The following is a 72,089-nucleotide window of genomic DNA, read 5'->3' on the forward strand; positions in this document are numbered from 1 at the left end:
AAACACTAGAGAAATTATCTATACTTAAGGAACATATTCTTCCTGCCAGCAGATGAAAAATACATTAGCTTGGTAAGTGTGTTGCTTACTTTTGGTACGAGAAAGCACAAAGACCTGTTGACTTGGCAGTGAACAGAGCTACTCTTGAGGTTTAATCTTTTCTGTTGGAGGTTTCAAAGGATAGTTCTGATAAAAATTCTTTTGTAGCTTATGTAAGGATTGTCTTATACCTTTTTTAGTCTTTTCTTTGGCCAGCAGGACTGTGAAGTGTAGGAACAAAACTCCAGAGTTTTCACTGTGGTAGTAGCATGCAGGAGACTGAGAGACGCTTAGAACAGCTATCTCACTCTTAACCAGTGAAAAAGTAACAGCTAGAGAGCTTTACCTCAGTCCGGATACATTTGTAATATAACTGTTAGGGAAGATGGCTTAAAGCATAATACAAGGTGAAGATTTCTCTGGGAGTGCATGGTTGCTAGTTATTTTTACAGTCAAGCAGTGAGATTTCCAGCCCACTACAACATCAGTTTACATCACAGCTGTATCATCACTGTGAAAACAAGATGCACAAGAGGTTTTTTTCCTTATTTCTCCGTTTTGTTTTTTGTGTGATACTGTCCTAAGACCTGAGTATGATAACTCCTATCTAAAGAGATACTCTCATTGGTTTATGGGGTCTCTTGCATTTACAGTTTTGAGACTATCTTACCACAGAGCACCTGGAATGTTGTTAAACCTTAAGCCAGCTTAGAATCCAAAGCCAATATAAAAATCTGTCGCTTCTTTATTGAGTTGATTTCCAAGTGGGAATATATCACATGACAATTATGTACTGTGCAGTAGCTGCCTTCAGATCTCTGTGTGGATTTTAAAGGTTTCGTACTGATCTATAAAGACCAAAATAATTTGGTTTCTGCCTATTTGATAAACTGCTTCCATTCTATAGTACAGCAACCAACAGCGAAAATCATCACTGCAGTAAAATTTCCTCAATTTAACAGGTTAAACAATACATAGAGGATCACTTTCAATGCTGTTCTATCTTTACTGCAGAAGAGAGTGAAGGCAATGAGGATGGAGAAACAAAGGAAGGGTGTTTTGACTCCATAATAGCTTGATTTGTACTGCACTCTGGTGCTCTGTGAAATGCAAGATGTCATCTTAAGCTGGAGGACTGCAACTTTCATTTCTTATACTACTTCTGTACAACATGAGATAAAAATGTGTTAATTACAGCATTTCTGAGACAGTTCAGAGCTAACCGAATTAATTAAGAATTCCCTGACCAAGGAGGGTTTGAGGTGGGTCTATATACATATATGATCTCAGAGGATCATATATGGTTAGTGAAATTATAGAATTATCACTTCTGGATATTTCCCGGATCAGAATGGTGAAGCATTGTGTTGGTTTGGGCAGAAATATATTGATTCATGCAGCTTGCTAGAATTTAGTGCCACTAGCCTGCTTGGGTTGTTTGTTAAGAATTTAACTACTATTTTGGATTTCTCTGCACTAGATTCAAGAAAAGAACCCCCAGGAAGAGTAAGTAATCTCAATATGCTTTAGACTCCTATCAGCTGGTCAACTAAAATGTCTCATAGACTCCACTGCATAATCTGACTGCATCTACACCGACTGTGGTGGCAGTTCATACACTCCTTACACATGTAGACAGCTAAATGTAGGTGTTTGAGTCTCAAGCTTACTCCACCCCTACTCAGAGAAAATGAAAGAAGCCTCCAGAATGTGGAAGTATGTTTCATCACAGAGGAAATACAAACTCTGCATGTAGATGTGTCCACAGAGAACAACAAACTGTTAGCAGGTTCCAGATTCTCTGTATGGAAATTCTCATATTCCTGATTTCTAGCTGTTCTGACTAAATCAGATGCTACCCAGTAATGTTCATTAACAGACAGTTTTCTTAATTGCCTTTTTTTTTATCAAATCAAGCTATTCTCCTTCAATGATCTTTGTTTAAACAGTAATTAGTTTTCTATTTATTAGTAACACACAGCAATCCTGAAATTACCTGACTTCATAAACAATTTGCTTTAACTCAATTTTGCAAGCTGCAGATCCACTGCAGGCACACTGCTGGCATCCCTGTCCACACCTGCTTATTGAAAGAAACACTGCATAAATTTGGTCTCCAGGTTTTAAATGATTAATGGCATTTTTAATTCATAGTGGTTAGTAAAGAGATGCATACACATGGCAAATGTTCTGGTATTGATGCAATTTCCTTTCTTGGCTATAAGAACCAGGAGTTTCTAAATAATTAAGCTAAGCTTGTGAATTTGGTCAGATAAGACTACATACTTTTACCATTTTTCATCTGTGATTTCACCCAGTTTCTCTCATAACTGTGAAAGTAGGGTACAGTTAAAGTATTTGTGTTTCCTTCTTGAATTTCATTTTTACTCCCATTCTGTGCTGGTTATCATTAGAATGGATCCTACAGTGCCTTTAACCTTCTACTAGGCTAGACAATAGATTCCTACAAAGGCACCCAGCAGTTCACTGCATTAACTGGGGAATCTGAAGATTTTCACTGGAATCTTCAGGAACAATCACTGGTCATACAGCATCTTTGGAGATCAGGTAGGTTCTCTCAGTGTGCTATCCTCTCACACCTTGTACATCTGATTAGAAACCACAGAGAACTCCTGAGGCCATACACATTATAATCAGCAACAAAACTTTCATTATGAAGCTTTTTTTTTAGTGTTAGCCTGCTTTGTTGGACTCTAAATTTATGATGAATAAACCTAAACAATAAACCGAATACAAGTTATGCTACTTGTTTAAGGAGCTGCTGAGGAGATGGCTACTTTAAGATGTTATATACTGTAAAGTAGCTCTTCTGGGGTAGTTGTCAAACCATAATGCACTGTTTAATTTCACACAGAGACATCCACCTTCAGTTTTACAGACCTAAAAATGTTTGATTGCTTCTCACAGACAAATAACTCCAGATAAGGATTGGTGAAGAGATACTACTGTCTTAGACTGCTTGAGTCTTCCCTTATGCCTTGTTATCCTTTTTCATTGCTTCTGCTGGAAATTGGCACAATATTTATTTTCTCATCTCTTGGTTATACCCTTATACCTCTTCAGAAAAAAGGTATGTATTTGTTTTTCATTTAGAAATTACATACTTGCCACTTCTCCCGGTATCAATCACAGAGCAGGGAGGCAACTCTCACCACTCATGTAAGTCTTAGCATAGCGAAAAATAATGCTGCTAAGAGAGGAGCTACACCCTCTCTTAAATTCATTCATTAAATCCACCTATCATTTTCACCAGTCCTTTGGAAGGACAATAATGATCTCGAAACAAGGCCTTTTTAATATGTATTGTCATTGTTATAGCCCTATATCTAATCCCTATTTTAGCATAAAATTAAAAGATACTTTTCAGGTAATCGCACTCAATATCCTAAATTCCCTGAAATTATAATTGAAGTTGGTAATGAGAAATCACGCATGAATTGACAGAAAATCTGAATGTGATTTTACTTACATATTAGTATCTAATATTTTCACAAAACTGATTCTTGTTTTCAGCATCATGAGATGATCCTGAAATAGATCTACACATTGATCCCCTAGTCCTTAGGTATGTCACAGATGTGCATTTCTTTTGAAGATTTAGAAGGTCATTGTTCATGTCTTAACTTGTCTTATGTTTCAAACTGTGAAATTCTTCTCTATCAGCCATTTCATGCTCAGGAAGAATATAAAATATTTAAATATTAGTATCTCTCCCGTGCTAGAGCGTAAAAGCCCTTTTTATGCAATGGCATTTTAATAGTTCCTGTTCTATGCCATAAAAGCGCATTTTTGGATTCCATCTCATTTAAACTTTTCATTAGTTCACATCTTTCATCATGTTTTCTTGATCACAACTTTCACTTGCATAGCTAAGTACAAATGTCTTCTGATTTCTCTGCATGAAAGTGCTTATTAGGCCACATTCACATCACTCCTATGGGACACAGTTTCTTCTCAAACATCATTAATGAATAGCAAAAAAGACTTGAGCATGTACTTATCTTTAAGCATGTACATAAATCTTCTCATTAGCTGAAACTCAAGGCTCTGGCAGGATTTCAGCTCATTAGCAATTTTCTCTAGTATTTTAGAAAAATAATATATACTTTTTGTCTTGTGTAACAGTAACGCATGAACTTCAAGACAAATAAAATACCGATTTTTATTGGCTTTGTTAGTCACAATTCTAGGTAAGCCTTTCTGTTTGCTGAACACTCCACCAGTAAACCAATGCTCATTTACAGCCTGAAATACTACTTAGTATAGTTCAGCACTATTGTGATTATATAGTATTAAAATCGGGTTAAACTTTGGCTGGCCCAAATTCATTCGATCAAAATACTGAGATAAACACAGAGTATAGAATAACTCTATTGCTATCTAATTAAATTAATTTTCTGGAGAAAAAAAATAAACACCCTTTTTTTCTGGTACTGAATTGTTCCTTAAATAGACATGTGAATCCCAGATTAGCTACATTAAATTACTTAATGCTTGTCTTTGATCAGTTTTCTCTGAATCAGTTATTTCGTATTCAAGTCAACATCTTAAAGTCTCATTTATCACTGTTGTTCAAAGTGTTATACATAAAACTAAAGTGTTACCTGAGGAATTAACATGTAGAAATGGGAAATTTGAAGAGCTTTCCACTTCTTTTGACTTTCTCTTCAACCTGATTAGTATCAGATATGATCACTAAGAATCATAACCAATTAGATATTCAGATGTTGGTAAAAATAATTAAATATATCTGTTTATTTGCTGGTAACAAAATGAGGTAACAAATGTTTGGGCTTTTTTTTGTGATGTACCATTGAATTAATGTGGATTAAAAGAATGGAATTCTTTAAGTCGTAAGTGCAAACAACTAGAATTATTAGAGTATACATCAGTGATTTAAGATCAGCTTAACAAACATCTCTAGAAGTTATCACTGAGAAGACATCGTTAAATAGTGTCTACTGGAAAGTTAGAGGGTTTGGTTGTAGTCTTAATGCTGAAGCCTCTGAAAACATACTGTTGTGGTTTAAGTCCAGTCGGTAACTCAGAAAAACCATGCAGCCGTTTGCTCGCTCCCCTCCCTTCCTCCCCCGCTCCCAGAGGGATGGGAAGGAGTATCGAAAGAATGTAACTCCCATGGGTTGAGATAAGAACAGTCCAGTAACTAAGGTATAACACAAATCACTACTGCTACCACCAATGATGATAAGAGAAATAACAAGGGAAGAGAATACAACTGCTCACCACCCACCGACCAATACCCAGCCTGACTTAGCAGTGATCTAGCCCTTCCGGGTAACTGCCTCCAGTTTACATCCTGGGCATGACGTGCTGTGGTATGGAATACCTCTTTGGCTAGTTTGGGTCAGGTGTCCTGTCTCTGCTTCCTCCCAGCTTCCCCTCCTCCCTGACAGAGCATGAGACTCAGAAAGTCCTTGGTCAGAGTAAAGGTGACTTAGCGACAACTAAAGACGTTGTTATCAGCACTGTTCCCAGGCCGAAAAGTCAAAACCACAGCACTGCATGAGCTATTAAGAAGGAGAAAAATGACTGCTACTGCTGAACCCAGGACAGATACATAAAGTTTTAAGTAGAGGATCAGCTGACAGTGACCTCCAGGTAGGACTCTGTAAACATGACAGAGGGGCGGGAGAGTCTGAATTTGATTTTAACCCTGAATAAAGGGGTTTTAAGGTGTCCAGCTTTAAAGCATGTCAGTCACAAGAAACAGATTCAGATAGGTTATTCCGAAATGGAGATGTTTTACAGCATCTTACATTCTTACAGCAGAAGAATTGCGTGCATGTTGTTAATTTTTGTTTAGTCTAAAAAGACATGACTAGAATAAGAATAACATGACAGAACAGGAATAAATGGCTCTTTAGAAACATTTTATTGATTTGTTCTTCTATTTTTAAAAGCATGTTTTGTCTGCTCTTTGTAATGAGTTTCCTAGTTGTTGCCTCTGGAAGAAGGAATGTCTAAATGCATTATCAGTTTAGCCTTCTGTATCCTTGGCAATTAACATCAAATTTATTTCTTGAGGTGTATTATATTGTTCACGGTGGGTTTTTTTTTCCTCTTTTTTACTTCTAGCTGTAAAAGCAGAGTCGTAGATCTACTTCCACATTTTCCCATTTTTCTCACTGTTGCCTGTGAATGTGCAAGAATATTCTCTCAAAATATTCATCATCTATGGATTCATCCTCCTTCTGCATTAACTGTATAGAAGTAGTTTATGTGCACACAATATCCATACAAGGCTTTAACTGAAAAATCAAAAAAATACCCAAAGACTCGGGGGTTGATGTCAGGAACTACCAAAGCTAAAAAATTATGGAAATTGAAGACTGTTTTGAGATGCATAGAAAGTATTCCAAGCAGTGAGTCTGAGTAAACTTAAATAATCCTTACATATAATTTAATACAAACAAACATTGAGGGTTTTTTTTTTTACAAAGTACCCATTACTGTTGTGTTTGTTTCATTTTTATTTTTTACACTGTTTAGCTGCAATCGTGTTTCCTTGTTTTCCAGTATTTCTGCCCATAACAAAGGGCATGCAAATATTTAAATAATCATATATTGAAATAATACGATACAATTAACAGAGCGTTAACATTACTTTTAATAAAGGTAACAATGACCTTTCGTTTCCCTTGGTCTAATCCCATTTTAATGTAATCCTGTCTTTTTTTGCGATGTCTATCTCCAGAACAATTGTAACTGCTATTTTTCCCCAGATCTTCAAATTCACAGCATGCAAATGGATTTTTCACATCTTTTCATTAGTTTAATAGCCCGCGATCGGCGGGCCCGAAGGGGAGCTGATCTTTTACCACACCCTGCACAGGATGAACCACAGGCCCTCCAGAGGTTGAAAAATGAAACAACTATTAATTTCATTGTAAACTTCCCTAAACTGTGTCAGGAGGAACAAAAGCGCTGGCGGGTTCTTACTCTTAAAAAAACATACGAAGTAGAGAGAGAAAAAAAGGAATGAAAGAAGAACAGAAAACAAAAGAAATAGGCTCACCCCCCCATGGATCCAGCAACATCTTGTCGAGCAGTGAGTGGAAATTCTTCTGCTGTGGTCCTTCTGGTCATTGTCCCTGCTGTGGTCGAGGGTGGGGGGATGCGCGCACATGGCAGCAGGATGTCGGTTTTGTCTATATTTACCGGGTCCGTTGGAGCCCTCCCCCAGGTGAAGCTCATCCGCAGGGGATCTGGTGAGCCCCAGGCCCTGTTCAAGCTGTGCCCTGGTAGGCACCGCAGGGTCTGTCGCTGTCTCCAGGCAGTTTGTTGCCAGGCAGTTCATCGCCAGGCAGCTCATCTTCACGGCCTCAGGGCAAACAGCACAGGGGGGCATCCCCCACCTTCCTGGAGCAGGATCCCTGCTCTGTGCCCGCAGTCTGCCCAAGCGATAGAGAGATGTCAGATCCTTCTGTCTTGTAAGTTGTTTTGAGACAAACACAACAAGGGGCTCTTGACCATCACAAGAGGGACAGACAGACTGTGCTTGAGTGTTTTGAGGGGAGGACAATCATGACAATTCCCCCCCTCCCCCTTTTTTTGTTCTATTTGGGCAGTGGGAATTAAACAGTGGTCTTCCTCCTCTACCTAAACTGGGAACTAACTGCATCTGCAGTCAAACATATTTAAGCTTCCAGAGTTAGTAACTCAAAACCTTGACTGTGGATGAAAATAGGCAATTCATTTCTTTTCCAGCAAAACTATCTCTTCAGAAGGACTTCAAATTTACTATTTTAAGAATCTCTTAAAAATAAAATCCTCATTGCATTGATGTCTAACTTAAAGTTAAAATTATAAATTGGGTTAAATATTAAGGGATAATTAAAGAAACAGGGAATGTTCACACATTTAACATGGAGCTTTAGAGAAGTGAGAAATAGCCTCTCCACCCTTTAAAATACAAGGCGTGACGTCCATCTGAGCCAAAGATGCAGTTCTGTGAAGAGAACTGAAGGCAGCAGTCACTGAATCAAAGTCACCTTAAAGTATAAGAAGCACACAGAGGTCAATGACTGCAGTGAAAGCTTCCAGCTCTGGCATTTTGGCAAAAATTGCAAGAATTCATACCTAATCTAGCAGACGAAACTAGAAGGACATTTAAGAAGCATCTCAGTCAGATAACTCAGATACTCAAATAGGGCTGTTTTCTTTCCACTTCATAAAACTGCCTCCAGTTCAGATCAATGGACCTTCAAATGAAGGTCAACATGTTTTCTGCACTTTTTCACGTTTCTCAGAAACACTTGATCTATTTTCAACATAGTGTTTGCAAAGAAGTTGGAAGAAGTTCCATTCTGAAAGGTTAAATATTCAGAAAGTTCTGGGGACTGAATACAAGTAATAGGTAGTGTGTTCCAGTGCCTAACACCAACAGCACAAGGATAATAAAAAGACATTATTTGCTAAGTTGCAGTCAGCAAGGTCATGTTTTTTTATGGCAGCTTGGAGGAAGTCCAGAGGAGGGCCATAAGGACAATAAGTGGACTGGAGCACATAGAATCATCAGAGGATTTGTAGATCTTGCCTGCTTAAATATAATTCTGTATGGGATATTTAAATGAGAAAAAAATACCTTAGCATATACTTAACAATCTTCAGTAGTATTATCAGAACAGATATATTAACATTGTGCTTCATCTTAAAAATATGTTCACCCTCAGGATAAAACAATACCTTACCCTATCTCATCTTCTTGTGCCTGTACTAATGATTTTCAACAGAATTTGTGAAATCTGAGTTAAACAAAAAAAAACAAAAAACAACCCAGTGGTCTCCCAGGCAATACAGCCATCAGAGCCAGTAGTGTTTCAGCAGAAAAGGCACTTTTTAAAAATAAAAGTATTTTTTGCAATTATCTTCATTGCAATCACTTATTAACTGCATAATGGTACAAAGTAGGTGTGAGCTTTAGCAACTTTAATTTCCTTCAGTCTTTTAAGATTATTAATAAACTATTTTTTAAAAAAAGTTATGCAGCCTATTTGTGTGGCAAGTCCATGAGAAGATGATACTCTGACAAAGTGGGGGTTCTGCTTCCATCCACAGGATTACACCTAAAGCACCTCTAAGAAAAGAAACAACAGAGTCTATTTGAGAAGTATTCTTAAAATTATACACTCATATTTAATTTTGTTTTGACAAAAGAGATCATTAACCGATTTTCAACTCCATGTATTAAGACTTTTTGAAAGAGGACTACCTTATGCTTTTGTGAGAAACTTAAGCAAGCTCGCTAGGATCTTTTCAGAAGAACCGATTTATGATGTTCTAACAGAAAATTCCAGCTATTAGTCAGCATAATTAGCCAGGAAAGATCTAGATCAAAGTGCTAAACCCCCTGGAACGTTCTCTATTCAGAAAGGTTAATATTCACTTCTTGAAGAATATGACATTTAATAGAAAACAAATTCTAAGAGACTCTGATCTTGTTAGATTTCTGTTTCACTTTTAAGTAGAAAAATATTTGACCAATCAAAATGTACAATTGCCCAGTAAGACTATATAGAACAAAGATTTTAAATAGGTTTGTTTTGGTGTGTTTTTTGGTTTTGTTTTTTTTTTTTTTGTTAAGGACAAGTACAGCCATCTGTATTCCAATTAGGAATGCTGGGATGGTGTATGGATAGGGTTAATACTAATACAGATGACAATACTTAGGAGACTATCTAAAAAGGATCAGATCTTTTCCCATGAAACAGACTGACATAAGTAAAGGTACTTGTTGGCCTTCCTAACCTAGAAGCCATCTTTGCAAACATTCCTTGGTTACTTACTTGTCCAGCAAAAGTGAGTGGCACTTACATGCTGTAGAACTGGAAACAACATTCCCCACACCTAGAGGTCTCTACTCTAAAATGGTTTTGGCAAAAAAAAAAAATCCAGCATCCCAACATTGCCAACATTCAGATATGGGAAATACACTTGGAAGTTGAGAGATTTCAAAAAAGAAATTTCTGCCCAAACATTGCAATAGTGAGTCAGTAAATACAGACTTAAACACAAAACTGAATTAAGAGGCTTTGAAGTTTACAAAGATAGGAAGAAATCACGACTAATTCAGACAATTAGCAAGACTAAACTAGGAAGCAGAATTACCTTTAATAAGGTTATGTCTCTGTTGTAAAAATGCTAATTTTATTCAGAAAAAAAAAGGGTTTCCTTTAAACTTCACACCTGATATTTTCAAGGTGATACAGTGGAGGGATTGGAGGAAAGAGACAATAAAATGGTTGCTGTTCCCAAAACCTGACTGTTTAGTAGCAGCCTCAGCTTTTTACATGAAAAAAAAAAAAGAGACTGTGACGATCATCCTGAATTACCTTTGGCTGATATTTTCCAAATATGTTAACTGATCAGGAAAACTGCCCCTTTTCAAACAAGCTAAATTTTTTCACAAAAGCAACATGGATTTAAACATAGTTGGCTGAAAATAATGTATTTCTGAATGTGCTTTCCTATGTTTCATTAGGACCAGTTGAACAACTTGGAGAAAACAGGCTTTGGGTAGGTCATACACAATCAAAACACATTTATAAACTAGTAGTAACTGAAAAATCTCAAGTCTTGCTATGCGTGCAGCAGTACTCACTCTGTACACCAGTGTGGTGACCGAACAGATTTTTCTTCTCATTGAACTTTTGTGTTCCAACATTAAAAAATCCACTTTACCACAGTGAACACTTCCACTATCTTCATTAATATGATTTTACTCCTGAAACATCTTATATCATCCTATCATTTACATAAAAAGGTCAGTTTCTAAAGCACATAATGTTACCCGTGGCTCTTAGGGCTCAGTAAACATGATAAAGCTTACATTCTTGTGAATAATATTAATATATACTGAAAAAAAGTCAGATTTTTATGGGTTAAAGAACATAGCAAGCTATGACAGTGTCGATGCTCAAAAGCTACATGCATCAACAAATGAACTTTGCATTTAATAACCTTCTGCTTTAAAAGCATCTTTTAAAAACCCACATCTAGAAAAACAAGCTTTGTACAGGCTCACTAAATATATATCTGGTGACATTATTGCTCAGAGAGGTAACTGACCAGAAGATACATGCTGTTTCTGAAAGCCAGTCAGTAGCTCCAAGCCTCCAGAACACAAAGTAAAAAAGAGCAGCTTCAAGTCTCCACCAGAATGCCAAAACAGGTATTACCATTGAATCAGAGACCCAGACCGTAGCAGATCAGTGTGAAAGAAGAAAATTCCATATTATTTTGTGTTTCTATTCATACTGAGCATTACCCTCTGTATAAACGAGCATGCAAGTGAGCCAGGCAGAGGTGCCTTGGTAGCACATAAGGTAACTTACTTCAGTTTTACATGAAAAATGATGCCCCACAGATCTAGAAATTGTGCAGGATACAGTGTTTTCGCTATATAAAGAACCTCATGTCGTGAGAGAGATTTGCTGCTCTAAAGTGAAAGTAAGGTTCTTTACATCAGTGTTGGGGGGTTGGTTTTTTGTTTTGTTTTTTTTTTTTCTTATTTTTTTCATTATCTAAAACAGTAACAAAAGGATTTGCTACCTGCCACATGAATCCTAATCTGACGCAATCTATATATAAATACAGTGGTTATGTGCTGAAGAGGCTTTCAAACAGCTGTAGCAGAATTTTTGTAATCTTATTTTTCAACTCTGTAGATTTTCTTCTAGAGGAATTCTCTAATTTCATACACGTTTAATTCAATCTCTTTAAAGAATAAACTTCAAAAGCCCACTTAAAAAGGCAACAGTTTGTTTCTAAGTAAACAGCTGTGGATTTTAGCATTAAGGCATTAAGACTGAAAATCCTGAACATGCAAGGTGAATGGTAAACAAGATATATGAGTCTGAGTTCATTACTGCTGACTTGCTTCTCTCCAGTAGACTGGTTTGGTTGGGAGGGGCTTTTTTTTTTTCAGATACTCAGATTGTTACAGCATACCAAGAAATTTATAAATGAACTCTTGACAAAAATTCCAAGAAAATATATTTATTTAATTTTAGCAAAGAAAACATAATAAAATAACAATTTCTTATACCCTTTTTTACAAGATTTTTTATGTTCAAACATTACAATTCTGTTACAAATTTCAATTAGTATTTAAAATTTTAGAGGACCACATTCACTGAAAAAGCCAATAACTTTTAATACTAAAAAATATACAGAGTTAGTGCAAATGTTTTATTTCTTCTGGCTAGTGCTAAGCATTCAAGTCCTTTACAATACTGCAAAGTATGTACTGGATCAGCAATATCACAAGCATGCAATTAGCACGCACAACTATTAAATCAAGTGAACAATACAGATCGTAATTTTTCATAGTTCCCAAACTCAAGTCTTCAGCTGAAGCAAAACGGATCTAAGCTTGAATCTCCTCAAAACAAGACAATTACCAGGCAAGTACAATTCCTGATTTTGACATGTTTATACAGGTCTTTGGAACGCAACCAGTACTTTCTCTGCAGAATCAGATGCAATGCCATTGTGATTTTTTATTTTTGCAAACAGGAATTGGGACAGCAATTCCTGAGATTCTGTAGGAATTGTTTTGACAGCCATCAGGTTTTGTTAATTTTCTGTGTTGCATCTACTCAAACCAGTTTTCTTTCAGTAAAAAATGAACAGCGTCATCAAATCCATTTTGGTACAACGACTCCATTTTCTCCTTGTTTGGTGGGAAAAAAGCTTGATTAAGTCTTACTAGGTTGGCCAGAGACAGCTGCAACAGAGCGAGAAGCTATAAATTAGTTTATTAAAGCAACTTATCTAGACTTGACTGTGTTGCTATCTGTTCTGTCATGTTTCATGCAGCATATGTAAAAACAAAAGTCCAGAATGGCTACGTCTACACTAGTGAATTAACCATGTCCAGGTACACTGCTGAGAGCCAAGACAAACTGGCACTTAGGGTCTGAATAAACGCTAGTAAACTCACAGCATCCAAGACAGACTGCATGCCTGTAAAACTGCCCAAAGTTTCTGAAACATTTTGACTTTGGAATCATTCCTGAAGTGTCTGGCAGAGTGGTCCTGGCACATGCTAAACTTGTGCAAGGAAATATTTTGACAGTTTACTAGTGCAAACAACCACATTCTTGGGAACATTCCCAAGCAATGTTTAACATATGAGTATAAATGTAGCTTGTATCAGCAACAAATTAAGAACTACTCAGCATGTCAAGTGGTCATTTTGATGGTGTAAAAAGATTTCAAAACTTTGTTCTTAACTACAGGCGTAATTAAATTAAAACTAATGTTCATTTAATTTATTAATACTTTAGCTAAAGACTTTATTATATGCAATTCTGCAAAACAGTATCAAAATAATCTTCACTATTTGAAGTAAGCAATTATTCAAATTCTGGCACTAATAGATGGAGGAGGTTTGAGGAGACACAAAACTGTTCACATTCCAGTACCAATAAATTAAAATATACAACTCTTCATTTTATGCAAATTAAATTGCTAAAAAAAAACCAAAAAAACCTCTTAGTGCACATTTTTACAGCTCTACAAGCTAAAGGTGCTTTGAATGGAATAGTTTAAAATGTTGCCCAAGTTTCCTCACAAGTCTGCACCTGCATGACCTTAGAAGCAATGTAAATCTGCAATTAACTTTTTGTCTCTAAAATAACCTAAACTCCAGCTCATTTTTCCTCCTCTAGATGCACTAGAGTTTAGATACAAATCATGACTAAGAAATATACAGTAACCGACTGCATATTATTTAAATATATATTAAATCAGTAATCATACCTTATGACCATTTACCAAGTATTGCTATGCTTAAAATCTGTGAAACATTATAAAGATTCAGAAATTGGTCTATTTTAGTATTGCATTACATAACACTAATTTTACTCAAATTAAGAAAACATGGTAAGAACTGTCTAAAAGAAACTAAAAAAAAAATACCATTTTTTGTTAATCTTCATTTCTCTTTCAATGGGATTTTTTTGACAGCTAGGTCTACTGCTATTCAATATTTTCTTTCATCATGTCAAAGGAAGCAAGACTGAGGTTAAAGTTTATGAGAAGAACCTTGCAAAGACAGAAATGTCAATGATGAAAAGGAGGGCATAAAAATCATAAAAATCAGTCTTAGCTTACATTTCAGTATGCAGAAATGTTTCTATAACATCTGACTTCTGAGAAAGCACTGTGGTCACAAATGTTCACAAGCTTTCTTCAGCAATGAAGTGACAAGTCATTGCATACCATTTCAAATGTACAACTTAAACTTGTATTTTAAATTCAGTTAGAGCAGCTGATTTCAATAAGGATGAAGGGCTGTTCTGGCATTTCTCTCTCCAAGGTATTCTACAGAAGTCCTATAAACACTCTGCTTAGCCAAAACCAGCTGACACTTAAAGCAAGCCTAGATTATTTACATTTAAAAGCTTGTGATAATTTGCTCAATTTCATACTAGATCAATGTTTTTCAACCTTTCTTCTTTATTCTACATTTTCCTTCCCTTGTATTTAAGAAAAAGTTTACCCTCCATTTGCAAACCAGAAAATGCCAAAATACTACTTAAGTTGATATATAGGCACAAACCAGACACTTAAAAATAAGCATAGCCTTAACTGCACAACTACTTTTTCTTCTTATGAATTTATTTAACAAACAAGCAACTCACCATTATATCTTGTTTTGCATATTTAATATAAAGATCCACATGTCCTTTATCTTGTGGACATATATCTAAACGACCACTGAAAGGAGAAATTGTCACAGTTCTTCCAAAAGGCAAGATAGGAAGGCCATTGGTAATGCCACCATCAACCCACCTCTATTGGGAAACAGAAATATTTTAAAAGTAACCTTAGGACAGTATGATCATGACTGAATACTTCATCCTTCCTGTCCCTCCTCCACCCCACCCTTAAGAAAACTTACAAGATCCCTTCTCGGAATACCGTTAATAACTTGTGTATAATACATAAAAATCAAAGACCTGACAAAGTACACACAGAGTGTTTCATTAATGAGCATTTGACATTATGTGTAAATACATGAGGTATTTATCAAGCTACTGATAAGTCTTGTTAACCTAGTAACAAAATGCCCCAGGCAGAATTTTTTTGCAACACATACATGATAACATCAGATAATAATATTACACATGAAACATATCATGAAACATATACTCCTCTAAAATATTACTCTGATGCAAATTAGGAGCTGGACAACATGTATGTTCAAGTAAAGTGATTGCAGAAACTAAACCAAAAATGACTCCTCTCTTCTCCCAGAGCCTCTTGTATTCTTATATATACAATACAAGACAGCAATAGCTGGAAAGCTGAAGGTAAAGGTGGAAAAGAGCTGAACAACTATAGCACATAAGAGGGAGCAGATAACAAGTCTGCTAAAGAAGCTGAGTATAGGAAAGAATGAGGAAGGAAAAACAAAAGCAACCAACCGAATTCTTGCAGAGCCCCACATATGAAAGACTTGGGGATACTGGCTGACAAGAAGCTTAACATGAGCAGTGTTGCGCTTGTAGCCAAGAAAGCCAACCACATCATGGGCTGCATCAAAAGGAGCATAACCAGCAGGTTTAAGGAGGCGATACTCCCCCTCTACTCTGTTCCCGTGAGAGCCCACCTGCAGTACTGCGTTCAGCTCTGGGGCCCGCAACACAGGAAGGACTTGGACCTGTTGGAGCAAGTCCGGAGAAGGGCCACAAAGATGATGTGCTGGAGCACCTCTCCTGTGCAGAGAGGCTGAGAGAGCTGGGGTTCTTCAGCCTAGAGAAGGCTCAGGGGAGACCTTACAGCAGCTTTCCAGTAGCTTTACCTACAATTAACCTGGAGAGGGACTTTTTATATGAGCAAATAGCTATAGAACAAGAGGTAATGGCTTTAAACTGAAGGAGGGTAAATTTAGGTTAGATATTAGGAAGAAATTCCTCACTATGAAGGTGGCGAGGCACCAGAACAGGCTGCCCAGAGAAGCTGTGGATGCCCCATCCCTGGCAGTGTTCAAGACCAGGCTGGATGGGACTTTGAGCAATGTGGTATAGTGGGAACTGTCCCTGCCCATGGCAGGAAGGTTGGAACTAGATGACCTTTAAGGTCCTTTCTAACCCAAAGCATTCTAGGATTGTGATTCTGTGATATTTTGTGTCTAGAGGCAGTCTAGGGGCACAAGCCTGGTCTTTACACGGACCACACCCAAATTCCATTTCAGTGCAAGCCAAATGCTTCCCAAAAAGTATTCTTCCTAAAAAGAACACTGTTGCGAGCAGTTTACCCTAGGTTGTACGGACAAGCTATCAAAAAATTTGGCTATTATTTGATACCATTCCAGCAGAAGTGCACCATACTCCCGTACTTACCATGCATCATACACCTGAATATCATACTGAATTACATTTTAAAAATGCTCCCAAATGACCTGGTAATATGTATGCAAGTGACATATGTAGCACAGAGAAGATGCACATTAACTGTTCTGAAGCACATATAAGGCCAGTAGACTTCAGTAGCTAGCAGAGAGTAACCTTGACTCCATGCTGCCCTGGAATACCACCTAAGGAATAACTGAAACTAGTGTAAATGCAGACAGACTGAACACTGGCCTTTTACAGTACAGCTTCCATAAAACTTGGAATACGCTAATATGACAGGTGACCTCACAGAGTCAAATGAATATCCAGTCCATCTTACTGATTTCAGTGCTGACAATGCCTAGATCAGGAGGCTACATGTCACATATCTGGCTCTATACTGAATCCTTTAGGGCCTCCAGTACCCACTCACATAAACTCATTACTATTGCAAGAGAGATCCTAAGTTCCCACCCTGCTCTAAGTGCTGTGGACCAAGAGAATGGAAGCCATATCCATTTAACAGAAAAAAAAAAAAAAAAATATCCCCAAACCACCAATGCAATGTTTTACAGAGTATGAGAAAAGTCAGTGAAGACATGCAGAACTAATCACAACAAGTAACAATAAATGAAAACAACCTCATTCCCAAAAAATACCTTTTTTTTTAATCTCACAGAGGGTAGTAAGAAGCTTTGGGAATGACAAACAAGCTTTCAAGTAACAGAATAACCAGTTTCTGCAAAAAAACATCCATTGATTTCACTTTTGAATGCAAAGAATTAAGTTAGGCAGGAATGAGAAGTGTGCACTAGGAAGAAGCTGCAGGTGTTCCAGTAAATACTGCAATACTCTGCAAACCATAATAGCAGAGTTCATCTAATAAAATGAGTTTTAGATGAGCTTTGTACAAAACTCCAAAGCACCTTTTCAATTTCTTAATTGAAAGAAGAACACAAGAAATTTAACAATGTCATTTCTTCCCTTTAACTAATGGCAGAATGAACCCAAACATCCATGCATGACCACTACAATGCACAAACAACATACAAAGACTCCAATCAGATCATGGGAAGCTGCAAGCAACTGTCAGGCAATACTGATTTAAATCATTCCAACATTTTAGCTGATATATATTGCTGTACACATAATTCTAAAGCTGGCAAACTTTGACATAACAAACTCCAACTCCCTCTTGCTACAAACAAATACATATTGTTTTGGAGATGTTTCTTCTTTGCAGGGTTGCTGTGAGGATTATAGATGTTCTAAAGACATCATGTGGATATGTATGAGGGAGTAAAGGGAAAAGTACCATGTAGTATTTCTCAGAAAGAAAGAAATGGCTATTTTCATCTTTCTAGTTATTACAAACATACTAAACAGTCAAAATTATTCTTGAAGTATTAATATATTTATGGAAGAAAGACAAAAATATTCTTGAAGATAAATCAAGTACAGGCAACTGTGAAAAGGTTTTCTTATAGTACTGTACACCTCTGAAAACTTCATAACTGTGTGTTATAGGAAAAAAGTTTATTCTTTAATGCTTGTCCAAAGGTAAGAGATTTGAAAGTGCCTGGCAAGCATGTAATTCCGTACACACCATGAGAACAACACATATGTAAACAAGCACACATACTCCAGCAGTGTCCAATCTGCCAAGACCTTCCTTACCATTCTTTCCATTAAACAGAAAAGCAGATTGTTGGTCCTTTAAATTTCAAAAAGCATTTTAGAGTTGGTAACACAGCTTGTCATGAGAAGCATCTTTACTAAGACGTTAAGGAAACAGCTTCATGCACAGAGATCATCTCAGTCTCAGCACCCACAATTTTTGAAACAACCCATGAACAAACTCATGTTACCTTTTTCATGGTGTTAATCTACAGTATCAACAGAAACAATAACTATTCTAATAAATATAGTATTGCAGTTGTCTTCCCTTAAGATAATATAATTGCATCATAAATGAAAAATACTCTTTCACAACAAAGTTTGTAGTTACACTTAATGAAAAATTACCTCTCCTTTATATTCCACTGGCTTAATTCCTGCATACACTGGTACAAAACTACTTGCCAGCAGGACCTACAGAAAATAAATGAGAAAGAATAGAGAAAAAAAAGTGAAGAAAAGGCAGCAAAGTAATTCCGAACCATACGTATTTTCATGCATGTATACCCATATTAAATAATATGGCATTAATCAGTCAATACATTAGTTTTGCAATGCATAAATTTACATGCATTGAGATTTTGTTACCGAGTATGCTCTTTTTTCTCTAAGTGTTAATTATAAAGAAGATCTTATTTACTCTTATCTTTTCCCATCCACAAGAGTAGGGAAAGAAGGAATTCCTTCTTATTCTATTTCCTCCTTTATTTTGCTATATCTTATGATATCCTCCACTAAGGTATAGTCAATTACTAGAAAGAACATTTGCTTTACATGCATCTGAATTCCTCCTACCATTTCATATCAGATTATGTATACAATCTTGATCCAGATTTTAAAAGTGACATTCAAAAGAAGAGACGATCAGTAAAAGATATGCTTTCCAGTGACAGTTAAAATACAGTTTATATATGGTATTTAACATTATATTATATCTATTCCCCACAAGGAGCTGTAGAAAGTATTGGATTTTCAGTAACCTTTACTTTCGTGATGAATTAAAGTATAAATGGTATCAAAGACGAGAAGCAAAAAGACAGCAAATTGTTACAAAATTTTGAGATTATCTGTTTTACTCTCATCTAGTGTAACCATTAGTTACCCTTTTGCTTTTTAAACACACTTTGCCTACAAGGTAGCACTTTAAAGACAAATGAAAGAAACACAAACACCAAAATAACTTGTAGTGGAATTTGTGAAACTGTAGGATTGAATTCTGCTTCCATCATTTATGTTATGGTTGTAGCACCACTGACAGTGTGACTATTTGAGTAAAATAGTGATTTATTGTAAAGCTAATAACATTCTCCTAAGTCTTGAGGAAACTGAAGCATTTTTATTTAAGGCAGCAATATTCAACATCATTACCTTAATGAGGTCCTCCCTGGAGGCAAAATTTGAAACCAAATGATTTTCCCCGTTTCTGGTGTTAGTGACTGACACATAAAGCCGGTTCTCAGCTATCTCATGAACATTAGGAGGAAGAATAGATTCTATGCCTTCCCTAGAGTAATGAAAATGCTTAGCATTATTCACCATCATTATTTTAAAACCTTGCAAATATGTTAGGGGAGAAAAAGTGCTGAGAGCCCCACAGTATAGAAAAAATATGCACACTCTCCAGTTTTATTTAGAGCTTCACACATAAATGATCTTACAGATGCATTAAGATAGGTACCTAAGTGTCTTCATAAAATCATAACCAGGTGTTAAAGCACCGAAGTCCAATTTTCTAACTTCCTCTGCAAATCCATAGGCAAACTGCTTACTTTGCTGGAAATTAAAAACATTCACTATTAAGGATATTTTAATTATGGGAAGTATGTTCAACTGTGGTATCTAAAACATGCTAGCAGCTAAAACTTTAATCAAGAGAGCACTATAAGATCAGACTGAAATTCTTTTATGTGCTTGGTTTGTAATATTATATGCATAACAAAATGTTGATCCTTTATAAGAACTATTTTGTAAGAAATTTAGATCCCAAATAAAAATAATTATAACACTAATAATACTAATAACAATCCCTCATCACAAGATCACAACTTTAACAATCAAGGAAAATTAAAGGTTATTTTTCTATGCATTACTACTGCTAAACAGTCAGTTCTCTGAACCATGCCATTACAAGAATGGTCATTTATATTTCAAGTGTGAAGCCACCTTTTATTTTAAAGACTACTTCAATACTAAAACCATATACAAGATCCCCATAAGCATGTAAAATATTACAATTAACACAATTTCTTCTCACTAATGCAAAAATCATGCTACATAAGTACATACACATATATAAATACATGCTACATAAATAAATGCATATATTTATTGAATACAATACTATGAAAGCACTTAACGAATGGAATACTGTGATGGGTGATGACATACAAAGAAAAAGCATTACAGAAAACCAGACAACAGATTCCACTGCACAGAAAACTTCTTTTATACAAGATGAAATACCTAGCATTAGTGACTGCAGAAAAACAGCTTGAAGTGTGAGCCATAAGAACTCCAAAGGGAGAGTAAAGGAATTGGTAGCATCTATCTTTTAGCAATAAGATTCTGAAGCAATAAATTATGATTCAGAATGCTTAAGACTCACTATTCAGTATTTATATATATATATTTTTTTTTTATCCTTTCATGCAGACTTCTCTAGTGATTTGGGGGAAGAAAAACCTAAATCCAATCTCATGCAGTTTTCTGAAATTCAATAAATATATTATGCCCTTATTTACATATATAACCACATGTTTACAGAGGAAAAGATGTCTATAGATAGATTTGGGTTCTTGGCATATTAGCTTCCTGCATGAAGGACAAATATGCTGCTAGTAACAAAATAAATGATTGATATGACCAGAGGTGAAAAAAAAAAAAAGTGTGTCCTACTGAGAACTGTACAGGATTTAATGGATGGAAAACCAGGAAAGCGTTGGGGTAAGGATTAATATGAGATCATGAGCAAGCTGACTGAAGCAGTTAAACTCTGTCACATCACTTGTATGACAGAGCATTCAAGACAGGAAAGCAGTCTTTGCATCCACTTTCTCTATACGGCCTTTGAATAAATGTGTCAAAAAAAGTACATAAAGAGGCCCATACCTCTTAAAATAACAACCCCTGTAAAGATTTGCGCACATTCATTTCACATAAGTTAGATTTGCACCTTTACCCTCTGAGGCACTTGCCATTGCCAGTTCCAAGCCAATTCAAAAATATAAACTAATATATAAACCTAGTTATATGCACAAAGTATTAATCTACATTAGGCAGTTAGGCTTTTGTAGTCAGTCAGCTGCACATTCAGACACCTCATTCTCCAAATACAGAAGAAACAAAACCCCACAGAGAGGCACCTCAGAACTACTATCGTTAAACCTAAGATGATTTAATAAAGTGATGGAGCAAAAGGGAGCTGGATGAATGCAAACCTAGGTGAATGACAGGAAACTACTTTCCATATTACAAGTACTAAGAATAAATCATACCTAGACTCTCAATTCTTGCTGCCAAAAGGGACAACTTCTTACAGATATGACTGTTTTACGATTTTAGTGCTAGAAGCTTTAAACAATACATCTAAATTTAAAACAGTGAGTGAGAACATGTTTAGAAATTGTAACTACTTGTATTAAGCAAACTTGACATCAAACATGATCAAGGTACTTTTGAAATAAATACATACTTATCTATAACTTTAGAAGACTCCCTAGAATTCTCAAATCCCATGCCTTTTCAACAGTGACAAAAATTCAAGATATGAGAGAAAAACATTTGCAAACTGTCATATTAGAACAGCAACATTCAAAACAAGAAATCCTCAATGGTAAAATTCTCTCCAAGATAAGGAAAGGTTGTTTTAGAGCTTTGAGACTATGATGAGATGGAGAAAATCCTAATTCTACCTTGTCTAACATAGCCATCTCTGGAGAGAGAAGGAAAAAAAAAAAAAAAAAGGAAAACGAATTAACTGATGCAAGATGTAGATATAAAATATTTTAACTCAAGAATGTAATAATATAATTACCCTGATATGAAAAGTTAATTCTATTCAGTACAAAACACTGCCTTTACTGAAATTCCATTAGAATTAGGAAGAAATACAATACAGACTTAGTTTCCACAAAACAACGACAACAAAAAAATGTTCTAACATTTTTACTTAGAAAGATCTTCATACGTTAGACCAGGCTAGGACCAAATGGTCATTGCTCACCTAGATGCTACAATATGCAGAAAAAGTTCCCTGAACTGTTAAAAGTATAGCTGCTGTACTCACCACAAAGGAAATCAGAGGTATGCATCATACCAGACAAACTTGAAATTGAACTACTAGTCAGAGGCTACTAACATCTTAACAGAATTCAAGTAAGGTTCTCTTCACAACAGAGTGGAACTTGCCCAATACCAAATCATATAAAGAATGTACCTGGGGTGGTGGTGGAAAGAAGCCAGGGAATAACTTACTGCTGAAAGCAACAGAAGTATAGCTAATTCTGCAAGCTATGTTCATATCCCAGCAGAAACAAGCAACAAACAAACAGAAAAATCAGTGGCAAAGTGTGGTATCAGCAGGGAATATTATTTTAACCAAATGCAATGAAAGCTTTAATAAGCGAGGCCTGGAGAAAGTTAGGTGATGCTCACTGGACTGAAACCTAAGTGTACTTAGACAAATATCTAACAGCTTTCCCTTCCCTCCCAATAATGCTGTTTATTATAATTCAAAATATTAAAGAAATAGCATTTTGGCAAGGCCTAGTCCTCTATGAAAGTCACTACAGGCACTTCAGGAGGACAAACTATGGGGAAAACCAACCAAACAAAAATGAAAGCTAATGCTCTCCCCACAGAACCTGTAATAGAGTTGTCATCAAATATAACTTTGCTGTCTCTACATGATGCCATATTCACAGTGAGAAAAGAGTGGCATCTCTGGAGAAAAAAGGCACAAAATGCTACAATGATATAATGGGGCTACTGCTGTTACACTGTGAATGGTACTTAGTGAAAAGGAGGTGCACAAGCCAATTCTTGTACTGGCTAATGAAGCACAGTCAGGAAGGAAAAAATTGAGCCAGTGTGTGGTGTTCTTTGACTTTATGAAGATACATTCAATCTACCATTTTCATCTCCTTTCACAAAAAAAAAGGAAAGGATAGTGCTATTCATTTGCATAACAAAGCCTAACTCTAGCCAAGACCACAATGATTAACTTTGTAATGGACAAGGATTAAGTACACACAGACTCTGGTATATTAACGTATATCTGGCTGCATACAACTGAACATTCACACACATTATATTTACATAGCCTAAAATACAAGTTTCCTATGACAGGTTTTTTTTTTCCATAAAGAAATACTTGCTTCGTAAACAGTTCTGCCCACTAGTCAACAGATTTTGTTTATAAAAACATATACACAAGTCCTGGTCCTTTACAGCGATTAAAGCAAGAACCAAAATACTTTTAAAAAATTAATGGTAGATGATATATCAAAAATATCCTTGAAAATTATCATGTTCTATACCTACGAGTTTATTAATTTACCTCTATATTTTCTGGTACTGCTAATAAGACAGTGGCAGCCAGTGATCCCGCAGAAGCTCCCGCAAAAGCTTTCACCTCTTTCAGTAACTTCTTACCATGCTTGTAAAAAGCAGCTGCTGCCCCCAAGTGGTAAATACCCAGAAAACCACAAGCTGCAAATGACAGATTGATGTGTTTCATTTTTGCTGTGGAGATAAAGTTTCACAGTCGGAAAAAGGATCAGTTAATTTTATCTTATAATATACATCTATTCTTTTCGTACAGAACATATAATATACTACATCTAAATAACAAACAGCAATTTATTTAAGAAAAGTAAAAACTTTTGATTACTAAATACATCGAACAAGTAGCATTTAGTTCCAAAATTGGAAACAACCCTAAATTACTCCTTGGGACAAATCCCTTTTTCAATCAAGAAATACACATATACATATATATATATATACACACATATATATACACAAAATTTCATCTAATTTGTCAAAGAAATACAAAGCAAAGGTAGCTACTCAGAAGCGGTAAAAGAATGCCACTGCAGAGCAAACACGGTTAGTCATCTACAGTCAAAGTCAAATTATAAAACTGATGGCTACTGTGTCATCACACTCCCCTTACACATACACAGCCCTGAACCCAATATAATTCTGTAAAGAAGTAGCTTGTTTCCTGCACCTTTGGAACTCATTTGCTTAGTAGTATTATTAGTAATCATTAATAGACAAATTCTTAGAATCATTTCTTATTTAAAAAAGAAAAAAGAAAGCCCACAACATATTGTTGCTACTATTAAAATAAGAAATAAAAAATATTAAGCAAAATATAAAGTACTAAATGCAGGAAAACATATTCTGAAGGGGTCAAGAATATAGTAATTTAAAATTAACAAAACACAAATAGAAGCATAAATTCAGATAATTAGGGACGGTTTACTAAAAAGAATAACATATGATGCTGTATATTTTTTAGCTCTTGTTTCTGCAATTATGAGAGCAAGATATTCCACAGATTATATTGTACAGATATACAGGATATTGGACAGATTATCTTCGTTTTAAATCAAAAATAGACACCTAGTCTATCTGGGTACATATCAACATGAATAGGACAAAAAAAAAAAAAGTTGGTCACTCAGGAATATACTCGATTTTATTGGTTTGTAATAAGACAGCTGATGAGATGTTTCTTTTGGAAATAATCTACAGACACTGTGGTATCTGTTCTCACGAAGAGAGGCAAACGTACAGAAACAGAATTTGGTTTAAGTTGCCTAATCAGCACAGAGATGAGAGGTGCAGGAAAGGTTAGGATAAGAAACAGGTTTCAAGAACACTAGAAGAGAAGACATACTAAACTGCTAAACCAAACTAGTCACCCATAACATTGTCTCCTTTGAGAACACAGGCAGAATTAGTCTCGAGGAGAAAAGACAACATACAAAGAATCGTGCCTCGCCTATACCACCCAAGGAGACCTTTCACTGTGCTTTTTGCAACTGGATTTGCCTATCCCACATTGGCCTCTTTAGTCATCAAGGCTCTTGTAGTAAGCGTGGGTAAAGCCCTTCCCAAATCTTCGTTCGTGAAGTCAAGCCATCAATGAATCAATTATTAAAATGCAACAATGTCTCAGTGACAGGGAATACTGTAATGTTTAGTGCATTATCATTTTGCTAAAACACTATACTATCATAAGGCAGTTTATAGACTGTGCTTTACCCCCTTTACACTGAAAACCCTTGCACATCCACTTATAAGTAGGAATACCTGTAAAGCATCTTACACATTTGTACTGATAGAAAGGACTTGAGGTCGACTCTTGCTATGACAATGACAGGCATTTGCAATGAAGTAAATGCTAAATCATGTTGCTAATTTTACAAAGAAAGGATCTTTTAATCTAAATAAAAATCACTGTACTGCAGAGAAGATAAAAGTTTACTCAAGATTTTACTGGAAAACAATAAACATAACTCTACTTTGAGGGGTTTTTTTTTCAGTCAAGTGCCAGGAAACTAAAACAGACTTTGAAGTATGATTCCATGATGTGCTTCCTTTCAGGCTAGCTAAACTCTCAGGAGTTTAATGAACTGCTGCAGCTGTTTCCATGCCTTCTACAAATTAGGAGCAAAGATACATTTGCATCATGGGCCACTCTGACAAGAAGGTGAACTTGGTCAAAGCAACTGCACTATTAGGTATGAAGAAACACAAGCATGGAAAAATTAACTCCCATTTTTTTTCCAAAAAGATTTCAGTCTCAAGACACTACTAATAGTAAACATTATATAAAATAAGGACCATATTTATGTAGTTGATTGGTCAGAAAATAAGCAAAGTAAGAGTTCACAGATCGCAAGAATTACATCTACAGGACTTACGAAATATAATTTTAAGATAATGGGTAGGATACGGTTATGTAAATAAAACCAAGCATATATATGCTTATGTCCATGCACATCTTCTGAACTTCCTACAAGGCTCATCCACAAAGCATTCCAAAAGGTTATCTCTCTCTACTGTAAGATAATTAGATGTTCACAAAAAAAAAACAACAACACAAAAGCCCAAGCCAAACAAAACACACCAAAAGATGAAAACTAAAGCATACTTACACTAAGAAATTTAAGATTAAATAAAAAAACCCACAACAGATCAGAACAAAAACTACTGCAAATATACTGACTAAAGTCAGATGTCCGCTCCTGTTTTTACAAGGCTTCATGAGGAAATTTCATTTTCTGATGAGTTTTATTCCTAATTACCAGTTATTGTGAGTAACTGCTGTTCTCTTGAGTGTCTGGATACATGGCATTCATTTTTTAAATGAGAGTTAATTCTTAATACTTAGATCCCATACTTCTCGCTCTTTATTCCCCTACCCAAGAGACAGAAAGAGATTATTCAGTGAGTATTCACATCAGTAGCTTGACTGACAGAAGGATTCAGGGAGAGATAAGCATGCAAAAAGAAAAAAATAACACTAGGATTTCAAGTCAAGAAATACTGTTAAAGAATACTGTCAGTCTTGTACTCTATTTAGACTAATTTCAAGTCCAAAAAGATGAAGTGAAAGCAACCCAAACAGCAGTTAAAAGTCCTCAACCTTTTTTTTTTTCTTACCTCTCCTGCTCCTCCCCCCCCCAGTAGAAGTACTTGATCCACTGGATTTGTATGACACACAATACGGCACTGTTTTACAGGTCTCCCAAGAGGACTTCAAATCAAAAGTAACAACAGTTTAGTTGCATTATCAAGGCACTACATTTTTATTAATTGGAATCAGCTCCCAGGTCTATGTTATGTATGTCACATATATATGAAATTTAAAAATACTTCAGTACAAATGTTAATTGGCAGATTACATTCATGTTCAAATGACAGATCCAGCTGTTACATCTAGCTGCATGACTGAGAAACAGGTTTTGCACATACTTGTAATGACACTATGACTGGGTAAATAGTGAGAAGTAAAAAAAAATAAAACACTGAGTTATAGCATAATTCAGGAGGTCTGCTGCCCAAACCTTCGGCTCAAAACAAGGCCAGCTATCAGATCAAACTGGCTCAGGGCTTGCACTATGCATCTGCCTGCAGGGAGGTTCTGTACATTGCATTGAAGGCCGGTTAAAACAAATCTGTAACAAAGCACTAACCTACAAAGATCATACAGATGAGTAAAAATTGTGGTTCCATAAGAAACTACCTACATGACAGATGCAGCTAAGCAATGTCACTTCACCTTGCAAAGGAATCTGAGTAGAAGATAAGAAAGCAGGCATTACAGCAATAAATAGAAAACCAATGTACACCCTTTTATGAGAATACAAACTTTCCCTTTTCTTTTGATTCCTGCAAATACATTATGGCAACACTTGATTTGCAAGTTAGAACGGTGAATTTCAGAGACAGTATGATTCAGAAGTGTCTTTTGCTTTGATAATCTAGGTAGACCTCTTCTGATCAAAACGAATAGTTGGGTTATAACAATTCCCAAGAGGACATGCAGAGAAATTGAACTAAGTCTACAGGATGACTATTCCCCTGCAGATTTCTTACAGACTACCAGAAATAGGAGCATAGTCACATCTGGACATAGGCCATTTTTTCAGCTGCCTGAGCCAACAGCAGAAATCTTGCTATCTTAGAAATGCTTTGAAACACCTGCTCCACAGGACTTCAGAACAAATACTCCTGGATGGTTCAGTGTAAGTTCTGACCATTAAAGATATTATCTATTAACTCAAAGTTATCATATTGCCATGTCTTAGGAAAAACTGTCAACGAAACTTAAAAGATGCATAAGTACATTTCAGCTGGACAGTGCACACTGTAAAGTTCTGTCATAAATATGACATAGCAATAGCACAGAGCAACTGCTTTTGCTACTGCTTTTAGAAAACATTGTCATTTTAACCAAGTAGATAGATACGCTTCTGTTGTATCCAAGAAAAAAAAATAGAAGAATAAGAAAAGAGAAGTAAAAGAAGAATCCAGAAGGACGCTGGTCCTGCTCAATCTCATTACTTTACAGATAATGCAGGAGCATTCAGGAATAAACATAAACCTTAGACTTCTATTTAAAAGATTCTCACATCTGTGAAAACAACAACAAAAAAATATGCTGCTGATTAAAAATACACCAGGGAGGGAGTAACAGATGGGGGAGCAGGGGAACATTTTTGGCTTACTCAGCAGTATCTTTCATTTGCAATGCAAAACTAAAAGAGAACGTATGTAAGGAGACAAGCCTGTACAGCAGAATTACGACACAGTACAATACAGCTTTTTCAGAATAGGTACTCTCTTCCTAATTGTCATGCACAAGAAATAGCACAGCAGTTTCTCATACTGCTGTTTCCTGAGCAATATAATGATATAAAGAGCACAGGATCTCAGCGTCTTAACCAATCATAACGACCTCCCTGTCATCTCATTTGTAAATAAAAGCTGAAAATGCCCAAAGCAACTGACTAAAACATCTTTATAAACAAAAATTAAATATGCACAGAATGTGAATGACCAAGCACCCTGAAGCACAGGAACTAAAATATGTGACGCATAACAGCACGTTTGAGGATTAGTTATTAGCTAGGAATGATAAAACAACCAAAATTACAGAAAGAACTGTTTAGTTAGGCAGCACTGCTAAAATAAAGGTTATAATTGTAATGACTAATTTATCTGAATCAGAAATCACCACTCACACAAGAATGTCCAATTTTTTTCACATTTATAACAGAAAAAGAAACGTTCACTAGCATCACAGATCATTCATAGCCTTTACGAATACTCAAGAAGTATTCAGTAAAGAATACTTCAGTCACATGGAATAAGCATTGAAAAAGTGTGATGACATTGAAGAAAAAAAAAATAATCAATACAGAATAATCAGTACACTATGTAATCAGCCATTAAGACATTTAGGAAAAATACACAGGTCCTTTTAACTAGAAAAATTGTGTATAAGCCCCTTAAAAGGATTTGTGAGTTAATCCTTGTGATTGTTTAGAGTAAAAAAATAAACACATTGCATGATACAAAGATTTCAAATTAAGAGTTTAGACCATCTTGATTATTAATACAAGTCTAGAGAGGACAGGGAAGGCTGTTCCTTCTTAAGAAGATGGCAGCAAAAGGCTCAATACCTTCTAATGAATGTTGGCTTCTATCGCACACTCCACTGGGACTTTTTCCAGCATCTATTTTAGTTTCTTCTGCACTTGTAGCCATTCCCATATCTACTACTGATTGTTTATCATTCATCTTTGAAACCTATAATCATACAGTCAAATATTACTATTAAAAACAGAAAACCAGGAAGATATAGGATAAACATTATTTATCCCCAAACAGATCAACAGTCAATTAAAATAGTTGTAAAACCATCTAGATGGTTCTCAATTGCTTAGCCCCCCTAAATAGTTGACACCAGAGTGTTCCACTATTTATACAGGCAGAAATTTATATTTTAAAGAGGAACTTAATTAGACATCTAGAAAAACACTGCTACTTGAAACTCTCAAAGTCAAATTAGCCTTCATTTGGTGTCCTTTCCCATTGTTTTTGTTTATATCCACAGTTTTTTTGTTTTCTGGGTTTTCTTTTTTCTTGTTTTTTTTTTTGTTTTTTGTGGGGTTTTGTTTTTAACGACCAGACTCTTATGCTTTTATCCTCCCTTACCAACCCAATAAAAATTGACCTTCCCCTCCCACTCCCCACTTTTTTGTTCAACATTGCCTTAGTAAAGTTTCCAGAGCTCTGGTCCTATACTTCATCAAATGGCTATCACTCTAACTAATAAGCCTGCCAGATATAGTGCAGTATTGCCTGAAGTACAATTTTTTAAAAAATTAGTATTTCCCTTTAACTTAGAACTGTCAGACAAAAAACATCCTTCTGAAACACTTGTTCTCCTGCAACTTGCTGCTGACAAGCCCTCTACCTTGATATACTAAAGGTATCTTCACTTCATAAATAAGGCTGCAAGGTCAAAAGCTTAGCTCTGCAGATTTCTCAAGGAAATTATATTATCACTGTATTGATGCTCATCACTTATACCTACAGCCTCACAAAAATACTTACTTGGAATTGAACTTTGTTACAGGGTGCTCTTACAGTGCGACAGTTCAGAATTCCAATCCAGAACTGCTGAGTTTTTGGTAGTGTACAACTACATGATCTGTTTTTTTTCAACTGAAGCAACAGTATTTGAGCACTACAAAGACTTTTAACAGTCCACATTTTCTTAAAAGTGACCTCTGGATCCAGATGATGTGGTACCTAAACTGATACTCTTAGAAGCTGTTTCACCATGAAGTTACAAAGTAAGTATCGATGAGCTTGGACACCATTGCCAAACACAGTAGAAACTTTCTTCTAAACATAATCTGTTTAAAAACATTAAGGAAAAAAACAAAACAAAATTTAAGAATAGTTGAAAGGTAATTGCACACCAAGGCCCTGATATTGTAACAAGATCCTCTTCACAAACACTTTATTTAAAACACAGATGTATCAACAGTTGATTCACTTGACAGTGAAATAGTTCTAGGCAGAACTTTTGTTCAGTATCCATCTGGCACTGTGTTCTTCACCACTAACCATGAATTCAGTTGTTCATTTCAGAAACAGGAAGGACTAATATTGCTAGCAACACAAGGAACAAGCAAATGAACTGTGCCTTATGATTAACAATGTGGATACTGTGCTCCCTCTACCTCAGCTGAAAAATGTGCAACGAGTGTTCCAGCAAACTCAAACCAATAGCTCACAAAAACAAAGTGCGGGTGTCAAGATCCTAGTAAGAAAAACTCAAGCACTCTGGCTGATAGAAGACAAGCCTTGGAATCTTCCATTCTACAAGGATATCCTAGTAGCGACTTACAAATCAAATACAAGTCTGCTTTAAACCCAGCAAGACCTTGACCATAAAGAGTAACATATGCAAATTAAGTTTTTCAGATGAAAAACAAGTTACTGCCCTTACCATGAGTGCAAAGAAACCCAGTGCGCTTCTGCACAGGTGAGGTCTCAGGTGTACTTATCAACTTCAAACTGAATCCCGACTAAGTGAGTTTAAAGTTTTCTGCTTCGTCCTGTGCGCCATGAGAACAGGCCTGGAATGCAACTCGATTCCCCCAAACACACACTGTTGTTCAGTAAACAACGGGTACAAACAAGCAAAACACAGCAGAAACCCTGAGACATTTTTAAACGTCACATGACAGCCGAAGCGAACACAGCACTAAGTCACCGCGCCTTTTAAACTTGTAAACTTAGCAACCGAAGGACGATTTTTAAGAGGGCCACATCCCTTCAAATTTCCAGCTCACCCCCAGCCTCTCCCAGCCTCCCTTCCCGGAGGCTCCAGCCCCAGACCCTCCCGGGGGTCTACAGTGAAACCTGCGAGCCACATCCCCGGCACCAGGACCCAGACCGAACCAGAGCGGCCGCACGTCCCTCCACGACGACCACGGAGGCAGGTCCGCGGGGAGCCGCAGAACCCACCAACGCTTACAACCTCCGCTAAGGGGGGGCGCGACGGGTGCCGGGCGGCTCCAAAAGGGCCCAATCCCAACCCTGAAGTGCCCAACCTCTGCACCCAGGAGCGCACCCTGTCCACGGGTGGCTTTATCCTCGGGAGACGGCGAGGGCCTCCCCCGCTGCGCTGCCTTCCCCGGCTACGGCGACAGCGCTGGCTCCGTGAGCTGCAGCGGGGAGTACGAAAGGGCGCCCACGGAGCCTGAGGAAGCCAAGCGGCGGGGGGGGGGGGAAGGGAGGGAGTACAGCCTTCCCCATGCTGCTGCTCCTACGCGCGTGCGCAGCCCGGGGCAGCCCGGCACGACAGTCAGCGTGTGAGGGGGACGGAGGAGATGAGCTGTTACGTCCCTCGAGGGGACCTTGTGGGCTGTTCCAGTTGGGGTGGCCTCTTTCCGCCCTGCCCACAGGTGCTGGGTGAGGCAGCGTGCCTGCCTAGGCTGGCCACCTCCTTCTCCTGCTCCGGGGCCTCCCGAGGGAGGGAGGCCCGCCGGGTGCCTTTCTGCCTGACTCACGACACCACTCAGTGAGCTGCCGCTGACAACCGGGAGACAGTGGCGCGTGTCAGCGCCGCTTTCCGGTCCGGCACTGCGAAGGCGCTTCCTTGTGGCTGAAGGGGTGACCTCGAGACGGCATTGAACCTGGGTTTTGGTTTGGTTTGGGTAGTCTTGCCCTTTTTTGGGGGGGGTGCGTGTGTATTAATTAGGTGAGTCTGCTCACCCTGCTGGCAGGCGAGTAGCAGAGCCCGCTCAGCATGTAGATTCCAGGTGGAGAGGGATCCTATAGCCAACAGTGGATGAATAAAACCAGGGAGATAAAAGTGTATGTGTCAAGTCTCCCAGGGGCCTTACTGGAGTTAAACTAGCTGGGGAAAAGAAATATGTTAGACTTCACATACAAGCCTCCACTTCTGGAGTCCCTTATTACTTTTTGTTGGTGTATGGGAAGGGCTGGTATGGGTTTGGGATAGAAGGAGCTGCATCTGTTTTGTGTGGGACCTTGGCAGCTTCTGTTGTCTAAAGTGGTTGTGCATAGTTCAGTCGTCTTTCCAACTTCTAAAAAGCAATAGTTGCAAAACAGAGCCCTGGAATTGTTTTGCAGCAACCAAATAATCTCATGGTGGAGTTACTGCCTTTTCATCATCCTGTGCTCTTTCCCCATATTTACAGGGTGTGCTTGTAGATGAGAGACGAGCCGTAGATGTCTAAGAAAAAAGCCTGCTTTAATTACAGGCAAGAATTCTAATTTGTAGTGGGCAGTAGCATCATGAGCACCACTCTTGCATCTAAATTAATACTTGTTTCACAGCTATGACAAGTGCAAAGGTCACAAGCATAGCAGGAGGACCCTTTTTGTTCTCATCCTCCCAGATGTGGGTTCAGGTACATTAGGTAATCTCTTCTTCCTTCTGTAATATGTCTGATCTATTAATGAACTGGAAAATTATTCCAATATTAATCTTATTCCAATCTTAATACAGATTAAGATTTATGAATTGGTGAGAATGAAAACTTTAATCAAGGATAGTTCCATGTATAGGCAAAGCCCCGTCATTGCCAGGGATAGCAGAGACATTGTCTCTCAAATGTAGCTGCTGACACTGGTGTCTCTTTTACCCTTTTAGAAGAAAGTGTAAATAAGACTTCTCCCCGTCTCAACTCAGTCCTTTCTCTTGCCCTCTCCCATAGGTAGACTTGATCAGACTCTTATCCATCAAGTGTCAAAGCTAATTATATCTGCAGCATGTTCATGTTTAGATAAGTGTATCCATTTTCAACATTTTTATAGCATGACATGTCTTTCATTCTTTGCTCCCTTAGTAGTTGTTCTTTGTTATATTCTGCCATTTTCTTAAGAATAAAATGTACAAAAAGAAAAAAGCTTACGTGAGTTATATAAACATTCTGATGGTTTTATATGGTGTGTGCCAGAATAGGCATTTTGGAGCACTGATATAGTTACTTGGAAATGTATATAAATTCAGTTCCCTTAACAAGATAAGCTACAGCGGCAAAAGGAGATTTTGGAATATGACTGTATCTGTGTTACTTTTTTGGTCAGCACAATTAAGTTGGTCAGTATTGTCCGCTGTAACTTGTCACTGCTAGTAAGACTGAATTCTTATTTCACAGTCCTACATAGAAAATGAGAAGGCATACAAAGAAAATCATTGGGAGTGAAACTTAACTTGTCTTTCTTTATTACTGACAAAGATGTTATGTGTGTAATTTGGAAATATATTCATTTTAAAGTTATATCCCCTATTGAATGTCTCTTCTATGAGCTCTGCATAATAAATTTTCATGGGGACAATAGAGGATTCTTCTTGTAGATAGGTGTCATTAAAGGATTAAATACCGTTTTTTGCAACATTAATTCAAATTATTGGCCTAGATCCAAATACTGATACACAGAGCGAAAAGTTTGAGAAACATAATGACTTAATGCAGTGTATTAAGATCTGAAGAAATGTCTGGTGGTGTATCACAGGGAAAAAGATAAGCTTTTCTTACGGAGTAAGCACGGGCATATAGGTTACTGTTGAGCAATGTATACTCAAACCTACAGGTCTGACTGGTAGCCACTTGGAACTAATTCATTTCCTCACCTCTGTGTCACAGTCATCTCAGTGCTAAAAAAGAGGAGTGTGACTCCCTCTGTCTTGAAGTCTGTTGGGGCATCTGTGCTCTGAAGGATACCAGGCCCATTGCTGATACTACACAGCTACATAACCATGGCTCAGAAGACTGAGAAAATTGCAGAGTTGTGAGGAAAAAAAAAAAGAGGGGGGAGGGGGAAAAAAAAACCCACAACCTGTCAGGAAATCTGAAGAGGAGATTCATGTGAGATGAGAAAGCTAAAACTGCAGACACGGTAAGACAAGGAAAAGCATCAACATGGGCAAGTATAAAATCACAAATTAAAACCAGGGTGTCAGAAATGGCACAGCTGCGGCTCTGCTCCTGACATTTGTCTACCTGGCTAGTAAAGACCCTGCATAGTCTTACAAAACATGGTGAGCATATTAATGCCTAATCTAGTAGTGATCATATGTGTATGATAACCAATTAATAATTTTTATACTTCTAAACTGGGTATATCCTGCTAGGAGAGTCACTTTGTGCTTGACTAATGTGTCCAAACAGGGACCCAAAGAGTGATGATTACAGGAGATAGAAGTTCACAGATAAAGCAAATGTAGGAACTGTACCCCCAGAAAGCTCAAATGAACAGAGGTGCTTCTAGATAAAAAACAACTGGTTTTGCAAGGAGTCTAGTGACTTCATAGGGTAGAAGGGGGTGGGTAACTAGGATGGAAATGTCTAGCTTCAAAGGAACTGTGCAAGAAAGGAGGTATTAACAAAGCTGAAAGTGTGTTGAGGCTCATAAGAGAGAAGAACAGTAGCATAAGTCTTTCAGAAGGTAAAGTTCAACAGCTGGCTTGGAAAACAGCCGTGATACTAATGGCCAATTTTATAAAATCAGATTTAGCAAGCCCTAGCAAAGATCTTCTCCAAATGATACAGACATAATATTGAAATTTGTAATAAAAAGGGAAAAATAAATAAAACCAAAATTAAGTTCACATTGTTGAAAGGCAGGGTGAATATAGATCTAGTGGATCAAGTCATGACTGGATCTTTCGAAGGTATACTTCCGAAGAGAATTCTCAGGGAAAAGTACTTTTTAAAGCTGTACATTTTGTGAATTATACCTACAGGAAAGAAAAAAATAAAATTAATTAGTTTGACTGCAAATAAATGTGAAGGTGAAATGCAGTTTGGGGCACTGTATGGGAAGATAATTTCTCAGAGCAGGAAGTGCAGGGTTTTTCTCATTAGTTGCTCTTTCCAGTTCTTGTCTTGCTTCTTTTCAAGTCTGTGGGAAACAAATAAAAAACACTGGGAGTACATCTTTGAACTTTGTTTGTAAACAGTAATATTACTGAAGCCAAGGCAACAGTCCACAGTGCAGAGCTGGGCTTCAATTTCATAGAAGAGGTACAGTTTGCATTAATAGTTTCATTTGTCATTGCAAATAAAAAAAGAGCTTCCAGAGAAGTTCCAGAGAAAGTGAAAAAGAGAAAGATTTTTTATTATTGGGAAGAAGAGCTAGATAGATGCATATATTTGAAGTCAAAAGTTCCAGAAAACTTGAAGCGGAGGAAAGGAAAGTTGTTATTTATCAATTATCAGAAAAACACCAAAAAAAATGAAGAAGAAAGTGGATTTAACGTCTGCTCAAAAAGCAAGTAACTTTAGTTACAATAGTAATTCCCATGGCGTTGTATCATTAATTACTAGTTACCAGTTTCTGATGGTTCTTTTGATTTATAAGCTGAATAATTGCAGTGTCTCGCAGGATTTGAAGACAAGTCTTTAAACAGTATGTAAGCAGAAGAAACCTATTGTTATCAGCAGGATAGACATTGAATCATTTTTTTGATAAATTTTAGAAAACTAAGATCTCTGATACCTGTCAAACCAAAAACATCAACTGGTGAATAAGCCATAGAATTCTGCCTAAAGGGGGGAAACCCCTGAGCTGCCTAATTTAAATTGTCCTTAGAAATGCTCAACGTGTCTTTTATTTGTCATATTAGATGAAATAAGCACCTGTCTTAAGCTGTAAATTAGAAAGCTGGAACATAGGGCACTGTTGAACAATGGACTTTCAAGATGCAGCCCTGTAATATGGGCTCTCAGAAGGAATCACAACAACAGCAAAGTATGAGGAATTTCTCCTATTTAGTTGATTTGAACCAAGAAAATCATTCAAGGCAGAAGGCTAACAGACTTTCTGAGCGAAAAAGATACTATACCATATAGTATATAAGAGTTCTGAGTAGCTGATTAGATCTGCTGAACCTTACAAGAGGTTCGGTCCAAGCCTGAAGTAGTTTGTTTGAGTTTAGTCATATCAAACAGTGCATACTAGGTTTGTATGATGTAATTTGCAGGGTGACAAGCCTGTAGTTGATTTGAGCAGCAAGTGAGGGTATGATTGACATAATTAACTAAACAAAGCATAATTATTGTGAAGACTACTGACATTGTGTAATTTAAGGCTCCTTAAATAAAATGGTATAGTACTGTTTATGAGGAACACATAACACATTTTTCATAGTTGTTTTGGTTAAAGTTTGTCTTTATCTTGATTTCTGTGTTTCTTTCTGCCCCTATTTTATCACTTGGGGCCACTAAGTTTGCTTTGATCAAGCTGAGCAGGCAAGGTACTCTTCAATTTTATTCCCTTGCACCTGTCTGCGCTTTATCTGGAGCATTGCTTTAATGAAAACTGAGTAACAGCAGCTAACAAAAAGACTGAGGTGAGATTTCCCCTGGGCTGACTTGCAGCTGCTATCTAGCCCAAAGATGACATGTTCAAGTTACTTCTAAATATCAAAGAGCAGATAGTTCTTCCCGAGTTTCCAAAGGCCTCATCTGTCTATTGAGCAGAGTAGCATTATTTAAATCATGCATTTGATCATATTGTGCCACTTAGATATGCTGCTAGGTCAGGCTTTCAGCACCTTTACATCTCTCAGCAGCCTCTGAGAGTTTAGATTTTGCCTTTATGTATTACAGTTACCGTGTTCTACCCAAAACCAAGAATTTCAGGTAAAGATATACTTTATTAAAAACAAATGTAATTTTTTTAAAAAAGCATTGCTCTGAAATGGGAATTGAAATTCATTGAAATTCCTTGCTAGAAGATTTTCCTGCCCTGTTAATTTTTGCCAAAATTTTTCATTTATTTATTTGTTTAGTGTAAAGTAAACATTGGCATTCTACAGTAAGCTAAATCAGCTCGTACCATATCTCAAAATGAAGTGTCTCACCCTCTGGATGTGTCCCTGCCCATAGCAGGGGGTTAGAACTAGATGATCCTTCAGGTCCCTTCCAGACCGAATCATTCTGTGATGCTGTTGAATGGCTTCTCGTCTTTCAGGTACCCAAGGTAGTTGGAATTAGAAGCCTCGCTGTCACATGGCTTCAACAACTGGCATTTATCATAGACTTAATATTACTAGAATATTGTAGTCATTGTACAAGAGGGATGAGTAATCTAAAACTCACAGCCTTTTAGACTGGTGTCTCCAGGAGCCTGCTAAGGCTTTTTGGTTAGTCATGATCTCAACAAAAAATTTTGTTATAGGCCGTTGTGTATGTGTCCCCCCATGTTTAATGCAACTTAAGGGAACAAACACATGCATCAAGAGCGCTGTAGATTATTCATTATCTGGGTAATAAAAGAGAAGGATAGTTAGTTGTTACAGGCTGGGAAAATGTCCCCACCCCCACAAATGGCCATTACTTCCCAAATGACCTAGTAACTTTTTCCTTCATGCTACTTTCCGTGCTCAGCCCCATTTGGCCCATGCCTTTTGACAGGGGAAGGGGTTTCAGAGGGTAGCAGGGAAATCCTCACTGGGGCTGATGCATGGGCTCAGAGGACGTCCTGGCATCTGTGGTGCTGGGCTCCATCCTGTTGTGTGCCATGCCTCAGCCTGATGCAGGAATGAAATCAGACTCAGAGATTTGCTGAGGGTTATTTAGTCTTCATGGCAATGGACCCCACTACACCTATGTTAAGAGCTGCTCCTTGATACCTGATTAAACATTTCAGTACAAACATTTCCTAACAATAAAATCTGCTAATATTTTATGTACCTTTTATAAATTAATCTGAAAATAACATTATTTTCTGTAAATCATCTGTATGAGAACAAATCATGTATTAACTCAGTCTGCAAGTCCATTTCATGTATATGCATGTTGAGAGTCAGTGAGCGAGTAGGAAGCTCAAATGCAACTGAATCCTGTAAAAATGCAAAAAAATCCTGTAAAAAATGCAAAATCCTGTAAAAAACTGAAGATTAAATCAGTTCCCACTTTATCCCTTAATTAAAAAACATGTTTAAAATTCTTATTTCCCTGACTGGAATACTTTGCATAAAAAAATAAGAGTAGAAGACAGTGATCTCACTCATACACAGATGTTTGGTTTTAATTTTTCTTTTAAACTTATTTTTCAGCTACACCGTGTTTGTTACAGAAAGTAATTCCTTCTCAAAGTGAACCTTCTACTGTAAACCATACATAAGGTGCCTGGACCCAACTTTTAGGAGTTTCTGTAAAGTCTAAACAGTAGGTGGCACTGCTGTTTGGCTGGTCTTTACAGTTCAGTATTGCCAACAATATTGAGTGGCATTTGACTTTTCCAGTTCCCGCTTCTATAGTACTCTTGATCTGGCCAGGAGTCAAGCAGAAGTCTGACTCGCAAATCTTTTCTTAATAAAAATAACAAAAGGATAAGTTCAATGTTGCCAAGAGTTTAATTTGGTGAAAAAGAAACAAAAAAATGAATTCCCCCCCCCCAAGAAATTAAGATCTGCAAATATAAAGCAGATCTTTGTTAATGTTGCCAATTGTCTCTAAGAATTTCTTCATAATCTTATGACCTGTTGAAAAAAACATAGGAGTGTTTAGTAAAATTAGGAGCAGTCACAACAGGGGTGGTAGTTTTGCTTTTTTGTTCTTTTTCTATTCTGTTTCTGCTTGATTTTATTAAAGCCAAAAGCCTAAGTGACAATGAAGATTTTTGTCAGGTTCTTGGTACTTTAATCTCCTCCAAGTAAAGGGAGTGTGGGGGTGGTGTTTGCATCACAGATATATGCATGTTGTTTGATATTAAGAGTTATCTTTCATAAATGTCCATATAGTTCATAAAAGCGATTTTTTGCTTATAAGTTTTCATATAGCTGACAGTTTTATGTTTTCCTTCTCGGTTTTTGACATCTTGGGCGGGACTCATCAAAAGAATGCAAGCATGGGCTACAGTCTAGACATGGGTATTTGAGCTAGTCATTCTAAACTGCTTCACTGGTCAGTGAAGAGAAATAGACATTTTTAGAAAGGAACTCATTTCAACCCAGAGTAGACTTTTAAAATATATAAGATGAATCATTCTCTAAAACTGCTTATTTTTCTTTATGGACATTGAGGAAGGTCTAAGAAAACTTCCTCAGAGGGGTATGGTTGAAGTTTGGCAGAATGAACCTCTGTCCTGGCAGTGGTGTAGGCTCACTTGGCTGCCAAATGCTGACTCTGACACTGCTTGAAATTCCGAAGTGAGATGTATTAATGTCTGGAAGCCAGAAAGCAAAACCTGAAGTCATCCATTAAATAGGAAATTCAGTCAGAACAAAAGGGCACTATAAAAGCAGAATGGCACATTGCTGTTAAATCATTCCATCTGCCCACAACTTGTCTCATTTCATTTCCTAACATATCATTTAAAGTGTCTACTTTTGCACTCCATCTTTCCCTTTTGTCACAGCCTGTGTGAATGACTCTGTTCATGTTTACAGCTGCCATGTCCATGAACAGGCTGCCCAGAGAAGTTGTGGATGTCCCATCCCTAACACTGTTCAAGGCAAGGGTGGACAGGGCTTTAAGCAACCTGGTCTACTGGAAGGTGTCCGTGTGCGTGGCAGGGTGTGGCAGTGTGATTCCCTCCCTGACTCAACCTAACTTTTATCTCTTGTAACTGTCCAAGTGATAACCACCAGTGGCGGTAATGGATGTGTCTGGTCATGATGGTTGCATACTCAAAGTGGATTCAGCGGAGACAGATAACAATGCGATAGCCAAGGGCTAATATGAGCAATTTGCAACCCCTAATCATAATGCCAGTCAGGGTTCAACTCGAGCCAAGTTAAAAAAAACCCTAACTTCTTTAGCTGATATGCAAACATGACCATGAGTCCATTATCTCACTCCTGCATGGAATTGGGCTGTGCACCAGGATCTCCCCTTGAGCAGGAACACCTCTCAATGTTACTCCTCAAGGTCAAGAGATTCCTTTCCACAACCGATTCATAATAAGTGATAAATAGCATGCTAGACTTGGAAATATTAGGTAAGTAATGTAAAGGATTGATTGTGCACATGACCCTTTAGACAGAAACTGTTAGCCAAGTCTGGATCCACCTGTACCTAGACTCCTGTCTGAGAAGGAGTTTAGAAATCAGTGGGGTCCTTTATGAACCTCATGACTCAATGGGAAGGTCTCCTTCACAGTTTTGTGTGACCCTGACTTATATGCAGTAAATACCTTGCCACTCAATCTTGGTAAATCACTGGTTTCTATCAATAAATATGTTGCTAATTCTCTCTTACCAGTGAAGTGTGTCATTTTATCTATGACACAGAGGGTTGGACTGGATGATATTTAAAGGTCCTTTTCAACCCTAACCATTCTATGATTCTATGATTCTATGATTTTGAAAATACTGTAACTTGTAACAATATTTGTCCCCTGGTAATTAAGCAAATTAGAACTTAGTTTATTTTTTGTAATATACTTTCTATAATTTTATTAGTCTTTGTTAAGCTTTTACACTTAGGAACAGTATAGAAAATTTATCTAAGTAAACTGATGGTGTGAATATGAAGTAGATTAGTTAGGCCCCATTAATTCTTTGTAGGTACTGATTCAGAATTAAAAAGGTCATAACTGAGCTTCCAGACATAAAAAATGTTTGGATGTTAAAACAGAAAAACATTCCAAAGCATTTCCATCTTTGTTTTCTCTTTCTGTACATAGGTAAAAAGAATAGATAAAACTTTGATTCCTGTTCTTAGATGCGAATTTGATCTTCATAAAAGTACCAAAGAGTAATTGAGATAAAAGCCAGACTCCTTGAGTAAGGACATAAATGATCACTTCAGCTTTTTTGGGCCACTTTTGATCTCTGTGTGGCCTATTATCCCCCTCCTTATGAAAACACAGCTTTCTCCTTCCATACAGGCAGTATGTAATGATTCAACACAGCCTCAGTGCTCAAAATGGTATTTATGAGCAAAATGACTTGTCCTCCCTTTCACCAGGTAACACACCTCAAGAGCACGTGATCTCTTGTACTATCTACAGATACTGTTAACTGTGTCATCACTAACATTTAACTTAAACGTGTCCTTTTCTGACTGAGACACTATGAGACTGTGAGAAGAAAGTTATTTGTTGATTTGCTATGACAAGGCATTCTTTTTTCTAAAAATAGCTAGTTCACAAGGAATTATGGGAAGTTCAGGCAAAGCAATAGAAAATTTGCTGAGCATGACAATAGAAAAGACAAAATTACCTGAGTTCTAATTTGTATTTTGATCTGTTATGGCACGTATGATATTAAGTAACTTCAAAAAATATCAGATCTGTCTGTTTTGAGTACTGCTTTAGCTCCACAGCTCCTTCAGATCTACAGTTTCACTTTATATTTTATTCCAGTTAACTTTACTAGCTACAATCATCTCCATCACTGTAAAATGAGCAAAATGCATTATTGTATTGGTATTTGCAGGATCATTAAAAGATAACATTAAACAGCATTTGTATTAGACAAACAGTTGCTAATTGAAGCTTTTTCCACATTGATGTCATACATAAAGTTCAGATTTAACTTGTACTCAATGATAGTGAATGAAGCAATGCACATGATGCATTTGCAGGATCTTTTTTAATTTTTTTAATTTTACCAGTGATGATATAAATTTATAGTAAGTATCTCCTTAAATGACTCGGAGATCTTGCAATAGACACATGTACATAAGTAAAACATATTAATACACCAAACAGTTTGAAAAGGAGGCAAAAGTATATGTAACATTTCAGTCCTTCAAAGGAACCTGCCCGAAGTTCATGTGCTGAGTGTTTTGTGCATGTCTTCCGCTTTTCCAACTGTGACTACAAAATAAAAGCCATTGCCAGACTCAAAGGAATTTAGCAAAGAACTGAAGCCAGAAAGAAAAAAAAATATCTGCAGTTTAGTAATGCTTACTTTAAAACTACCTGATGTCTCAAAAAATGGAAAATTGAGTCTGCCACTTTCTGGAATATCTTTACTAACCATGACTGCTGTAGTAATATTTTCTGACAGATTTGCTGAATCTTCTTGAGAGGTAAAAGTGGACAAAGTGTGATTAATTTGATAACATTATCTACCAGGTGCTCAATATTTTAACCTGATGAAGCAGGGGGTTTAATGAAATATTATCCAGTTATACTGTTTTCTGCCCAACTTAAGGAAGAAGTTGAAAGCTTGCAGCTGGGGAATATAGGGAAGATGAAGTTATAACAGTCTAAATAAGATGTATATGAAAAGAATAAAAGGACTCTCTACTTCTATCAATTAACTTATGTTGTCAGTGGTAATGTTTTAGAAATAGTTCTAAGATGTGAAGAATTCCTGGTGAGTCATATTATTTCCCATCTCCCTAACAATTTTTTTTTCATTTATATGTGAATTTAGTTCAGTAGGCATTTAAATAGCTTAGCTCCAACAAAAACTGTGGAAGTATACCTATTCTGAATTAGCTAAGTGCTGGAAAGCTCATCTGAGTTGAAATCTGTTCCAGATGGGGCAGAGCTGGGTTTAGAATGAAGCCCATAATCTAAGCATGAAGCTACTTGTGGGGAGGATGTGTTCTTCTACCATAAATGCCATCCTGAGAATTTTTTCTAAGTAAATCTTCATCTGAATGGTGAATGGTAAATGGTGAAAACAGTTGGATGAAAAATTCCAGTGTGCCTGCGTGGCAGTCCTGACTATATTCTCTTGTTATGTATCCTCATGAACCTTTGCTTGAGCTTTGTAGATACTGCATAAGCAATCTCATCATATTTCCCACCTTACTGCTGAGAAGAGGTCAAGTCTCTCTGCATCCAGGTGATGTGTGGCAGCAAGCAGCAGGAGCTGCTGTCAAATGATGATGCTGTGAGTCCACATCTTGGGAGTCCTAGGCAGGAGCAAAGAGGTCTGCCTATGAGCAAGGATTTCTTACTTTTCAGCCCACACCCTTCTCATACTGGGGCAGAGCTTGTCATCTCTGGGAAGTATTGTGGAGAGCAGAGCACTTTGAGAACAACAAAATAATTTCAGAATGCAGGAATTCTTACAGGTGAAATTCAGACTAAAAATATTTATTTCCTTATAAGCACACTTAAAATTCCACAGTAAGTTCAGTATAATTTGCTATTTTATGACAGCCTTTAAGTGCTGTAGATAGACCATGGTAGCTTTTGACATCAATGTGTTCTAAGGGCATGGTATCTGAACATGGCTTAAAATTGGGATATTTTGCTCTGAGAAACTGACAGACACCCTTTTTAATATGTTTTCATATTTGATAGTAGTCTAATTTCAAAGCAATTACATTTATTACATTTTTGTTGCAAAAACCAGGTCTAATTTCAGAAATTGCTCTATAATAACCTTCCAGAATTGAATGTAATTTCAGAAGTGGTATTTTAGGGTATTTTCTATTGGTTTTGTTCATGAAAAAAATATCTCCCTAAATATTCAGTAAATTAATTAGTAAAATTGTCATTTAAATTTTTTTTTTTTTTGTAATATACACATTAATGAATAGCTTTTCCCAATAGTTTGTTGAACTCAAGTAATAATACCAAATAGAATGTGCAAATACTTTTTGGAATCATCATTAGAGACGGGTGACGATTTCTTTATGAATAATTTCAGTGTGAAGTATTGAAGCAGATTTAACTATTGAGATAGTTGAATAAGCATTAAACTAACTCTTTAAGCAGAAATATTTCAAGCTTTTTCTTTGTCCTTACTGCTGGACAAAGCATTTCTCCTTGCTGGGAGTGTTAGTGACAAACCCCCCAAAAAATTCTCTTTTGCCATCATTGTATTGTGAATGAATAACTCCTGCTAGTTTTAAAATACATGACAATCTTCATTATCATAATCCTCATGAGAAATGCCATTTACAGGTAAAGATGCTTACAGAATACACAGAAGTAAACTAATAAATAATGTATATAATATATATAATAAATATATATTATATATATAATATAAACTAATGTATTTTTACATTTTTTTAAAAGAGACATAAAAGCAGCTTTAGTTTACATGCCTCCATCAGGTACAGAATAATGAACACATAGCTCCTGCCTTTGGAAGATGGACTCTCTCCTCCTGTCTGCCTGCATGGGAATCATAGAACCTGAGGAAGTAGGGAGTTGCATTTTTATTTCCTCTTGATCAGTCATGGCAACTGGCAGGGAAAAGTACATATTAAGATGTTTTAATAGGTACACAGCTTTCAAAGAGATATGGAAGGCTTATTGAAGCATTTCATTTCTGTAAGCAATATAAAATTCAGCTTATTTGATAATAAAATTGTAGCTTTAGACTTATACTGTGTACAGTGATCTTTCTTTGCACTTTCTTTGAATGTGCAAACTTCAAGAAAACCCTCAGCTACATTTAATTGGCCTTAGTGCTTTCAGAAACGATAACTAACCTTAGAGATTTTGAGGGCAAAAATAATTCTTTGCCCTTGCAGCCAAACTAATCCAAACAATAAACCCATTGCCACTGGAGAAATGAAGGCAATGTCTATATTGTTGTAACCTGGATGAGACTTCCACGGACAGAGAAAGTGATGCCTCCCTCCTTAAATCAGCATATACACTGACTCATGTTTTGATAGGAGTTAGATAAACCTCTGAAAGAAATTAAATTTTTTAGTTGCTGTTTGTTTACTTTTTGATAGTTGTTTTGATCTGCATGTCTGACCCATTTAGGTTTTATTAATTTTAATTATGACAGCCCATATTCAGATAAAATGCATGCAACTGGAAGTTTTTGAAGTGCAAGCTGTCAGGTAGTGAAATACTGTAAATCCACTGTATTCCCATAAAGATTTTTTGCTAGAAAAGGTTAAGTTTATTCAGCAAAAACCTGTTAAATTCTTGCAAATACCTGGGCAAAAATTTTATTCTTGTATATTATCTTTTTTTTACTAAAAGTAATTTTAGTACTTTTTGCTTCATTTTTTTTTTTTTTTTTTTTTTACTACAAAGGGATTTTGCTTATCATCTTTTAGAGTCTGATTTATTAAATTTCAAATTAAGATTGACAGATTATATTTTGACAGTTTCTGGATATTTATGCTTTCAAAACATGTGACTCTAGGATGAAATCATTTTTATCGTGTAATCATGAGTCGTACAAGATGAAGAAATTTGCATATGCTTGCCTCAATCTGCAAATATCCTCAAATGGGTAATACCTTGTATCATTTTAGCCTGTTCCTGAAATAGTTCAATTTGTGTGGTAATGTTCTTACAGTAAATTTGATTGCAGGCTGGCATATCTCAACTTATATTTCCCTTTCCTGTACAATTGATATCTGTCCCTCTAATTTCTGTGGTTTAAAATTGAAGAACTTTCATGGTACTGTAAATTTCTAAGACAAAATAAGGCCAGACTTTGAGGGACAACAGAACCAGGGTGCATTTCTAACATTCAATATGTATCTATACATAAAAAAGCCCCCTTATTAAAGGGCCAACTAATAGCAGAAACAACATCAGATATTTAACTTTTTTGATGTCAGAAATTGATGTTGGTATGATACACTTGCAAGACTGTAGTAGCTTGGACCTTATGCTGTAGTAATAAGAAAAGCCATTTATTTCAGCTGACCTTATGGCTGTATCACTGGATGTTCTGGAAAGGTATAACTATGAATAACTTTTATTGAAGTTCAAGCTTTTCTTTTCTTTTTTGAGTAACAAAAAATTGATATAACTTTAAATTCAGCCGAAGGAAGGATATTACTGCAGTACACAAAGGGTTGTGGTCAAAGGCTCAGTGTACAGCTGGAGACCAGTAACAAGTATGAAGAGAGGCTGAGAAAGATGGGGCTGTTCAGCCTGGAGAAGAGAAGGCTACGTGCAGAACTCATAGCAGCAGCCTTCCAGTATCTGAAGGGGGCATAGAGGGATGTTGGGGAGGGACTTTTCGTTAGGGACTGTAGTGATAGGACAAGGGGTAATGGGTTAAAATTTAAACAGGGGAAGTTTAGGTTGGGCAGAGAAAAGATTCAGAGCAGCCCTGCAGAGAAGGACTTGGGGGTGTTGGTCAATGAGAAAATGAACATGGGCTGGCTTCAGTGTGCGCTCGTAGCCCAGAAAGCCAACCATATCCTGGGCTGCATCAAAAGGAGCGTGACTAGCAGGTGGAAGGGGGTGATCCTTCCCATCTCCTTTGCTCTCGTGAGACCTCAATTGGAGTATTGTGTGCAGTTCTGGTGTCCTCAACATAAAAAGGACATGGAACTGTTGGAACAAGTCCAGAGAAGGGCCACAAGGATGATCAGGGGACTGGAGAACCTCCTGTATGAAGACAGGCTGAGAAAGTTGGGGCTGTTCAGCCTGGAGAAGAGAAGGCTGCCTGGAGACCTCATAGCAGCAGCCTTCCAGTACCTGAAGGGGGCCTATAGGGATGCTGGGGAGGGACTCTTCATTAGGGACTGTAGTGATAGGACAAGGGGTAACGGGTTAAAACGTAAACAGGGGAAGTTTAGGTTGGGTATATGGAGGAAGCTCTTTACTCTAAGGGCGGTGAGGCACTGGAATGGGTTGCCCAGGGAGGTTGTGAATGCTCCATCCCTGGCAGTCTTCAAGGCCAGGTTGGACAGAGCCTTGGGTGACATGGTTTAGTGTGAAGTGTCCCTGCCTGTGGCAGGGGGGTTGGAACTAGATGATCTTAAGGTCCTATCCAACCCTAACTATTCTATGATTCTATATGCATAACATAGCTTCACTTCCTGTTGTATTCTCTTCTGTTCCATTCCAGTCTCTTCTGTTCTATTCCATTCCATTTTATTCCGTTCCAGTCCCTGCTCTCACAATGCATTGTACAAGGAGGAGATCCTTATTTATCTGAATTGCCAAGGGAATTTCAGCACCAGAAGCACTTTCAAAGACACAAATCAGAACGGTTACAGGTGGAAAGAGTATTTTATTTCTTTCTAAATGAAGTTATTTGATTTAGTTCAGCTTAGTTAATTTTAGTCTGTTTTAGTTTAAACCTTCTGTTTAGCTCCCTTGCAGCCTGACAAAGGAAAGCCAGGGCAGGAGCGGTGCCGTGGTAGTGGGAGAGCAGTGCAAGAAGAACCCAGCCAGAAAGGGCCAGGGAAGACCTGACAAGGGGTGGTGCTCAGTGCTCCAGAGGACAGCAGCAAGTCCCAGGGCCACGCTGGGGAGTCCAGAAGGCTGCCTCCCCCGGATGCGGGGCACGAGGGCCGCCTGCGTGGAGCACGAGCCACTGCCTTTGGGACACCATGACCCAAAGGAGCCCCATGAAGGGGCTGTGCTCAGCTGCGGAGGAAGGCAAAAAACCCCAGGAACGCTTGCTAGTGCAGCCTGGGGTGAAAAAAGCCCTTTCCTCCCCCAGCTGCAGGACACGAGGGGCCACCTTCGTGGAGCATGAGCACCAGGCGATAACGCAGCCACAATGGACCAGAGGAGCCCTGACAAGTGGTCATGCTCAGTGCTCAGAGGAAGGCAAAAAACCCCCGGGGACCGGTGCTAATCTGCCCCGGGGGAAAATTCCTTCCTGACCCCAGTGCTGGCGATCGGCTACTCCCTGAGCATGTGAGCAAGACCTGCTCCCGGTCCACACGCTGGTTACGCCTCCAAGGGGACCCTGGCACTGCCTTTTCTGCTTCCACCTGGAGCCGTCTCAGGGGCTTCCAACACCAGCAAAGTGCCATTGGCCTGAGGAATCCTCGCAGCAAGAATCCTTCCCGTGCTCGGCAATGGGAGCTCCAGAGCAATGGGAGAGGGCACTGAGCCACCTGTGCACCCTTTTTCTTCTGGCCACTGCCACTCTCTCTCGCCAGGAGATGAGGACGGCGAGCTCCCCGACAGCTGAGGCAGGAGCCCTCGATGACGCTTTGAGCGTGGCCCCTCCAGGAGCTGGAACTGCAGCACAGAACCTCCCGCAGCTTCGTGCAGCTCCACGTGTTCCCTCCTTCAGCACCCCGACAGGCAATTCCCCAGTGCGCAGCCGATGAGGACGGCGGGTCCCCGGCAGCTGCAGCAGGATTTCCGTCCATCCGATGATGCTTTGAGCGTGGCCCCTCCAGGAGCTGGAACTGCAGCACAGAACCTCCCGCAGCTTCGTGCAGCTTCAAGTGTTGCCCCCACCAACCCCCTCCCCCCTCCCCGGAATTCCCCCGGTGCCCCAAGGACTTCCTCTCGGATGCCCTCAGGCTGCCAGCCCTGCCCTGGTGGCAGTGCCGGGCACTCTGGCAGTGGAACACGCGCCGCCGCCGCCTTATACTGCCCCAGAGCATTGTGATGCTGCGTTGCCGGGGGCTGGCGCTATGACACAGGGGTGACAGGGCGCCTACAGCCCTGCCCACCGCAGCCCTGCTGCTGCTGCTGCTGCCCCTTCACCCAGCATCCCTTGGAGAAAAGCCTTTGGGCTGCTGGCCCTGAGGCAGTGCCTGTGCCCAGGAAGCCCAGGGGGATGTCCCTGCCCGTGGTGGCCACACCCTGGGCACCGCTGCGGGGTGTCCCTGTAAATAAATCTGTGTGTTCGGGCTGTATCCATAAAGGCTTTTATAGCCCGTACAGTCATTTGACGGTGGCGATCCCGAAGGTGAAAGGAAAAGGGTTTGGGTTCCCTCTGCATGAACTTTGCAGAAACATGGAGAGCGTACAGCATTTCCTCACCGTTCCTTATCAATACACCAATTGGCATTTGCGACTGCACTGCTCATGGTGAGGTCTTCTTCTTGGAAAGGAGAATTCAAGAAATCTCTCCTGCGTTTGCTACACAGCGCAACGTTTGTAGCAGAGGGTGGGTAGGTGTTTGCTTGTGTTTGTTAACATTCATGTGTCTAGTCTGGGGATTTACCTCTTGCATTAGTACTTGAGTGCAACACTTCACTGACTGCTGCCTAATTCCACGTTCTCGAAAGCTCAACAAAGCCTTTTGATCCCAATTTGGTTTAAACTGTCTGGATCAAGCAGGTTTTCCCTGCAACACTCATGAAACACAAGTAAGTGACTCAGTTCTGTAGAATAGTTTTAAAACCCTCAGTGAAGTATTGTGTAAGAAGAACATGGAGCTAAGAGGTGATGTGTTTTGAGACCATCTTAAGAAGCTGAAAATGCGGCGGCTGAGAAAACTGGGGTTGTTCAGCCTGGAGAAGAGAAGGCTGCGTGCAGACCTCTTAGCAGCCTTCCAGTATCTGAAGGGGGCCTATAGGGATGCTGGGGAGGGACTCTTCATTAGGGACTGTAGTGATAGAACAAGGAGTAAGGGGTTCAAACTTAAACAGGGGATGTTTAGATTGGATATAAGGAGGAAATTCTTTACTGTGAGGATGGTGAGGCACTGGAATGTGTTGCCCAGGGAAGTTGTAAATGCTCCATCCCTGGCAGTGTTCAAGGCCAGTTTGGACAGATCCTTGGGTGACATGGTTTAACATGAAGTGTCCCTGCCCATGGCAGAGGGGTTGGAACTAGATGATCTTAAGGTCCTTTCCAACCCTAACTATTCTATGATTCTATGATTTTGGAACTCGTTTACTAATTTTTAAGAAAGTTATGGACTCCAAAATGGAGTTCTTTTTGATTGTCCTAGAGGAAGTCCTTGCTTACGCCAGTTATTTATTACCTTTGAGCTTCCCTGTCTTGATAGACAATTTTTATTACGCCAGAGTGAATCAACTTCTTAAGTGTTTGATTAATTTTTAGCACTTTCAGTCAGAAAGAGTGGATAGATGCCTTCAAATAGAATTCGGATATATGTGCTGCATTTTTTTATATATATGTTTTTGTTTTTTAAAGGGAATGTAGGTAATAACTACCTTTTTGTGTATTTTCAGCTAATGCAACAAAACAGCCTTTGAGCTGTTTGTAAGCAACATCTCAGCACATACAATTTACCTGAATGAAGTTTTCTCTAGTATTTTTCTAAAAATCATTAGAACTTTATAGAATTTGGTCCTTATAGCATATTTGTGCCCTTGTTGTTGCACATTCACCTCATGTTCTCTTCTTTGAACTTCAGATGTCATCATTGGTGTCGTACGTGTTTGACCGAGTAAAAGCAGGGGTTAGCTCAAGACATTATTATAGACCTAACTTTTGAATTTCTCTGAAAGAAAAAAAAGGGCTGTATCTTTTCTGCACCAGTATTCCTCCATGAATCAAGCAAATGAAATTACAAGTCATTAATTTTGTTTGCTTCAGCTCTTCTTTCAATAACACAGCCACAGTCTTTTGACTGTTAGGAAAATCAAACACAATCAAATTAGTCTAGAGTTTAATTCTGGAGTTTACCTGCATATTGTCAGTGCTGCACAGGGAAGCTGCTTCACTTTCATCAACAAAAACTCCAAAGGATTTAATTTCAAAGACTTCCAAAATAACAGCAAAATATTAGTGCTGTGGTTAATTATGTGTAGTTGTTGAATGGAAACCTAGCCTCTGGTCCATTTTTATTCACTGATCATAGAAGGATATTAATCTAGGGTAGATTCATCATGCTTTTGCTTTCAACCTTTTCCTCTGCCCCGTAAGTTGTTAGTTATTTGTCCTCAGTTTCTGAGTCCTTTCAACGGTTTACAGAATTGAGAGAGATTTCTTGATCACTCTAGTTCCCTGCAAGCTGAAACCCATGGTTGGAGGTTTCTGTAAAGGTTGTATAGATCTGTGCTGCTGTGGACAAGGGAGTCCCTCATTCTCTTCTTCCTAACTCCTCCATCACTAATGACCTAGTCCTGCCAAACAAAAAAAGTTTAGTTTTTTTTTTTTTTCCCAGAAAAACCTGTTTCCTATTCCAGAGGTATAGGTTAAAATGACTGCTTATTCCTGATCATATGTAGTTATTCTATATGAACAATTTTACAATATTTAAATAAATGTAGTTTATTTGTTTAATTCTGATTATTCGGTGATTTTCTTTGACACTTAAAGCTCTATATCTAATTGTATTCCTAAATTCTTCTCACTGCAAGAAGATTCCACTTACCCACTTCTGTTTATCAAAATTTTCACTGAAAATCAACACTCTCTGCTTGCTATTTACTGTATTTTCTCCTGGATTGCGGGGAAAAGGGGATAGACATCTCCAGATGACAATCAATGCCATTGCCCTTTAGATAACTGCTGTAGGACAGGTCTCATTCCACAGACTGCAGAGAAAGCCTTGATGAAGGCTTTGACTAAATACTTCTTTTCAGAACTTAGCACTGTATTTGTCTGAGTTCAGTAACAAGAATCAAATTCAATGACATGAAGCGCAAAACCCATAGAAATAATTTGCTAATCTGTGTATCTTCAGCAATTAACAGAAAGGATAGTTGGGCAGCCTGTATGTTTCATTCTGAAATTTCTGTATTGTGGGGCTTTTTTTAAAATGTGGTTTTATATTCTTGTGTAAATGTTCTACCATCTTACGATCTACTGTCTTTGAGTTTTAATAAACAGTTCTCTATTGATGACAAGAAGAAAAAGTGTCTGAAATAGTGATCAACTAAGTGTCTGAAAAGAAAGGGTGAAATATAGACGTAAAAGAATGGTGAGTAGGAAATCAGATGAAACAGGTGCCTCTAGAAGAAGCCAGAAGTAATGAAAAGTACTTACATGTGACAACTGCACCCTTCCCCCCTTTCCTAAATCTTATATTCTTCTGAAATATACATCCTGAATGTCAGGACACATCCTGTCACTGTCAGAAGTGTTAAGGAGAATAAAATTCCAGATGAACTTTTGGGGTTTGATTTTCAAGGTACAGATACAGCCTACTGCAGGTATTAAATATTTCTGAACTGAAGGACATGCCCATATGTATGTGTGCATGTGCATTTATGTGCATCTATATCTCTCATATAGATATATATTTTACCACTGCTGCTGCATTGGAACCCATCAGTTCATAAGCTGAGATCACTAAATTGGAGGTTGAGCTAGATCTGTTTACAGACATTTCCTTAATGAGATTTCTATCATCTAGTATTATACATGCTCTATATTTCCAATTCAGAAGTCTGGAATATATATCTAATGTGTAAAATATAACATTTGACCAACTTGATCAGTCAGTAGTAATTAAGCAGCTGTGATAGCTATTTATATAATTGAAGAAAAAGTTTACAGTCAAAGCCTTAGAGCTAGAATGAGGAGTTCTATGCTTCCGAAATTATAACACAGTGCTACTGAAGACCAAGCCATTTTAAAATTAGGAGAAACTATTTGTAAATACACAAGTATTTTATTTATTCATTTTTATTATATATAATATATTTTACATAGCTTCACATACAGCTGAATTACTGGTTTATGTTTGCATATCAAGGTTTTGCTAGCCAGGGAGCTACTGGGGTGGCTTCTGTGAGAAGCTGCCAGAAACTTCCCCCATGTCCAATAGAACCAACACCAGCCAGCTCCAATATGGACCCACCATGGGCCAAGGCTGAACCCTTCAAAGATGATGGAAGCAACTCTGTGGCAACATATTTAAGAAGGGGAAAAACTGCTGCTGGATAGACGAGTGAGAGTATGTGAGAGAAATAGCCCTGCAGACGCCAAGGTCAGTGCAGAAGGAGGCAGGAGGTGCTCCAGGCACCAGAGCAGAAGTTCCTCTGCAGCCCATGATGAAGACCCTCAGGCTGTGCCCCTGCAGCCCATGAAGGTCCGCACTGGAGCAGATCTCCACCTGAAGCCCAGGGAGGACCCCGGGCTGTAGCAGGGGTGATGCCTGAAGTAGGCTGTGACTCCATGAGAAGCCTGCTCTGGAGCAGACTCCTGTAAAGACCTGTGGCCCATGGAGACAGAAGCCCACGCTGGAGTTACACAGAAGCATCTTCTTTGGGAAAGTATTTTACAGGTTAAAGGCATTAATTTATTAATTTATAGTTACAAATTTGAAATTTTTGAATGGCAGACACGCAAGGGACCATGCCTATAGACTCCTCTGTGTTAGGCTTATGCACTGCAGGTGGTGTTGAAGTTCATGTGTTCCTACATTGAGACTATGTTCCACAAAAATGGAGAAACCACTGTATCCATTTGTATCCATTCCTTGCCTGAGGTATCTGCTGTATGTTGTAATTACATCATGGAGCTTCTCCTTAACTTCCTTCCAGAGTTTAACGCAGTAGGAAATGTGACACTTGATACTATCAAACATTACCTGCCATCAGCAATTAAATCTCCTTGCTCTCTTTTTTTATGTGCTTCCTTAATTAAGTTATGAATCTGAATGATTTCCACAAATTCCTCAAATTATCTAGTTTTAACACAGTTGGTATAGACCAGTAATCTCTAATCATAGCAGGGTAACTGCTGTTGAGTGGCATCAGGCCTCCCACCAGGGTTTCAGAGGTTCACATTGCCTCAGTCTGCCTGCTCCGTAGGCTCCCTATCTGAAACCTGTCAAAGAGATAAAAGCATCCATTATCTGCCAAAGTATGTTCGTCAATATAATGGTAATCACATAAAATCAGTGGTCTTCTTTCATGCTTAGCATATATTGGTAGGGATGGCTATTTCACAAAATCTATCATTCTGAGAGATTTTGTTTACTTTTTCTCTTGTGTTCATTTAAAAAATATGACAACATGCAGTTCTTTTAAGACTGAGGCCACGGTTTTGTATACAAATTGCATTAGAGGATCATCATGTTCCTCACCAGTTTAAACCTACAGAGTACAAGCCAGGACACAAGCTTTCACTACTTACTTCAACGTGTTTTTTTCTCTGTTTTATTCCTATAGTCTTCTCCATCTAAGCTACAGTATATATCAAGGTCTTTGTCCTCTACCTTCTATTTTCTACTTTATAAGTTTGTTGTGTGATTCAAACAATGCTTTGCAATTAATACTTTTGGAAGTCATGTGTTTCTTAGATGAGATGCTCCACTCAAAGAGCTAAAGAAGATGCTATAAACAGAGGATCTTTTATACCTGCAGGGGGCATTGCAATACAAAGAAAAGTAGCAATGGAAGCTATTAAGACTTTTCTCCAACCCGTTTGCCTGATGACATTTTATATGAGGTTTGACTGTCAGGTTTGGAGTCTTTTTTTTTTTTTTTTCAAAAAAAAGTTGTTTCTTGAAGATATTAATCAACTTTTTCTTGTGTGTTTGAAGTCACATTAAGAAGAAGATTTAAATTACATTCTGAAGGATGCTTTTCTATATTCTTGTACGTACTAATATTGATGAGGAGCATTAAGATGATGATTTTAAAGTGGGACATAAAATGCGATTATGTTTGCTCTTACTATACTACATATACTTCTATGTAGTATAGAAAAAGAGTTTTCAAATGATCTGTTAATAACATTTCAGACATCTTTACTAACTTGGTGATTTTACTTAGTCTATACACATTATGAATGTCTTGCTATAATTTTTTAGAAATATTATATTTATATAGAAGAAACAAGACATGACATCTCAGCTGGCAAGCAGTTCTAATATAAAATGTTATCTGATGTGTTACATGCATATATGAGAGTGCTGGTGGATAAATTGTCACTTTTCATAGAATTAATTAAGTATTGGCTGTAGTAGAATTGTACAGATTTATAACCTATAAAGTTATGAGTGCAAACCATGTATAACTTCCAATTCACAGATAATAGATGGACTTTTGTAAACATAAACATTGGGAATTATGGAATTACACTTCTAAAATAGCCAGGATATGTACATATGAATCTGTATAGAAGCTGAATATGATGATCAAATGCCCTGATAGAGATGTCATTGATTTTTCAACACTTTGCCAACCATTCTCTGCTTCCCAGTTATGGAAAATCTTTCTCCTTAGTAGACAAAAAAAAAAAAGCTATTAACTATTAGCAAAAATGGAAGTTGACCAGAGTTGAGAGCTGTCACTAGGCAGAAAAAGGTGATTAGTTGGTTTTACTAATCACTCAAAAGGAGAAGACTATCCAACGTCTGCAAGTACAGTGCAATGGCTGTAGTGGTAGCTGCATGATTGATAGTATTTCTCTGCAGTTTCAGCTCGTTTTACTCCCTTTCAGTCCTGGAATGCCATTTTTTTTTGTATCTATTCTCCCAGTAGCAGTCAAATTATAATGACTTACAAGTTTTAGTTATACCGTGGTTTGTGGGAGCCCACTGTTATTCTTTCAAAATGGAATCACGCATCTTTGCAAATTTATATCCAGTTATACCCAGGAAAAATGGAAGACCTATTTTGGTGGTAGAGTAATCATAGATTAGAGGCTTAGCTGAGGGGAGATAATTTTATTTCCAGGATTTATCAGTAAACTGTTTATAAATGCTTTGATTTGTTTGGTCCTTCTTTGTAGATTTAAAGGAAGGATTTGACACCATGTTCCTGATATTCTGCATTTCCTGATAAATGCTCTACAATGCAATAACCATTGTGTTCTTGCAGCAGATCCTTATCTCTAGATTTGTCAAAACTGAATGAAAGGCCACTATAATTCACTTACTATATTTTATTCTGCATTAGGATTTCAATACTTCTGGTTGCACTTTCGCTGACATTTTCAAGAATAAAACATTGGCTCGTTTTTTACCATTTTATTCTCTCTGTGACATTGTTCTAGGAAAAAGAAAAAACAGCATTGGAGCTGCATTACTGTTAGGTATGGAAAACAGCTATATCTTCATATAACCCCCACAAAAAGAAAAATATATTATCCACACTAATATAGTGGCATTATCTATTTCAGATGTGTATTTATTTTATACAGATTTCTTAACTGATTTCCACATTTTTTAAAGCTGTTGGGGAGTTATCTTACAGATTTCTTCACCAGTTTGTCCAGGCAAGGCTGTATTCTATGTGTAAGTGCCTCTTTACTTAGTCAGGCATATTCCATTAATAGTCCTCTACACTGAAAGCAGATGCATTTTAGTCTTAATAGATCAACTGTTATGTATCACAGTTGTAAATGTAATCAAAAGTAGGTTTCTGTGATTATTTTTGAGACACCATTTCAGAAAGAAAGGTAGAAAATAGAGGAAGGAGAAAGGTCTTCATAACATTCACCAAACAAAAGCTAATCAAATAGTCAACAATATGAAAGAGCTTAATTCTTAATTAGTTCAAGATTTGCTTGCTTCATCGGGACATCATTTGTTATTGATGCAATAATGCTTATGCTTCGAATGGCACAGATACTTCTAAGTTCCTTAAGATGACAGAGAGAAGAGCCATCACCTCTTGACACATATTTGTTATAGTTTCTCTTTTGGTCTAGGAAGTGTTAAAGGTCAGGTCTCTGGCATTCAGATTGAATCCCAGGAATTCATACTTGAAGTTTTAGTTTTTCCACATTTTCCACATTTACTACAGTTTGAAGCCCTTTACAAGTGCTATGTGAATAAGACAAATATTTCCTTGTTCATGGGGATTTTAGAACCAGACCATAGAATTTTATGGACAACTGTGATGGAAAAGTAGACTACAAGTATACAGCTGTTCATTTTCATTTTGTTTCATTTTGAAGGTTTTCAGCTCATCTTTTCTCCTTCCGTAACAGAAAGCTGACAAAGGTGTATCAAAAAAAAGTACAATAAAGTGAACATGGAAAATATGCATCTTGTTATCAACAGTGTTTACCTGTATTTGTAAGTTACATAATATTCCTCAATATTCATTCCTTTAGCTAGAATGACATCTATTAAAAGATGTACAAAACAGGAAAGATGATTGGTTCAGGACAGTTTCAAAGTAATTCCTTTATTACTGAATGCACAAGGAATCTGAAAGCTTATGTTATGAAATCATAGTTTCCTTTCTTAGCTATAAAATATTTGATCACTTGATGCACAGCCAAATACGTGCATTCCGTCACCCTAACCTTCGCTTGTGAATACACAAAGACAGGTGTAGATTTAATTTTCTGGTGAGAACCAGTTCATTGCTCTAGTATAATCTATATATAGAATAGCAATGTCAGATGGCAACTTTGGAAAAATGGGTTACATTTTTAAACCTAGAGTTAACCAATCAACAGTAATAATTAATTAAATAAATAAATAATAAAATAAAATAAAAACATACTAGTGCTTTGGGACAAGATTGTTTAGAACCAGCACACAGAAAGGTCTCATACATTCAAAAGTTGACTTCTGTTTTGTCTTGGGTAAGGTTGAGGTATGAATCTCGTTGTCATTGTTTCAAGCACTTAATGTCTAGAGTGTTGCTGTTTCCAAGTACCAAGAATTAGCCACAGCAGATAAAACGGACAGCACTTTGAATTAACTACACTGCTTTGGTGGTAATCTCACAATCTGGTCAGATTCTTAGAACTACCAGTCTTCCACATGCTGTAGAAGGTGGCTTTCCTTCCTGAGGTAGAGACTTAGCAGCTACTGTTTCATTTCTTCATCTTTTCTGAGAATTCAGGACAGGCTTGATGCTGTCAAAAGGAACTTGTTTGCCTTCAGCCAGTTAGGACACTGAGTCTTTTGATTCATTGTTGTACTCGATTGCAATAGGTGGTGGTGGAAGCCAAAAGAATATTTTCTATCTCCATTTTATATTATGAAAGAGTCTAATAACCTGGCTGAGTAAAGAACATTTAAAAAAAAAGAAAAAAAAGTAGCACTTAAGACACCCATAGACTTTCAGCTGAAAGATTTCATTATGCTTTTGTATGATGACAATAGGTCTTCAGGATGTGATAAAGGCAGAGTATCTGGCATGAGGAAAGGTTAGAATTACCAAAGGCCTGACAGGGATAGGACATGTCAGCTCACGAGAAATAGAGAAATTCATTCTTCATCTGAGTCTGTAAACCAGGGGTGGAATCAAGGAAGTGAATCATGCAAGAGGCTTTCAGGTACATAGTGTCACAAATCTCTTGGATAGTTGTAGTTGGGTGCTGATGAGAGAGGGAAGTAGGGACATCCTTGGTAAGCCAGCCCTGGTATCTTAGACAATAACAGAAGGTAACCCTAGGTTGTACAACTTTAATTACTCATCTCTAAGTGGAGAAGCGCTGCCCTTCATCAAATTCTCTCTTTCAAGGGGAGAATAAATAGATTATTCCCCTATTTATTTACTTTTATTAAAAAAAAAAGCCTCTTCATTAATTTCTCTGCTCAGTTTTCATTTAACTTATTCCTTAGTGTACATAAAGCAAGATCTTTTCTTCCTAAATGCAGTATTCCCTGCTGAAAGAGCCTGCTACCATGGTATAGAGCAGTAGAAATGCTTCAGAAGAGTACTGGTTAGGTGAAGGTCCAAGCATCTACAAAATACTTCCAGGAAACTTGAAAGGTTGTTTGGTGAATCACTTTTCAGGGTTGTAGTGATTCCTCCATTCCGTCTCATGCACAGCAAAATTAAAAATAACTTGTGATGAGAAAGTGTATATTGCAAGGAGATTTCATACGTTAATATGTGACATATAGTCCTCCCTCTTAAAAATATTACTAGCTACCTCATGGAGAAAAATGAGATTTCTCTCTTTCCTGGAATATATGGTCCCGTATTGGCCTTAAGAGCCTATTCCAGAAGCAGAACTAAATTATGATCACATTTCCAAAACATATTCTTAAAACCTACTAAATTGTAATATATTTGTAGTATTTGTCTTGTTTGCAAAGATTTTCTGTACTACCAGCTGGTGGCAATTTTCATAAGGTAGGAACTGGCATATGACAGGCATGTTATGTGTAGTTTTGCCTGTCTATGGTTTGATGCTATATATTAAAACTGCAGCTATTTCTTCAGATGGTGAGGGACAGTCACAGAATAACACAGCCAGTTTGTGGTAGTGGATAAGGAATAAGATATTCAGAAAAAAAAGGATGATCAACAGTCACACATTTGCATGGACTGTGTCAGCTTTCAAATCTTATTTTCAGGAAGACTTTCTTTGAGAAGGGAGATAAAACTTGCTGACTATAGACAGACATTTGGCAGTTCCAACTCATAAATGAAATTTCTTGAGCATAAAATTATGAAAATAACAGATTTAGCTGTATTACTTGAACTTGAAATGAAAAAGAATCCTAACTTTTGAAACTTACAATGATTCATGTTATAGAAATCTTTCCTGCAAAGAAATTGGTTTATGGAAGTGGTATTTAATTGCATTATCCAACTTTCTAACAGACTTCTCAGTCTAATGACCTAATTAGTATTGTTCATTAATGTTGAACATATCATACATACATGACAACTGAGAAAGAAAATTCTAATTAGGATATGGTTGATTAACTTAAGAAGGTGTGTAAATATGTAGGAGTATTTCTTTTTTGAGTTTAGTTTTACAAAATAAAATATTCCTTGAAATTCCACAGATCTTAGGTTCTTATTGACATTTAGGCCTTTACAGACTTTGTATTGAACCAAGTGAAACTGTACAGGTCTGAAATATGTTAGGAACTTAAAACTTTTTCATTCAAGTGATGCTGACTCTTGAACTGGCTCGAAATGGCAAGATTTTTTGCCATCTTAAACTCAAGTGAACATATCCTTAACCATAATTTCTGCTCAATATAGAGTAAACAATGTTGGTAAATAAAGGCTGCATCTGGCCAGGAGATCACCCACGGTTTAACATGACCCATGTTAAGAACCCCTATGTCCATGTGAAATCTTTTTCCAAAGTACTGCCATAGGTTCTCAAGACAATATTGTGTGCAATAGCTTTGGTCCTTGAGAAGTAAGGAAGTCATCTGACAGTCATCAGATGAACCTCACTCAGGTTGGGTGGACTGTTCTCTCTCATCTGCTTTTAGGTTTTATCCACTGTTTGGGTTACCTGAAACACCCCAAATAGTTAATTCTTATTGTCAAAAGACATACTCCCCCACTTTCTTTTCCTAACAGGTTTTACAGTTAGCGTGCAGCCAAGGAAGAAAACCAGAGCTAAGATGGCCACAGAGCCAGCAGGTCTGGGCCCTCTGTCATGACAGCCCCATCCCACAGCAACCACTGAAGGAGCGGAGCTGGGAGAAGTATGGTGATAGCACCAGCCAGAGCTGTGTGTGCCCAGCAAGGTCATGGTGACAGGCAGGGCTGAGGTCTAGCCAGGGAGTCAGCCTGCAGGTCAGAGTGAGGATCATGTCTGGAGACAGGAAACAGAGTGATCCCAAGATGCTGAGGTTGAAGGCCAAGCCAGGCAGTCAAATTTGTGATATAAGGTTGAGATCAATTTGGTACATTGGCAGGAATGGAAATTGTTGCAATGCAGCTGCAAGGTGACTCAGACGGATACCCACCAACCTGGGGAGTCTTAGTCTTAGTTTAAGAGCAGCTCACAAGGATTGTGAGGGAGCCTTCACTGAGACTTCTTCCAGCTTTTCTTTAAGAGCTCCCCAGCTGGCAGAGGTATCTTGAACATCTCTTCTAAGAGAGGTGGTCTTGAGCAATGAGAGAAAAACTCCTACAGTGGAGGACAGCACTCCAGGCCTTGAAAACTAACTCTGCTGTTTTCCCTTTCACAAACATCCATGTGTATTTGAGCTCCTCCACCACAAGCAGGTTCTCCCTTTCCCCACATGTAGTTTCAGTCTGATATTGTGAGACCTTTTAACGAAAAATTAAGTCACCAAGAGTTGCAATAGGAGAGAGGAACCAGACTGCTTCTTCTTCATGAAGTTTTGAAGCATCTAAGGTATATGCTCAAAGATCTGAATCCTATTCATAGGGAATTTGCTTTTTCTGTTATTAAAATTATACAAATGTGATGGGGAAATTTTGAAACAAACTTTGAGAACTTCTGTTACTGTCAAGGTCTTCTACAGTAACTCACCCTGATTAATTATGAATGACCTTAGCCAAGATTGTTTTGCTAGCCATACAGCTTTGATACCTGAGAATAGATAAGAAAAAAATACATAATTTGAATGTTTAATATACTTACTTACTATGAATTAGTGGGGACATAAGATTTTCAGCCCTGGAAGCAAAAGCTGGTAAACATTTTAAATCTAGTTGCAGTTGTGCTTTACTTTAAATTTTTAATTTTGTAAGGTGCATTTTCTGCTGCATTTTCTGCCAACAAAGAATAGGGGGATTTGTTCCTCAAGATAAAGTGAATTCTTTTTGTCCTGGATTCAGCACTAGCAGTCATTTTTCTCCTTCTTAGTAGCTGGTGCAGTGCTGTTTTTTTGATTTTCAGCCTGGGAACAGTGTGATAACACCGATGTTTTTAGTTTTTGCTCTGTAATGTTTACTCTGACCAGGGACTTTCTGAGTCTCATGCCCTGCCAGGGAGGATGGTAAACTGGGAGGAAGCAGAGACAGGACACCTGACCCAAACTGACCAAAGAGATATTCCATACTACAGCATGTCATGCCTACTATATAAACTGGGGGCAGTTACCCGGAAGGGTTAGATCACTGCTCGGGTTGGGCTGGGTATCGGTCAGCAGTTGGCAAGTGGTTGTGTTCTCTTCCTTTGTTATTTCCCATATCATTATTACTATTGGTGGTAGCAGCAGTGGTTTATGTTATACCTTAGTTACTGGACTGTTCTTATCTCAACCCCTGGGAGTTACATTCTTTTGATTCTCCTCCCCATCCCTTCGGGAGCTGGAGGGAGGAAGGGGGGAGAGTGAGCAAGTGGCTGTGTGGTTCTGTGTTACCAGCTGGGCTTAACCCATGATACAGTTATAACTGGATAATGTGCCCCAAAAGCCAAGAGTGTGAGTCTTTGAGGAAATTATCACTGATTCTGATAAATGTAATTGTTGAAAATATCACCATAACCAGAAACGCACTTGTCAAGAGCACTGAAGCTCAACAGAGGGACTGAAGATGCTCCGTAAAGAACCAAAGCAAACAGCAGTCTAAGCGGCAGAAACTTACTGCACATCATTTATTGATTAGCTTTGTGAGGGAGCCTTCACATCATTTATTGGTTAGCTTTGGCATAGTGGTTGGCAATAATCCAGCCTTCTAGCCAAAAATCAGCAAAACCAAGCTTATTAACTGTAAGTGTACTGACATTATGAGAAGCTAATTATGTATTGCAGGATCCAGGAGTATTGCCAGTTTCCCAGCTCCAACTGTCTCCATCCCTAGACGCAGTCCAGCTATGTTCTTACTGAATAAAACCTTCATAAGCAATGGACTCTTATTACTACATGCTCTGGTTTTCTTAGAAAAGAAAAATGACACCCACATCACATGCCGTGACATACATACGATCTGAGAACCAGGTCTTGTGCTCCAGGAAATTTTGTGGCATGCCTGGCATGTAAGTGTTGTTGCAGACAGAGAAGCCAGTCTTCTGCATCTGACTCTTGCGAAGATAGTGACTTTGATGGATTTCTTAAGAAGGAGTGGAGATTAAGGAGTTTAGATTTTAGTTAATGAAAAATCAGCTTTTTTTTCTTCTGTTGAGCCTAGTTCAGTCCTGCAGTTTTCTCCCTCCCTACTTCATTACTGTATCTCACAAGATATTTATTCCTGGTACTCAATAACTATAGCAGGAACAGTTTTCTTCTAATTTGTAAACTTGATTGGACTAAAGTCCTGAAACCAGGAGTCCACATTATTTTTTTATGTTGCATGACACATAAAATCAAAAAATCCAGGCATCCAAAAAACTGTGAGAGACAAGAAAAGTAAACATATATTTTTACAATAAAAAAAAAAAAAAAATAGATCCAAAGTTAAATAATGGATCTTTTGCACTGTTATGTGTTTCCTCTGTGCTGTTTTTAATTTTCATCCTTTTAACTGCTCACAGCTTTTTCTGTCTTTGCAAAGCATGAGAAAATGTCAGTTCCCATTTCAAAATATAATTGTGAAAAAAATTCTTGGAATAACCATGCAACTCAATTTCATTTCCAAAAAAATTTAGATAAATATATCTTCTGTGTTTCTCTGTTTTACAAAAAGTCTTGAGGGAAAATAACCAAAAAAATTCGTGTTTTGTTAAAAAATATCATAATGAGGAAAATGTTATGTTCCTTGCTTATTTTCTGGCCACCACAACTCACCAAACTAAAGCCAAATACAAGATTCAACTAATGCTGTGATGTTAGATTTTCTTAATGGGTAAACAGGCCCCATCCATATGACCTCTATTTAAATATACAAATGGCCTCTGTTGTGAAAGGAATGCATTATTCCTTGACACCATTTTCATAATCCCTCAAAACCTTTTGCCTTCAAATTAAGTTCTGATATTTCTAATTCTTCCATTTTATATGGCATCCAAGTTAGTTGTACATTTTGCAGCACATTCACTCTGACACATTCTCAGAAACAATTTTTGCTTGCTTATTTACTCATATGTACATATTGTCTACATTTTAGTTAGAGTTTTCTGTGAAATACCATGTCATATCTTTTTGTCCTGAAACTGAAACTAAATATATGAATCTATCTATCTATCTATCTATCTATCTATCTATCTATCTATCTATCTATCTATCTATCTATATTGTGGCAACTTCAACTCTTTGACCTGAGTTCTTCTCTGAATTTTTCAAATTAGTCTTTAACTCTTAGTAATATTTTCAGGTATTTCAGCTATACTACTTGCTATATGAGCAAATGGTGAAACAAATTATTATGGGGTAAAAAAGTGTCAGCTTTACAAGAGTTTTGTTGTTAGGTGTTTACTCTTCCTTGCAAAAATAAGAAATGCTTGGGCAATTCTGTGATGCCTTCAGGGCTTGCATCCTGAAATTTGTATTGGGTGTATTTGTTCTGATAAATATTTTACATACATTGCGAAAATTATGTTGTCCATTTTAGAAAAGTCTGTTAACATGATAGCTATATATTATATTAGATCTCTTATTTTTTAAGAGATGTCATTTCTAGACAGCAGTGATATGTCGAGTCTTTTCTGGCATCCTAAAATTTCTGAAGAGTTTATCTAGTTGTAATATGGGGTTATGGGAGCGCTAGTTAGAGTGGAGTTGGTAAACTCTAGGGGTGGACTTCTATGTTCAGAACCTCCCGAATTCTCATGCCCTCATGACCTCCAGCCACTCATGCACCACGACTGTTCTTGGGAACTTGCTCACAGAAGCAGCATCCATGATCTTCAGGTTGGTAACTTTTTTCTCATGACTCATTGACCTTCAGGCCTTCATGCGTTATGAGTATCCATGGGAACTTGATAGGCTGTTACCCTCACACAACGTTTGGCCTAGAAGATTTCTGAGTACTGTTGAGCAGTACAATGTGTTCAATACCGAATATTGATTTGCCTTTCAAAACAGAAACGATATGACAATAATAGGATTAATCATATTTAACATGTTGATTATATAAGATGAACTTAAGGCTATCTGTATTCCAAAAGTTTTGCGTTTTCTTAAGCAACACTGAATACCCCTGCTTATCTCCAAAGAAAGGGAAGAAATTATCTTGCCATTCGGAAGACTCAGCAGCATACTGCCATGAGTAAAGCATTAAAAAAAACCAAAAAATTGCTTGCCTTCCAACACTGTATTTTTTCATACGCATCATCTAGTTTCTGACCTTGATTGTTCATTGTGTTAATGATAGGGAATAGATACCCTATAAGGTTGTCAGTGTTCACACAAAAATGAGGTTTAGTCATTTCAGGAAAATGAAGCGGGTGGAGAGCACAGGTGCTTGAAAGAATTTTCTCAGAATATGAAAGGGATATATCTTCATTGTCCTGATCCTGTCTTCAGTTCCTTTAAGGAGCAAAAAATATTTACATGCTGGTGCCTGGGGAATTTGGTCCATCGTGTACAGTGGAAGTTTTCCATTACTTTTCATTGTGAGCAGGAATGTGCAAGAGGAAGTGTTGTGAGGAGTGGGGTGTGAGGATGGAGGCAAAGAGAGTAAGGAGATCTATAGCGTAGGGATCCAGAGCCTAAAGCCATTTGGCATAAATCTGCCAGATCCAGCGCAGTTATGAATACTGACACCAATGGAGATTTTCTGCTTTAATTTTTTAGGCTGTAATGATGAAAGTCAAAGGGGTTGAAAAATTTCAGCTATTGCATATTTTTGTGCTTATTATTTAGTTTCCTTTTCTTCTTATATTGTCTTTATTATTAAACTTATTTTCCTCATTTAAACCACAGTTCTTTCAATGCTGAGGAGAATAAATTTGTCCAAGAAGCTTTAAGGTACTGTTTTTGCAAATATTTTATATCTGTGTCAGCAATCCTAATATATGGTTAACAGGTGTCCCTTACGTGCCTGAGATATTAAATTTTAAATACCTGTTAGTTACTTCCTAATAGAACACAAATCAATATTTTTTTATTCAAATACTTCTTCTGGCCTGTCATTTAAATACTTTAAAAAAATCAGGTGACATTGCTCCAATTTATTATTGTGGGAAGAACTCATCAAATGGAGACAAAAATATTCAGTAAAAAAATAGTTGTGCTCCTTTAATCTATAATCATACTCTCATTCCTATTATGTGGAAAAGTGTTAAACCAATAAAACATAAGTTTAACACAAATTTCTTAAGTAACTGTTTCAATGGTGTGTTAACAGTCAATGACTGCCAAGTGGGAAAACTGTGAAAATGATCAGACTTTGTGTCTCAGGCAGGCCTAATAAAGCTTCAAAGGCTGACCACATTGTTTAAGTGATGAGGTGTTTAGGCTTTAAAGCTTATTCACAGCCTTCACCATCAGTCTCTGTATTACATTTTTAATGGAGCTTTCTGTAAAAAAGGAAGCTATGTCTAAAGCTATGTATAAAAAAAAGATGGGTATAAGAGATATAAGGGAGAGATCAAAATATGAGTGGTTTAATCAGAAGTATGTGTACTACAGAGTTATTTTTATATGAAGCATGGAGATTGATGATCAGTACCAAAGAAAGTAAGATTACAGGAACATTTGAAAATAAAGCATTGTTTTCTAAGTCCTAAGATGTAGCATATCGATTAATGCTTTTAATAGTTGCTACTCTGGCAGCTTGCAACATAAAACAAGCTCATCAGAAGCTTTGCCAGATAACCTCTAGCTCATTACATAGATTTTTGAATAACATGTATAAATTATACTGCATGTACAACTCTGTCAGTGAAACACAAACTGTACGACTCTATAGCAACTTCTTGCTAAGTTAGTAGGTTTTTTTTCACTGCCAATTTGGTAAATTATGAAATTGCACTAAATGTTAGTTCCATGTCATAGTTGTTTAATTACTTCTCATGGAAGATTTTGTATGAAGGGAAACTTCAAAGAGATTTAAAATAAATCTGAAGGCTGTTTCTAAGTTAAGACAATTCGTAAATATAATGTTTCTAGTTTTCAATTTTTTTCTCTATTATTGTCCATGTCATTCCACACATAGTTGGGTTTAAAAGTAATTTACCAAGTAATCAGTACTGTGCCAAAAGGGTGGGGATCACATACCCAAGATAATTTTAGACTGTAGCTCCTTTATTCTTAATTATAACAAAAGAAACAAATAACTCAGGGCATGCTAAAAAAGGCCATAAGATTTAATTCATCTTCATTCAGTGTTTCAACCACTTTAACTACTGAAAAAGCAGAGTGAAATAGTCAGTACTGGTCTGCAAGTAACTGCAGCAAGACTTCTCCTAGTACCCAAAAAAACCTTCTACACCTTGAGTCAGTATCTGTTTTCTATGCTACTTCTGTAGTAGCCCTGTACCAAATCTGTAGATTTGCCCTTAAAGTATGAAAGGGTTCTTGAAACAATACAACTTAATGTATAAAGTTTTCATAGAAACCTTATGACCAGTCTAAATGAAGAAAGAATGGAAATTTCTGGGTAGGGAAGCAGCAGAAAGAAGGGAGGGCAGGAAGAGGGCTGTGAGCAACACAGGTCCCAGTGGTATTTTGAATAGGAGGTCAAGAAGACTCTGGTACATGTATGTGCTGCTTCTCTTGACAAACAGCTCTGAAATTACAAGCCTAAGAAGAGGGAAAACCTAAAACAAGGAATGGCATTAGCCAATATTAGACAGATTTGAGCCGTTAAAAGGTGATGGAAGGAAGACAGACAACAGGTAAGAGCCAAAATTCACTTTTGTAAGTAGACAAATGACAGTGAGTAAATCTAATGACTCCTTGACAGGGACAGATGAGAATACAAACAACACATTCGTGGTCAGCCCATACAAGGATACAAAAGGCAGACCTAAAACCTGCATGGGGTTGCATACCTAAGCAAGACCCAGAAAACGTCAGTCACAAGGAAACCTGGGCAGACTTCCTGGGGGTAAAAGGCCTTGGTACATGCAGCATGAGCAGATGTCTTCTTGGTGCTTGTGAGAATATGAATATGACAGTGTAACTGAGTACATTAAATCAATTTTGGTTTAGTGATTTTATAAAATAAAATTACCTTCACCTTCCATCAGGTATCACTGAGGTGTTGCTATAGCAATAAGGTTAGTCCTGCCTTAAGCTTATGGCATCTTTCTCTCTCTCTCTCTTACTGTCCAGCATCTTTCATATAGATGAAAGTAAAAGAAAGTCTGCATATTGCTCCATTGACAGTTTCTGAAGTGAAAGAGGTGCTTATAGAGCACAAATCTCAGCAAAATCTGTAAATGGCATAATTTCTATGGTGACATCCACAGTATTTGCTAGACCATGGAAGAACATGTAGCTGAATTTTGAGAGTGAGAAAAAGATGAATACAAATAACAGTGTTGTGGGACTTGGCTCTGCCACTTTTTGTGATACCTCAGAAAACCTGCCACCATTTCAAGTTTTACCTTCTGCTCAAAACGGCTGACCAAACAAGGACTGATGTGGCTGCAGACACCATGTATTATGGGGCTAGGGAGTCCGCCTGGAACAATGCCTTATTTGGAGATTCATCAAGAACAATCAACCACACCTCTATGCCAACCACAAATGCCCCTCACAATCACTCCTTGCAGAGGTAATTGGCATGAAATGGCTCATGTGGAATGACTCAGCAAAATTGCAACTATAAAAGACCGTCACTGAAGAATCCTCGTGTGCACCCACCATCGACTGCTGAGGACCATCAACAGATCCACAGGATGCCCCAGGATTCAGGGTGGTGACTATTTCTACTTTTAACCTCTTTTTCCCTTCCCATCTCTCTCTTTTCTCTCTTCTTACGTTAGATAATTACCCTCAGGATTGCAACTAATAAAACGATACTGGTTTAGGTTACCGTTATGGTGCCTCGATTGTGCTTTGTCCGAACTCAGGGGTCTCAAATCTATTTCTTTATCCGTCAGGATTCTTAGGAAGTGGTATACTCTATCTGCAAGGACCTAGAGCACACCAATAAAACTATAGGTGGGCTCCACTTGGGGCTGACTGCATCGTGTTAACTGTGGGTTGCTGTCAAGGGCCAGGTGCTGGGCGACCATTGAAGCCTTGTGGTAGCGAAAACTAAGTTGGAACCTAACAAGTGTCTACTGCATTTTTCTTATTTTTTTTTCTCCCATGTCACCCAGCAAAGGAAACTCATGTTTGATGCTTCTGCAAATATCTTTGTGCAAAACTCCTGTGTGCCCTTTGTGAATGTGTGTCCTTTTTAATTTGAAATAACCTCTCATATTGGCTCTATCTTCTGTTCGTATCTTAGCGTTTTGCTGTCTGCCTCCATCCTTCCCTGGCTTTCCAGACTCCTTTCCTGACAGTCTTTCATTTTCACAGCCCTGCTAACAGATCGGTTCCTCTAGAAATATTGAGGTAAATATGTCAGACAAATGAAAGGGAAGAGCAGAACTCTTTGCACGTAAAATGCAAAACAAAACTTTGAGCACAGCTCAGCTTTTCAGAGCACTAACTAATTACAGATGTAGCACTTCCTAAATTCAGCTGTGAGCATCATATTTGCTTATAATAACTTCTGCTCCTTCTGTAGTGAGGACTGTGTTTGCAGACCACTTCCTAGATGATGGCAATTTATACCTCATTAAATTGGCATTTGTTCATATTTTCACTAACAAGATTGTGTCCTTTTACGCTGCTTTGCAGTCATCCATTCTATCACAAGCCTCCTCTAGTTTGCTATCTCTGTCTTAGATATTATATACAGTACACAGAGCAGCCTGACTTCACGCATAGTGGCAGAGACTTCAGCAAGAAAGTGAAGAGACTATTGTTCTCTTCAGTTTATTTCTGAACTGCTTCCCTTTCTTTCTAACAGGTTCACTGCTTCTGTAGGGGTCCAGTGGGGAGCATGGCAAACAAATTGCATAGTGCAATCAGTCTTGAAGCACTTAGCATCCTAACTCTCTGTCAGGATTGGCTCACATCTGAGGTGTAATTCTGATTCCCATTTGGTCGGAGTGAATAAAATATCTTTGGTGTCAGGATGGCGTAGAGACAGAGAGTCTGGAGCAAAAATAAAAGAAGTTATTTCTTAAGTGTCTTTTAAAAGTCATATGATTAGTTTGATCGAATACCAGGATGAAAAAATCATTCCAAGTAGTGGTTTTGGCTTAGAGAATGTGGTTGTGGGTGAAAGAAGACCTAACCCTCAGAAGCGGTTCTGGCAAAGAAGGACATGGTGTGGGCCAGCATCTGCTTGCAGATTCTGGACTTAGAAAACAGAAGAGGAGCAAGCAAGGGAGAGGAAAAAGGTACACACTGGCTGTATGTAGAATGTGCTATCAGGCTCGGCATGCTAATACAAGAAAATCTGTCGACTCAAAGCTGCTATTGCACATTTTTTTTTTAACAGATTTAACCCAGTTGGCTACTTTTCTCATGTGGCTTCAGCTATTTTGATGTCCAGTAAATCTGGATTAATTGTAACATTTAACCATGGCCTCCATTTCAGTCCTTTTTTATTATTATTTCTTATATTATTTATTTTACAGTCGGCTTAACCACGCACATTTCTTGAGTGATCTGATAGCAGGAATATATATACACTGAAGAATAAGGTGTTAATGTATATCCTATAAAATAAAGATTAAGAGCAGTGAGCAGTCTATTTCAACCACTGCTTTTCACTTCCCTCATTTTCCCTCCTTTTTATTCAGGCCAGCTCTAAGGCAACTCCTAAATTGTACAAAGAATAACTGTGGCCTTATTATGGTGAAGGTGTGACTGGATGCTGTTGGTAAGAAATATGGTCCAAAAATGGAGATAGACTTAGAGTGGAGCCAGGAACCTTAAAGATTTCAAAAACATTCTACTGCGTAACTGTTTGATATACTTAACTCTGTACCTTATAGCTCCCACAGATCTTTCAAAGCTTACTATAAATAAAGCTTGAGATGAATAAGACATAACATATGAATATGTTGTAGAAAGATTTTTTATTGTAATTCTCTGGTTTCTTGATTGGCACTTTTCTGAAACTTCTTGGTTGTGGCTGTCTACAAACTGAACACCTTCCAGCAGTTCTGCACTAAATACTTTATTACCCTCCTCTGAGATGCAAATACAGTAGTATCAGCCCCCTGATGGGAGGGTGGAAGGATATTTTCAAGATCCGAACACTCTGATTCAGGAGTATCAGAAAGCTGATAGGTTTTTTCAGCATTTCAGAAAAAGAGAAACAAAGTTGTTGCTCTGGTTATTTTCATGTACTTTCTAAAGCTCATTGGTCAGGATTTCCCAGGTGCTTGTGTCTTCGCTGATTTTTTTGTTCTTTTTTCCTCAAGTCTGTTCTTTTGTGCATACTGCCTGAATAAAAAAAAATATTTTTATGTGGATAGGTTAGACATAGTTCTTCTGAACTGTTTTGAAAGCGCCCAGGCATATGAAAAATAGTGCTCTTACAGTACACAAATACCTAAAATACATCCAATAATGACAAAAATTAGTACAAAATCCACAGATCTGATTTCAGTTTCTGATGTATATAAGCAATACACATGCATATTTATGACTGTCTACAAGTAGAGTATAGCATATAATTAACATGAACTCATTTAATAAAATGTACTGTTATATATATATGTATGATACAATACACTTTTTACACACACATACAACTATGTAGTTCTATAATAATCTCAATAATGCTAAAAATACTCAAAGTCAAAATGAAATATAAATAAAAATTGGGAAAACATTATTAAAATACATGTTTTCCTGATGTATTTTGTACATTTGAGTTTGACTTTCTAATAAATGTTCTTTGTTCATTCTAGGATGATTACAGATGAAGCACAATTATATCGCTGCCTGTCATGTCATATTCGTTTTGCAAAATTAATTCCAGAACTTACGTATTTTTTCTAGAATTTGCAATAAAATATTTCAAAGTCTGCAAAGTTTAAACTCCAATTTTAATCTCAATTTCCAGTATTAAAGCGTGGATGCTACCTTAGGAAAGGCATCACATTTCAAGCTTTATTTAAACAAGATTTCTAAATGCAAGAGTGAAAGCTACGTTTTAAAATATGTGAAAAGCCTCAAATATGAAATTGATGGCTTAGAATTTAAGCTAAAAGAACAACTCACAGTGAAGATTCGAAACTTCAAGAGTGAATCTCTCTTCAAAAGAAAGTAGACTACAGAGGATTCAGGAACTGAATTTCTTCTGCAGTCAATGCTGTTGAAAAGAATGCAATAAAAGTTATTTTTTCATTCTAGTTAGCAACAAAAATGTTTAATAATCACATCTGGTTTTCTTTCCATAA

The 72,089-nt window shown here is 37.6% G+C and overlaps 1 protein-coding gene and 1 long non-coding RNA gene across 7 annotated transcripts; one reads left to right on the plus strand and one right to left on the minus strand.

Moving 5' to 3' along the window:
* Nucleotides 1–12,062: 12,062 nt before the first annotated feature.
* On the minus strand, nt 12,063–31,821 carry PNPLA4 (patatin like phospholipase domain containing 4). Of its 6 annotated transcripts, none has more exons than XM_057419548.1 (9): nt 31,754–31,821; nt 30,243–30,547; nt 29,306–29,432; nt 23,659–23,843; nt 19,780–19,874; nt 19,470–19,605; nt 18,450–18,515; nt 14,730–14,882; nt 12,063–12,754 (listed from the first exon to the last, which is right to left on the minus strand). In XM_057419548.1, the coding sequence occupies exons 2-9, from the start codon at nt 30,399–30,401 to the stop codon at nt 12,677–12,679; spliced, it is 999 nt and encodes a 332-aa protein (XP_057275531.1). In that variant the 5' UTR covers nt 30,402–30,547; nt 31,754–31,821; the 3' UTR covers nt 12,063–12,676. The 6 variants fall into 6 exon arrangements, with proteins under 6 accessions (XP_057275531.1, XP_057275530.1, XP_057275534.1 ...); XM_057419547.1 differs by having other exon boundaries at nt 12,063–12,808; nt 31,754–31,816; XM_057419551.1 differs by lacking the exons at nt 30,243–30,547; nt 31,754–31,821 and having other exon boundaries at nt 12,063–12,808; nt 23,754–23,843; nt 29,306–29,324.
* A 758-nt stretch (nt 31,822–32,579) lies between these two features.
* Nucleotides 32,580–40,131, plus strand: LOC130604757 (uncharacterized). The gene is made up of 3 exons (XR_008973514.1): nt 32,580–33,088; nt 38,737–38,848; nt 39,706–40,131. It is a non-coding gene; the product is annotated as an uncharacterized LOC130604757 (long non-coding RNA).
* The last annotated feature ends 31,958 nt before the right edge of the window (nt 40,132–72,089 follow it).

This window comes from Pezoporus wallicus, unplaced genomic scaffold (assembly GCF_028554395.1).
Source record: "Pezoporus wallicus isolate ANWC-B61680 ecotype Strahan unplaced genomic scaffold, APGP_CSIRO_Pwel_v1 contig_5767, whole genome shotgun sequence".
Classification (NCBI taxonomy): Eukaryota; Metazoa; Chordata; class Aves; order Psittaciformes; family Psittacidae; genus Pezoporus; species Pezoporus wallicus.

Excerpts from the sequence above, each read along its gene's own strand:
- PNPLA4 (XM_057419547.1), bottom strand. The coding sequence starts at position 30,401 with ATGTGGACTGTTAAAAGTCTTTGTAGTGCTCAAATACTGTTGCTTCAG. Across the intron at positions 23,844-29,305 it reads AAGCCAACATTCATTAGAAG|CAAAAATGAAACACATCAAT; the intron begins GTATTGAGCCTT and ends TTATCTCCACAG. Across the intron at positions 18,516-19,469 it reads CCAGGGAGGACCTCATTAAG|GTCCTGCTGGCAAGTAGTTT; the intron begins GTAATGATGTTG and ends TATTTTCTGTAG.